The 72,089-nt window shown below is 34.5% G+C and overlaps 4 protein-coding genes and 1 pseudogene across 4 annotated transcripts; 3 read left to right on the top strand and 2 right to left on the bottom strand.

The window, feature by feature from the left end:
- Positions 1-6,245: 6,245 nt before the first annotated feature.
- Positions 6,246-7,763, bottom strand: LOC143566849 (uncharacterized). Its single transcript, XM_077053430.1, has 2 exons — positions 7,275-7,763; positions 6,246-6,473 (listed from the first exon to the last, which is right to left on the bottom strand). Exons 1-2 carry the CDS (start codon positions 7,593-7,595, stop codon positions 6,246-6,248), a joined length of 549 nt encoding a protein of 182 aa, XP_076909545.1. The 5' UTR covers positions 7,596-7,763.
- Positions 7,764-29,710: 21,947 nt separating this feature from the next.
- Positions 29,711-30,383, bottom strand: LOC143566848 (embryo-specific protein ATS3A-like). The gene is made up of 2 exons (XM_077053429.1): positions 30,264-30,383; positions 29,711-30,163 (listed from the first exon to the last, which is right to left on the bottom strand). The coding sequence occupies exons 1-2, from the start codon at positions 30,381-30,383 to the stop codon at positions 29,711-29,713; spliced, it is 573 nt and encodes a 190-aa protein (XP_076909544.1).
- A 2,945-nt stretch (positions 30,384-33,328) lies between these two features.
- On the top strand, positions 33,329-41,495 carry LOC143566847 (DNA-directed RNA polymerase III subunit 1-like; annotated as a pseudogene).
- A 1,831-nt stretch (positions 41,496-43,326) lies between these two features.
- LOC143566857 (uncharacterized) lies at positions 43,327-45,360 on the top strand. The gene is made up of 2 exons (XM_077053438.1): positions 43,327-44,808; positions 45,259-45,360. Exons 1-2 carry the CDS (start codon positions 43,471-43,473, stop codon positions 45,358-45,360), a joined length of 1,440 nt encoding a protein of 479 aa, XP_076909553.1. The 5' UTR covers positions 43,327-43,470.
- Positions 45,361-48,254: 2,894 nt separating this feature from the next.
- Positions 48,255-53,827, top strand: LOC143566856 (mitogen-activated protein kinase homolog NTF6-like). Its single transcript, XM_077053437.1, has 5 exons — positions 48,255-48,339; positions 49,018-49,147; positions 51,932-52,402; positions 53,270-53,453; positions 53,558-53,827. Exons 2-5 carry the CDS (start codon positions 49,133-49,135, stop codon positions 53,734-53,736), a joined length of 849 nt encoding a protein of 282 aa, XP_076909552.1. The 5' UTR covers positions 48,255-48,339; positions 49,018-49,132; the 3' UTR covers positions 53,737-53,827.
- The last annotated feature ends 18,262 nt before the right edge of the window (positions 53,828-72,089 follow it).

Raw genomic sequence — 72,089 nt, 5'->3', positions numbered from 1 at the left:
TCCATACCAGTTTGGACCTCCGACTGGGAGACAAGGGCCTTTGAGTTTGTACTTGAATTTCCCTTGTGTGGATGATTCCCTACTCTTTGAGCTGAGCTGCTTGGCTTCTGCACTTCATGCCTTTTTCCAGCAACTTTGCTGTTTTCTTCCTCTGTTACTTCGGTCACACGAACATCATTTGCTGGCTTTGAGGGATTCGTGCACTCTCGTGAAAAATGACCCATCTCACCACAGTTGTATCATCGTAGCTTCGATTTGTCAAATCCAATCCTTTTCCTGTCAGAGTCATTGAAGTTATCCTTCCCATACGTCTTCATGAAGTTTGTGGCTCTTTGCACAGCCATTGCCATTTGGTACTTGATATCCATCTTTTCAAGATCCTTCTGATTGATATCTTTCAAATCCCCAGTCTCAAAGTGTGGTGGCAATAGATTTCCTTGCAATAATTCTTCATGACAAAAAGGCATGAACTATCGAGATATTTGAGTCATTTAACAACGGAAGAGCTTCACAGTAACTTGAAGGTTTGCTTGTTTGAGGTTTTGAAGATGTGGAGATCCCTTGAGCTTTCAATGCTTGGGCAACCGCACTGTCGAATGCCTTTTGAAATGAGCTTGTACTTGAAGAGTCTGATGGATTGCTGGTTGAGATGAAAGCAGTTGGTTGTGAAGGCACACTTGGGGAGTACTTAGGAGTGGTCACAGGATACACATTCTGTTGAGTCTTGCTAATAAAAGCAGTTGGCATTGAGGAAGCAGTACTCACTCCAGCTTGATTCAGAGAACTTAGATGATTGTTCATTATCATCTGCTCATCCATTTCAAATGACTTGATAGTATAAATCAAATCACTGTTTGTCATGGCATTTAGATTTGTAGTTCTCTTGATTGTGATTGTATTTGTACTCCAACTGTAGGGCAAAGAATTCATCAACTTGTGATTGACCTCAGAGTTGGTTATCTTGACACTGACAGCTCTGACTCTAACCATCAGCTTCTCAAATCTCTTTACCAAATCCAACACAGCTTCACCTTGTCGATGGTTGAACATGTTGAACTCTTCCTTCAATAGGGCCTTCTTGTTTTCCCTAATTTCAGCATTTCCTTCAATCTTTTCAACAAATGCTTCCCACAAACCCTTGGCACTTGTGTGTTCACGAAGAGTCTCAGTGATCTCATTTAAAAGACAGACGGTTAAAATGAGATATGCTTTCTTGTCTTGTGCTAATAAGTCTCTGTCTGCTTGATCATAGTTTTCATAGTCTTAAGTTGTTCCCCAGCATCAGTGCGAGTCATAGGAATATGAGGACCTTGTTCAAAACATCTCATTAGGTCAGTTTCAGTCAATGAGATGTAGTTCATGAACCTCCATTTGAAGTCGGCAAAGTTGTCATCTAAGGTCATAAACTTAGGAGGCTTCTGAGGTGTTCCCACTTAGTTTTCCAACAACAAATATCCCTTTAACAACTCAGAATCAGTGCTCGTCATGGTCTTGGTGGTCTCAAACACTTAACAATCCTTAAGAAAACTTGAATTTAAAACAGTCAACTTTTTCACGCGAAACAGCTTTTAAGCGAAGCGAAAAAGATGTTGCAAGCGAAGCGAAGCGAAAAATATTGTGAACAGTAAAGCGAAGCAAAAAAGTTCCAAGCGAAGCGAAAAAATTCCAAGCAAAGCGAAAAAGGTTCAGGCGAAGCGAAAAAGTTTTAAGCTTCCAGAAGCAATCTTTCTCGGGATCTGTTTCGCCTAACTTGTCAGTACTAGGTCAAAGGTTGGTACACTGATTTTGATGCCATGAGAAGCGAAAAAACTTAAATTGTTAATTTTAACACTTTTCAACAACCCGTAACACCAAAGCTTATCACCTTTTAGCCTAAAACCTTTTTAGATTTAAAACTTGAACACTTGTTATCTTTACCAAGAACACTTTCTAAGACATTTTGTGAAGATTTTGCCCGATTCTTTTTGTATTTTTCTTGTTTTTGTGGTTTTTGTGAACTTTCTTTTCAAGAACACTTGTTTTCTTCTACTCAAGATCAAAACCCAAGGTTGTGATCCAAAACCCTCAACTAGTGAGCCGAAACTCTGATACCAATTGTAGGTCCCTTGCGGGTGGATCTAACAATAATCTTGGATCAACCGAGCTTAGTGCTAGCGGAAATCACACTAAGCCACCTAAGCGGTCTCGGATCTTGAGATGTTATTTTCGGGTGATTTGAGAGAAAGAAAGAAAGCCGAGAGAAAGAGAAAATGAGAGTTAGCAAAAGGTTTTCTATTGATTAATCATGAACAACTCTTGCTTCTCATGACATGCTTCCTATTTATAGGGAAGCATGCATGAGAAGTAAGTCACATCTAATGCTCAATGGGCTTTACAATATTATTTCTCTTGGGCCTAAACATTCACAACTAACAACTAACAACTAGAGCCGAATACATATAATTACAATACAAAAGACTAAAACACCAAAATGGGACTAACACATCCTTCATTTTACGTGAAGCTTGATGCATTTAATTTTAACAGTGGCAAAGTTTGAACCTTGTTAATTGCATGAAATTTGAAATATTTTATAACTTTCAAGTTAATAAAAAAAAGTATGCGCTGAAATAGTTTTATGACTTTTAAAGTAAGGGCTTTTACACTTTGTAGTTGAGAACATTATTCAAGTTTCGATACTGCTGTAGGCTGAATTTTGAATAAGTTTGCATGCATTGCAATTTGACTTTACTTTTCATGCTGACAAAACTTAAAGCACAAGTAAATTTGGCCTGACTTCTTCCCAAGACATGTCTATGTAAATCATGAAGTACTAATCGACCATCTGATACCTTACCAGCGTCCACAGGTACTGTTTGTCTCTGTCCTTATCCTATATGTAATGCAATAAAATTTACTTTTCTAAAATTATTCAGATTAAAGAAACTTAATTATTATATATCAATGAAAATGATTTGTAAAGTTTGTTTGATAGGTATAGAATGTGATTTACATACGTTAATTTTATGAACTAGTAGAATCAGAAATTTTAAAATTAAGATCACCAAAGAATTTTTGTATGTTTTCTTTTTAAAGCTATTAAAAATTATGAGGGAACATATAAAACATATTAATTTCAAATCAACCAAACACATGCAGAACCTTTTGGCAATCCAACTGAATATGCCAAATTTTATTTCCCCGGTTTCGCGAGTTTAGATTTTTTCTCCATAATTTATTTTTTATTTTTCTTTTTTTATTCTTTTCTCCTTTAGTCTAAAACTGTAAATTACCCATTGTCATTAAGGTAGTGCATGGTATTGCATGAATGACTGTAGTACTGAAATGATTCATTATGTGAGAATGAAAAAAATGGTGTTTGGTTGCTCAATTGAATGAAATTATCTATTATACATGGAATCTTATTCCATCAAATCCTTTCCTTCTCAACCCCTCCCCCCTATTTTTTTTTTATTTCATTCCTCATTCACCATACTTTCTCAACAACTACCATCGCCGCCACCACCACCATCACCTGACCGCCACTGTCGCCATCGCCACCAACACCTTTGCCGCCACCGTCGCCACCACCTTACCGCCAGCGCTATCACCGCCACTACCACCATCGTTATCGTAACCACCGCAACCATTGTCATCGCCGCTGCCTGAACATCACTGCCACCACCACTGTCGCTTCATGACCGCCACCAACGTCTCCTCCACCCTACCATTGCCATCACTACCAACATTACCACCACCACCACCACCGTCGTTTTCGTCACCGGATCTACCACCAACGTCGTCATTGCAAATTTTTATTTTTATTTTGGTAAAGAACAATTATTTTGAGATAAGAGTGTTTTTATTATTTCTATTTTAATCCTACAATTTTTTGGATACCAAACAACATAAAGTAATAATTCATTTCACTCCCATAGGTTAACCAAAAAAGACAAATGAATGGTAATAATCCATTTCATTCCATTGTCCATTCTATTTAGGTAGCGTTTGGTATGCAGAAATGATAGAGGGAAAGGAATGATTCATTACGTAGGAATGAAAAAACTGGTGTTTGGTTACTCAATGGAATGGAATCATCCATTACACATGGAATCCCATTCCATCAAAATCATTTCTTCCCACCCCCTTCTTTTTTTTCATTCCATTCCTTTTTCACCCTACTTTCTCAACAACACCACCACCTAACAACGACTACCACCACTACCATTGCTGCCACAACCACCTGGCCGCCACCGTCGTCGTTGCCACCACCTCCGCCGCCACCACCTGACCGCCACCATCGTCGCCGCCGCCCTACCATCGCCATCACTACCAATGCTACCACCGCCACTCCCACCACCACCACAACCATCGCCCTACAGCCACCACCATTTTCGCCACATGAGCTACCACCACCACCATCACCATTGCAGTTTTTTTTTCTTTTCTTTTTTTTTTTGTAAAAAAAAGTATTTTTAGATATGAGTGTTTTTATTATTCTATTTCATTCCTATAATTTTTTTTGAATACCAAACAAAATAAAGTAATAATTCATTTAATTCCCATAGGTAAACCAAACAAGACAAAGGAATGGTAATGATCCATTTCATTCCATTGTCCATTCTATTACCTTCAACCAAACATAACTTTATTCTCCCACTCCATTCCTCCTTTATTTCATTACCTCCAACCAAACATACCCTAAGTGCTTATTTATATCTTTAATTGTCATTCTTATTTTGATGGAGTGGTAAAATGGTTAGAGTGTAAAATAGGAGGTTCATGGTCTCAAGAGTTCAAACTCTATTGAGTACAAAAATTTTAGTCATTAAAAAAATTATATCTTTAATAAGAGCATTTATAAACAGTTTATAAATCCAAAATCTAAATGAATAATATTTAACAAATTTTGAAATGTGGATCATGCAATAGTATTTATTTTTTAGTTTCCTTCACATGAATTCTCACTTATTCTCCATTATTTCCACCTTGTGTCATTGTAACTAACTAGGGAGCGACCCGTCGCGTTGCGGCGACAAACACGGATTATGTTGGTATTAGCTAGGTTCGTATTCGTAAATACAATAAACCAAAAACAAAAATTAGTAAATACCTAGAATAGTAGTAATATTCGCATAGTATATGATACAAAATTTTACATATTTAAAACAACGCTTATTCAGTCGGTAAAATACAGTCGTTGCATTTGGTCGGTATTAGCGATATTTGTTACGTTTCGGAACTAAACCCGAAAAATAGTTCCATCAAGTTAACATAATTAAAACAAAAACATTGGCGTTACAACGACTCGATGCGAATTCTGTCGATATCAATTAGATTCATTACATGTATGAGAACTAAGTATGAAAACCTTACACAACAATATAGATGGATAAAAAAAACCTAGTGGGGACTTGAACTTGGGTTGGTTAGTATGTTAAGAATTAGGAAGCATTCTACCAACCATCAAACCAACTCAACAACTTGAGTAAGTTTTGAAAGTAAATACATAAATAATCAATTCATAGCCTTAAAAAACTTTTGTGGCACAAAAGTTATCAATTATAATAGTTTATAATTAAGTAGATTCAGAAATGTTAGAAAGATTATTAAAAAAAACTATTAAAACCTTTTTTAATAGTGAAACTACTCTAAATACTTGAGTGAACATTTCTAGGACAGGATATCAACGGTCTATACATATTTTGTCGCTCCAGAACTAAGGCCTGACTTACCCAAAAACACCATTAAGAAGAAACCCACCACTATAATAAAACTCCTTTGAATTGGGTTTTAAATCCGAGAGCATAAAGATCCCAAATCTCAACTATTATTGTCGTGTCATCGAACCCAATTATAAAAAGCTATTACAAAAAGTAGGGAACATGGAATAGATTTCAAATCAACCAAACACGGAAGGTTTCGGCAATCCCACTGCATATGCCAAATTTGTGAAATAGACATTTCAATTCCATCCCTAAATGCTAGCTTCTATGGCAATTCAGATCTTTCATCTTTCTTTATATAGTACTACTACTGTCACGCAAACGTCTAGTGACATAACAGAAATTCACAAGTCACTACACAATATTAATTAACTAATTTACACCAACGTCGTACATTAATCTTTATTACACGATAAATTTACAAGTCATTGCAAATACAACCTCACACTTGACACTATTCAATTAATCAAAGAAAGAATTGCATTATCTTATTTAAATGATCATCTTCTTGAAAACCTAGCTAACCTTTATGACACTAGTTCAGTCTTGTCCATTAGGTTGACTAGGGTTTAGAGTTGGTGCTGGTGTAGTTGGGAAGAGCTGTAGGGTTTTGGGTGGCACCCTTGTGCAATATGGACTTGTAGTCTCCATCATCATCACTGTCATGAATGAGCAATCACACATGACCTTCTTGCAGGTGGCCTGATCTACATTCCATTCGTTGATTATGTTTTTGTAGGTTGACTTATCTTCAACTACCACACCATCCTGTAATTATACCATTAAATTATGATAATGGCACACTTATATATAGACAAATATAAGAAATGCTAGTTTAGTTGAATTGATATGAACCATGGTTTAGTATGGTTCATTTATAAATTATAGTTTACAAAATATATATACTAGCTATCAATTTAATGTTGCCATGTTGGTATAACATATTACGAAATTTATAAACCATGGATTTCATATTATACTTATGAAAAAATATGTATATATAACTATGAACTTAATGTTGGTATAGCATTAAACACACTACTTTTAAAGCTCACTGAAATTGATTTTCAAATTAGACAAGCATCAAAACCACTAACGATTGAAGATTTGAAGGTAAAGAGCTACCTTTGAAATTTAACAATGTTATATCTTCTAAATATCTTTCTACGGTAAACATTTAACAAAAAGTTGTGGTATTTAGATTTCTGCAAACTAGTGCCTGTTGTACTTCATCGTAATTCATGCGACTTTGTACTTTTGACTGTTTGCTAGCTAGGTCATAAATGAAATCATTCTTGCTGTTAAAAAAGATTAGCTTTTAACAAATAATCTTATGTTTCTTAGATTCCATAAATCTATTAGAATAACGTAATGATTACTCATTAAAATACTGAATTTGTTTATAATATTGTGTCAAAACTAACCAATCAACTCTGAGCAACTTTGTTATATATTGTTTTAACCTTGAAAAGTTCAAATACATCAAAAACCGTAACTAATTAGCCACTAGCTAGGTGACACATTTTGTCAAAAACATTGTTCAAGTGTGAGTTAATTAACTTAGGTTACCTGAATGGGAAAGGGATGATAACAGGGTGCGTTGTAAGAAGGCAGATTTTGATACAAAGCCATGAGTTTCTTTAGAATTTTTTGTCGATCTCGAGCTTTATGATTTTGAAACCAATAGAACACATTTTTGCCTTGAATTCTGCCATAAAGAGAGAGCCTTGCGGTTATTTGTTGTATTTGTGTTGCCGTAGGTGTTTTTAGACCTTCTCTATACATTCCCTCTAACAACATCACCTGCTCCGGTGTCGGACACCATCGGCGGCTCCTGCCACCACTACCACTGCGTGATTGCTGTGCCACGGCAGTTTTCGTAGCCGACATCTTCTTGTTTGACAGCTAGTTTGATTGTAAAGGATTTTGGAATGGAGGGGTATTTATAAAGGGAATGGGTGATTTGATTATGTCATAGTCACCCTCAGTTTGCATGTCCTTTTATGAATAAAAACAAAATTCATGGAATGTAAATATAAAGTGAAATATGATGGGATAGATGCAGCCGTGCAAAAAAAGAAAAACAGAAATTTCTACTATTACTGTTATGGGAAAATGAATGATTCCAACTTTGGATCATAATTAAGGTTGTTGGATTATTCGTAATATCTCCATTTTTGTGTCTTAATGTTTTATAAGAACAGGAAAATACATTAACTAGGAAGATGTATAGGAATCACATATTAAGCATTTCTTGGAAGATGATTAAGATTGGTTGTTGAATGTTTTGTTCCAACGTACATTTAATTATATGGATGCACTTCCGCACAGGTTTGACAATATCACAATACACGAAATGGATGTAGATGTATTCGGTTTTACTACAACAAATCAGACCTATTTCGAAGACAACTATCGTCGCTCTATCCCCGGTTTGTCGTCGATATAAGTTTCGTCACAACTTCTTTGCCGTAATAGTCGAAATCCGGGAGTCCAACAGCTGGAATATCATACAATAAAATTTTAAAAAAATTTTGACACGTTTATTTAATTTCAAAATACAAACAGCGAAAGTCTTTCTTCCTAAAAACACGGAAAGCATTTAAACTAAAAATAATTAAGTCGGAAATAAATTGTACTTTTATATAATTCAAAACTCAAATCTACGCAGCGAAAAAATTTAAATCAAGAAAAATAAACAGTGGCCATAAAAGTCTTTCAATATAAAGATGTCACAATCTTTAATTATTATTCTATAAATAATGTCATAATTCTATTTAAATAAATACGGTATTCAACTAGAAATGTTATCTTCAAATATCGGGTAGCATCTAGCACATCCAAGTGGTGATCCAGCATCCATCTACCTGCAATAAATTTAACATAGATACAAAGTCAGCTAAGCGGCGTGAATTCATGTCTTTATAAATGCAATAGCATGAATATATAAAAGTAAAATATTAACCTTCACAACATGATAAATAGTGATAATAATATCAAATATTTATTCATCACATTAGTAAAATAACACATCTTTCTCATCCAAGCACACAACACGGATCTCCTCACCTTAAGTCTCCAAACACAAAGTAAGGGACTCAAGGAATTTTACATTCTCACCTTAGATCGCGAAAATGGAACTAAGGAATTTTAACATCCCACCTCAAGGACAAATAAACTGTTAGGAGACTTCCTCACCTTATATCACCAAAAGGGAACTAAGGAATTCTATCCTCAAATTTTGACCCGGACATTGCTTGACAAAACATTCACATACACATAGACATGCATCCATACACAACCACATTTAGCTAATGCATAAGCTAAACATTCCTCAAACATACGCATGCATTTAGCTAAAAATTAAGCTATATAATCTTCAAGCATACACATGCATTTAGCTAATAAGTAAGCTAAACAATCCTCACGCATAGACCTAATAAAATATCTAATTACCTCTATATATAAATATATATATATATAGGCCTATGATAATTTCATCCAAGGGTGAAAATTATTAAAATTAACTTCATGGTATGCATGTTAGCCCAAAACGTTAAATCATTTAAAAAAGTGCATCATGAACTCACCTTCGTGCAAATCCAGCCTATCAATAAGCCAAGTGACCGCCAAGCAATACACAATCAATCAAAGACTTGTAACGTGGTAATAATATATATTAATATACCACTAACTAGCCTTATGACACCTTCAAATAGTCAAACGGGCCAAGCGGATCAACAACACACAACAGAAGTCGGTATTGTTCTAACTCATGACCCATTCCTTCATTAATGGCCTAAGGGTTCTCAAAAACTGGTTTAAGTACCCCTAAGGCCTGTTTTAAAATCATTTGAGAGAAATATGACCCATTCCCATAATTAATTACATCTTACAGTTCTAAGTCATCACAATGGGTTGGGGTTGGTAACTGTAATTAGGTTTTTTGGTATGGTTAACAATACGCATCCTCATTCAAATTACTTAGATACCAGCCCATAATTACATCATTATAGTCATAAACCATCAACTAATTCCCACGGGAAGCAGCATGATACAAAACTACACCCAGTTTAATTCAACGGCGTTACATTCGTATGCTAAAAACTCAATAGTGTGATTACCAACCAAATCAGCCTCGAACCATGAAAGTTTCATAAAATATAATGCAATAAGTCATCAAAAGGGTTTAGGACATGAATTGTTTATCAAATCATCTCACGGCACACGAATTGCAAAATCCTTAAACTATCCCGAACCAAAATCATAAAGGGTTGTTCTCACAAGATTAAACCAACCCAAAGCTCATTCCACAAATAAATCAATTATAACAGCCCCTAATACCTCTTAATACAACAAATCATCTACTAATTTCAATTGGTAAGCAATGGAATACAAAACTACCCCCGCCTCAGTTCAAGATATCAAACTCGATAACGTGATTGTCAACCGGTTCAGCCCCAACTCATGAAAAAAATCATAAAATATAATTCAATAAGTCAGTATGAGAGTTTATGACCTAAATTGGTTGTCAACTTGTTCACACAACGCACGAATCACAAAATCCTAAAATCTAGACGAATAGAAATCCCAGTTTTACAATTCTATCAATTAACTAACCAAATTAAATTCATTGGTCTTGAAATTCAAGTATTATAATAATGACATACCTCAGCAGCTATTAAAAGCAAAAATATTAAATCCAAAACTTCACAAGGTTCTTAATCCGTACAACCATTGTGTCTGCTCGCATATAAATCACCTATAAATAATATTACCGAAAAACGTCCTCAAACCTCATTCTCGAAAATTTCTCATATCCCATAATTATACCAAACAATACATAAAATTCACCAAGCATACCTTCGAGTATAAGTTATTCTGAACACATACGCACAGCATCCCAAAGTGTTGGCGCAAATAAAAACAACTCGGATTCGTGCAAATCACATATCTACGAACTAGTCTCGACATGCCAGGTCAGAAGAAATTATTGCCACCATCTGCCTCTGCCTCAACAGCTGCTAGATTACAAAACAGCCTTTCAGTTCGTTCGGTTTTGCACGTTAACAGTCGAATAACTCAAAACCGTGTTAAACAAATTTCGTTTTAGGCAAATAATATATTCACGCGTTCGTCCCGCAAAGCCCTACCAGAGACACTAGTTCCTGCATCAGAAACTGCCTTCACCATCGCCGGAAGCTAAACAGCCCGCTGGAAAACTAAACCGTCAGCCGGAATGCGAACCTTTCTTGTTTTGCTTATAACTTGGTCGTGCGAACTCAAAATCAAGCAAATAATATATCCACACGACCGCGTCGCCGAGCACCATCACCCTAACAGTCTCTGCTATCAGCTATAGCCGATATTGCCGTGAAAACACGGACAATGACCGGAATCTTTGCCGGAGTTCCATTCTTCACTTAATTCCTTCACCAAACGTTTCTAATCAATCATATCTTCATTTAAAACTAGAAACCAATCATGGTATCCTTGTTTTACCCTATGGTGGCCGAAATCAATATGGAGAGGGGGAGAATGAGCTGCAATCGGTCCTAGGGCATATGCCGATTGTTTTTGTTTTAATTTTCGGTTTTACACCATTAGCCCCACTAGTTTGCTATGACAAGTCCCTTGTTCCCAAAGTTAATAAAATACACTTTTAAGAATAACTATAAGGCCCTTTGACTTATAAGAGAACATTTCGACAACCAAACCAAAATTATATACGAGTTTCTACTTCATAGAAAATTTACGGGCGTTACATTTTCCCACCCGAAATTTAGAAGTAAGAAAAAAGTTATTGGGTCTCGTGACATTCGGCCAATCTATACTAGATGTATTGCTGGGAGGTGATGTATAGGTAAATGATGTTTCCAGTAATTTTGTCAAATATTATTATCCTTTATTAAAATTTAGTTTTCTTCATGGCTAAAAGCAGCTAAAACATGTAAACCATCCAAATATTTAGTCTTAACTGATTATGTATATATGTATAAACTAGTGTTTTCACCCGACGCATTAACAGTCCCCGGCCTTGAGGCGGTAATTCGATGCAAATTTGGTCGGTTTTTGTTATATGCGTTATGGTATCAGAACTAAATCAAAAAATAAACCAAAAAAATAAAATACAATTTGAGGTAGGCCAGTGGGGTGGCACGGGTAGGTAAAACTCTGGCATTGGTAAAACCTGAGGGTTGTCATTCCTGGGCACTGAGAGTACACAAATTCGGTCGGTATTCGTCACGTTTGTTACTGTACCAGAACTAAAACACAAAAAAACAAAAAAACAAAAACAAAAACAAATTTGGCATTTGGTCGGTTTTCGTTACGTTTGTTACGGTATTGGAACTAAAACAAATTGCAATGAGTCAGCGCGAGTAAGGTCATTTTCTTTCACGTTCGTTACGGTATTGGAACTAAAAAAAGGAAAAACAAAATTGGCATGCGGTAGGCGTATTGGAACAAAGAAAAAATGCCGTCGACCACTATGGTGCCGCCAAGTGGCCCAATCGGGTACTTGCGGCACCAAAGTTATGCTTTATTATATACTAGTAAATTACACGCATGTTGCACGGAGAAATAAATCGGTAAAACCTAGGCCTTGTAGCGGAGAATCAACGCGAATTTGGTGGATATTAGCCACGCTCGTTACGGTATCGGAACTAAATCTAAAAAAAGTTTGTTAAAATAACTTTTTCAAAATAAACAAAACCAAAAAAAAAATAGTTGCACTCGCATAACGTATAATTAAAAAATTAACATATTTATTTAGTTGGCAAAGAAGGGTTGTTGGTGCCCGGGCATTGGTAAAACCCGAGCATTAAGTCGACGTGAATTCAATACTCAGTGTCGGTTATGTTCGTTACAGTATATGTAGTGTTGGTAAAATCCAAGCGTTGTCAGTCCCAGTTGTTGAGGTAGTGAGTCCGTAGGAATTCAACCGGCTTACTTCATGTTCGTTTACGGCACCGGAACTAAAAAAAACTCGTGCAGTTACATAATGTCATGATACTGGAACTAAATTTACCTATTCTAATAAAGTAAAATAAATGTAGACACTTGTCATCTTTAGGTTAATTCTCATAATTTTTTTCCCTCCAAAACTAATATATATGTAATAGATCAATAATTATTCACTTTTCTTTTACATTATATTTATATAATATCTATATATTTTTATAAATATAATTATTAGCATATTATTTTGCTTTATATTTCAAAATGCCCGATAAATTCCAAAAATCAACAACAAATCATGTTTTCAAATGAAAATTGTTTCGAGTTTGTTGTGAAACTTAAATTTGATTTTATGGGTCATAAGTTGGTAAATAGATTGTTTTGTACAAGTTAACTACATTTAAGTCAAAATTTGTTACGGATCAAAAATAAAAATTTTGAGTATTTTTAAAAGTTTGAAAATGCAAATTAGATTTATTGTCAAATTTGTTACGGGTTCAAAGTATTGACTTGAAAATGTTAAAAGTATGAAAGCTAGAATTTTATACATGCTTTGAGTTTCAAATTTATTTTTAACGGCATTTTTTGAAATAATCAATAGGTTCGGGATTTGACAAATTGACTATTTTTCCTTCAACTATTATAATTTAATGAAAGATTGCCTATTGATGCTTTTAAATTTTATCAAATTTGAAATACTTATGTCAACATTAACTTTTCCTTCAATGGTGATCAAAACGTGGCATGGGAAGCATGTCATGCAAAACTATGCTCAAACGAAACAAAATATTCACAAAATTGAATGGGTTAGCATGTTATTTTTTATATTGTCATTATGACAAAGTCTAGAAGCTCTCTAAAACTTATCAACGTCGTTCACTTGCTTTCCGTAATTGCCATTTCGACTACTAGAATCACCAAGGAGTGCTGATGTATGCTATTAACCGACCAACCGCCAATCTCGACAAAACTAATATGCCCTGAACAAGAACTCTTATACTAACTCATGTCCGTTAAAATATTATTTAAATTATAATTTCTTAATTATAACCATATCCTCGAACTATAAATTTCTAAGTACATCCTTATCCTCAACTTTAAACTATAAATATTATTTTATTATTTTATGTTTTCCTCAATATCATGATGGTTTTCTCAACTTATTTTCTATTTTATAAATCTTTATTAAAATTCAAATACTGTAACTCTTATTGATATTAAACTAAATTATGTATTCTCTAAATTAATTTCAATTTTTAAATTTAAAATATTCCATTAATTAATTTAACTTTTATTATTAAATTGACTTTCTGATTGAACCTTCATCGTAAATATTTCAACTCCCTACTTTGATTTTTTTGAAAATTTTGAACGTTTTAGATGATAAATTCGTAGTTGTTAGAATAGTCATGGTGGTTCATGCATTTCTAGCCTCGCATTTATCTCAATTTATTATATGTTTCACTTTAATTTAGAATTTATTAATTACTCAAATTTCTATTATTGATAATTCAAATTACTTACTTCCTAATATTTATAACGATTTTATGAAAAAGGAAAAAAAATCCACATATTCCCAATTTAATCTAATTTAATATCTTCAATTACATACTTTATATTTTATCTAAATTTAAGGATTTAATTGGAATATGATTATCTCGGTGATTCGGAAATATCCGCTTCCCAGTTTAATCTATTAAAAAACTTAATTCAAATAGGTATATTTTCGCATTATCATTAATATTTAAATTATTAATTACTAACTATTATAATATTTTAGAATATCTTAATCGAATTAATCTAATCTCAAAATCACCAACTTGAAAAGCTATGACTTTATTATATTAATTTCTCTTTAAACTCATAAGTACTTAAATTAACTAAACTCGACTCACCAAAATTTTCGTTAACTATGTTTAAACTTATATTCTCGATCTTAGAAACTTCATTCCTAAAGAATACGATCTTTAAGGACTCTGCATGCCAATAACTATTTGTTATAAATTAAACATTTGCGTAATTCATCCACTGAATAAAGTTTCCTTTATCAAAGTTAATCTATTAGGATCTTGTATCTCCATCTCATCTCCTAAATCTCGATTATCACAATAATATCTGTTTCACCAAATCTATTTTCTTTAATTTTCAAAATTTTTACTTTTAAAAGCAAACGAGGTTTCCGAAATCTCAAGGTTTATTTAATTCAACTAGAACATTTATTAATTATAATTTGAAAATTATATTTAGAATCATCAAAATAATTGTTTTCTCTTAAAAAAAATTTTATTTAAAACGTTTTATAACCCACATGATGGAACGGATTATGCTGACCATCCGACGATTTAAATAATTATGGGTCGACACGTAATTACCAAAGTCCTCGCATGGAAATCATAATACGTAAAATTGTGTGTTATGATTTAGAACCTAAGGTAGCTTACGTAACGGTACGAATGACGAGAAGATAAGGACATGGTGGATACGCCGCTGGTACATCCTATATATAAGTGCCCTTATCGGATTGTCATTTGAAGCATTGCTTTGGTTATTGGAAGTTCTATGTTATGATATTTTCCTTAAAAAGTTTAAATTGTTTTTAAAACGATAATGTTTTGGTTTTCCTTAATTTCGGGACGAAATTCCCTAAAGTATGGTAGACTGTAACATTTCGGATTTTCCGAACCCGTATTCGTTTACGAACGAAACATTTTTAGATCTTTAATATTAATCAAAAACAAGTATTTATAAGTAATTAAGTTTATAATGTTCACTTTAGGCTCCTCATCATCTACATATTGTTCATTTCCTATTTATTTCCTAAAAAGTTCAATAAATGACAAAATATCAAAGTTAGAAGACTAAAAGTGTAAAAATGAAATTCCACCCTTGGTTCACCGGAGCGCCGCACGGCGGCCACCCCCATGGTGTTCGCACAGCGCATTGGAACCCCTGCACCAGAATCGTAACTCGTTTTCGTTCGTTAACTTGTTTAAGGTATAAAATCGTTTATTTTAGGCATATTATAGAGAATTAAGGGCCAAGAAACAATCCTATAACTGAAACATAAGTATAATCTTGTTTCTTATCATCCAAGATCAAATATTTTGATTATATCAGTGATTTATTCATAAAAGTATGATTTACTTACCTAAACGGGCCAAAAGCCCATAATTAGTTCGTTTTATGTTTTTCTATATAAAAAACCATTAAACATCTGCTGTAAACCTTAATCTAACCCTAATACATCTTCTCCAGCCGTCACCTACCTCTGTTCATCCTCCAACACTTCGGTTATTGCATCTTCGTTAAAGATTCAAGACTTGTTCGTTGACTTTGCTTGCTTTAGGATCTTTGACTTCCGTTTCTCGTCAATCATTGCACTTTCCGGGTAAGTTGTAAACTGTAGAATCGTTCATACAAATTCCCTAGTCAATAGCCTTCAATTAATTTCGGTGATTGAAGGGTGTTGACTGGTCAATCGCTTAAAACCCGATAAAGGGTAAAACAGTCAACAAGTTTGACTTATCATTTTCTCATACTTCTGGTCAGATTCAACGTTCGATCCAGAAGACTTTTATTCTCGTAACGAAATTTTAAGGCTACTTTCCAAAACCTAACTTCCGACTCGCTGTTCGGATTCTGATCAGTACCAGCTCGCTTAAACGTTTAATTCAACATAACTAGAGTTCTACTCATTCGTTTGGATTGATTTCAGCGGCATTAAGTTCGTTTTTATTTATAGTTTCATATCACAAAGTTTCAGGTTCTGATTCGTTATCTCGTTTGACGTGTATTGGACGACTCGCTTATCCGTTGACTCGTTTATTCTTAATTGTACTCACTTGCCTTTAATCTAAGGTGAGTTTGATCATTCCCCTTTTTATACACTGTTTTCAAATGTTTTGGGGACATATGCGTACTTACTCATATTTTTTATGCTATATATATATATATACACTCAAAATCGCAAACATAATTATTGTGTGAATATCAGTTGAATGCTATTTGCTAATTGCTACATGTTTAATTGTTTGCTTGATAACGTTTCAGAGAGGTCCAGCATATCCCCTTTTGTATAGGGTTCTCATTAATATGATCATACGACCGTCTTAGTAACCGGAGCCCGATTTGCTTGGCAAAGGTAAAACGACAACCTTAGTCATTGTAATCAACGCCCGATTCGCTTGGCAACGATTTCATTGGCACACACGATTTGGTTATATGCATGATTATTATGATTCGATTGATTATTATCACAGGGTTGGTTTGCGCATTTATCATTTTTAATTTATCACCTATATATATATATATGTTATTATTTAATGTTTCAAAATTGGTGATCATCTCACTCAACATGTGTTGTTGACAAACTCCATTTTCTACGCATATGCAGGTTGCTTAGATTGAAGTATGGAAATTTAGTCAAGACCATAGGTTATATTGAAGACAAACTTAAATTTAATTGATTGTATTTATTTATTTGAATTGTTTTGTTGTATTTGATTATTGTGTTTATATTTGAATTAAAATAATTAATTAGATATTGTCACATTTTATTTATGATAGTATCTTTGAGCCGTGAGAGATCGGATCACGCCCCGGCATTTCCGCCTTAGGTTGGGGTTCGATAAATAAAATTGACGTTCGATAAATCGCATTCGTTACAATACTATAAATTAAAAAAAAACTAAAGAAAAACGGCAAACGATGGACCGCCACTTGGCTCAATAGGAGCCAAGCGGCACCAAAGTTTATCTTATTTATTATAGATAACTTGTGTTACCGCAAGCAGGTTGGTAAAGTTCAGGTGGTGGTAAAACCCGAATGTTGTCGGTCTCAAGCGTTAAGGCGATAAATCGAAGCAAATTCGGTCGGTTTCGGTTACGTGTGTTATTGTACCGAAAATAAAACAAAAAATATAAAAAATTGAGGTGGACCTATATGGGGTTACATATGATGGTAAACTCGATCGTTGATTAAAACCCAATCGCTATCAATCCCGGGGGTTAAGGAGGTCAGCCTACAAGAATTCTGTCAGTTTCTGTCATGTCCGTTCAGAACTAAAACGAAAAGAAAAAAAAAACAAAATCAGCATTCGGTCGGTTTTCGTTACGCTCGTTAAGGGACTTGAACTAAAACAAAACACATTGAGTCTAAATGGGTCCGGTTGGTTTCCGTCACGTTCGTTACGATACCGGACCTAAAACAAAAAATTAACAAAATTGGCATGCTATCGATTTTTGTTACGTACATTACGGATCGAAATTAAAACAAAATACCACTAATAAGGTGCCGTAAAGTGACCCAATACGAACTTTGCGGCACCAAAGTTCTAAATTATTGTTAGGAGTGCAAACAAGCCGAGCCGAGCCCGAGTTCGACTAGGCTCGAGCTCGGCTCGTTTAGCTTATACAGAGCTCGAGCTCGAGCTTGGCTCGTTTCGAGCTTTATTTTCAAAGCTCGAGCTTGGCTCATGAGTAGATTTTCAAGCTCGAGCCCGGCTCGGGCTCGGCTCGTTTAGTATATATCAACTATTTTTTATATAATTATAATTATTTTTATACATTTTTTTTTCTATTATAACTTTATGTATAAATAATATACATTATTTGGTTATTTTTATTTATTTTTTCATAACATTATTTATATTAATTAATAATTATTAAATATATATTTTAAAAAATTATATAAATGACAGGCTCGTTTAGGCTCGCGATCCGGCTCGAGCTCGATAAGTGAAGCTCGTGCTTGGGCTCGTTTATTAAATGAGCTTATTTTTAGGCTTGAGATCGGGCTCAGGCTTGATTAAGCTCGGCTTGATCGAGCTTTTTAACGAGTCGATCTCGAGTAGTTCGCGAGTAGCTCGGTTCATTTGCACCCCTAATTATTATTATATATAATAATATCTATTATAACAATATAATTTTTTAATCATATTTAATATATTTATAGCCAGAAAATGTAAAAGATTTGAATGTTTTGGTATTAATCATTCCATCTTAGACGTGTATTTACAAATTATTTGTTTTTACTTGTCAAGTAAATGCATGGTGGTAGTTATTGAAGTCCCAACAACCGAACTGAGACCTGTATAAAGCCTACATATTGCTTATATTCTTTCAGATGGGTTGGACCCATAGACAAACCCCGTCTAGTGAGGAGCCACATGTGACCTAACGGACCCACTCATGTACCTTGGTTTGGAGTTTGGACGAAATATGAGTTACCTAAACGATTACAGCTACCATTAAAAAAGTTTCTTTGTTCGTAAAATTTTAAGAGATGAATTTTTCAAACTAATATACCAATAAACTTTGTGATAACTAAAACGAATTAAGTTTAGTTTTCATACATGAGTTTGACCATTTTAATTACTTAAGTTTTGACGTCATTTTTTTTGTTTTTTCTTAGCTTATGGTTTCCAACTTTTAATCTCTTGTCTTTTTTGCTAAAGTTAAATATGGCTTTAGTATATGAGGTTTAATCAATTTAACAATTTAAGGATCAAATTTGTTTTTATTTAACTGTTTAAGGCCTAAGATTTTCAAATTTTAATCATTTACGTCATTTTGATTGACCTCGTTAGACTTTTACTTTTTTTGGTGGGTTAAAAGAATAAACCACAAATCACGACTAGAAAAAAAATAGCATATATGCTCATTAGATAATATATATAGGAGGAGTATTATTGCAAAACTATTAAATTATTTAAGAAATTTAAGAAACTCTTAATAACTAACGTTTTTTATAAAAAAATTTGTATGTTAATATTATTTTAGTGTAGTTTTATCACTTTTTATATCTATATTTACGATTACAATTATAAAAATTAGTTTTATATCTATTTTTTCAATATATGTAAATTTGTTATTACATAAATTTTACACATATATAAATTTCTGATTTATATATGAAATCAAAATTTATATATAAAATATGGAAAAACTAGTCTCAAACAATGTTAATATATGAAAAAATTTTAAAAAATGTTTGGTTGTTATGAGTTCCTATGAGTTCTGAAATATATATATATATATATATATATATATATATATATATATATATATATATATATAGGGTAAGGTTAAAATAAAAAAACATACTTGAGTTGTGAAAGCTCTATAAACTTATTCTCAACCACATATTTTTAATTAAAGTTTAAATTTTATGGTCCACAATTAAAGTGAATAAAAAATATAAATATAAATATAAATATAATTTTTTCTCTCTCTCCTGAAAACATATATAAAAATTAGTAAAAAAATATTAAAAATAACAAAACAATTTTTTTTAGTTTTTGATGTTTTGTATTAAATATTACAACATATATTACGTGTGTAAAAAAACAAAAAAAAAACGATGTTACATAGAGTTTTCACAGGTTTTCATAACTCAAATGGGTTTTTATTCTATATTTCCCCTATATATATAATGAAAATGCAACTCTAGAAGTTTAGTTTTAGAGTTTTGTCACATAAGTTTCAAACATTTACATTTTGGCACTTTAACTTTATTTGTAAACTTTGGTTTATTAGACGTTTGTCACAAAACTTTCACATGCATACTTTTTAACCCATCAACTTTAGTTTCATATGTTTGTATACTTTTTAACCCATCAACTTTAGTTTCATATATTTGTTTTTTGTCCCATCAACTTTTGCAATAAAACCTTTTCCCTTTCTACATATTTTTTACTTTTCGACCCCTCAATTTTGGTAATTAAATTTTTGCCACAAAACTTTTACCATAATGAATCGAACCGAGATCGACGACTTCCCACCGTGTTTCCGCCTCAATGCACGATAACTTTCAAACATGTAATGCATTTAGCCTGCTCAATCGCAATGCACGAATAAAAATACTTGTTTATTTCAAAACTTAAACAATATACACTAGTTGTAGCATTGGTTAGCTAGGTTAATTACATGATAAAATCTTATTTCAGTTAACCTATTTGTGTTAAATTAATCACAAACTGAAACTCACTAAAGGATGTGATGCTTATTATTCATTTACCTAGAATATTAATTTGGGTTATATTCTATTCTCAATGAATTACATAAGTAAAGTCAAACTTAGCAATTGCAAGAATAATATAAAAACTTGTATCTACGGTTCTAATCGTGATATATAAGACGATCATGTAACGTATTATTAATAGGTTTTTTTTCCTCTCTCACTATATATTATTAGTATATTTAAGTGCCTGTACCATTCTTGTCTTGGTGTTTTAATTAAAAAGAAAAAAAAAGAAGTAACCATTCAAATTTAGTATTTCTTTTGAAATTATTTTGGTATTAAGCCGGACTAAAACCAACCTCAATTTAGCATGCTAGTTACTAGTTACTACAATCATCCATCTACTTATTTTTATTTACTTTTTTTGTTTACAAATACAAAGGAACAATTCAGTTATGGCCGATCGATACATCAATGAATGCAAGCAAAAGATTCTTTCCATTTGGAGTTTTGGACCAGTAAAAGGTACACACACTACAGTCTAAACATAATGGTCGATGGAAGCATAATATGTCTTCCAACTTCCGGGCAAACTAATTTTATTTGATTATCTTATATAATTTTCTACTTAACGTCTTTTTTTATATAAATGTTCATTTACTATTTCAATTCATACAAAAAAAAGTTAAAACACATTGTTACACGTATCATTGTTACTACTTTAGGCTCATCATCGTAATTGCACAACTTATGCGCCCTTCTAAAATAATTTAGACATGTTCCTTTGATCGATAGTACATCTACGCTTAGAATGGAGAGAAGAGAGAAATGTGGGCCGTGGTGGTGGCTGGTAACATTTGGGCTTTAGAGTGGTGATACATTTCGGTGACGAATAAGAGAGAGAGTAAAGATGGTGATGATAAGAATTCTCATGAAATTGAAAAAGAGTATTTGAAATCAAATAACTGCCAAATTAAAAACTACTTGAATACATATAAATATTAAACTATTGTTATGTTAATAAATTTCTAATATGTTTTGTTTTATATTTTTGTTTTTCTATTTATTTAAGGTTTAGGTTTTTCTATTTTTAAAGTTAAAAAAGTTTTTACACCCCTGTTATATCAATATTTATATATAAATACGAGAAAAGCTTGCTACCCCACCGCATAGTGCGGTATCATATGTCAAGATTTTTTTGAGCCTGTCATGGTCGGTTTTCTTACTAACCAACACTAACACCAAACAAACAACTTCAAACCCACATCCCCACCACGAAACATGGGGTTAAACCCTAGTTATTACTACGTAATGAATGTTAAACTAATGTATTTTGAAAACTTAGTTCCCGATACGATTCCTCGTTTGCTTTTCAATTTTAATGATCTGTACGCCATGTATTTAAAATCAGTTAAATTATATGTAATTTAGTACATAGAAGTACTTAATTCAATTCTTTATGAATCATCATTAACGAATCAGTAGATAACATGACACTTCATTTAAATTGTAAGGCCTCGATCCCGGTGTCCTACATTAGGTGTTGGATTTACTCATAAACACAGTTCTAAATATCATAGTTAATTAAAACTTTTTACGGAATTTAAAAACATCGATCATTCATACATAATCATTCAAATCTTGTCTTTAAACATACTCAATTGTCTTAACATAAAACATAAAATGAAACAGCGGGTCTTCCTTCCTTAAGTGCCAGCTACTCAGTTCATACCATATGTCATCCTCAAGCCAATTCCTATAACCTATTTATCTGCGTGCATACTAAAAGTCAGCTACGCTGAGTGAGTTCTAGTTAATTAGGCAACATACGCTACATTCACATACTTACAATACGCATTCGAAGATACATTTTATATACTTAACCTGTTCATCTTTAATTCATGAATATTTACATACATGCATTCATTCATTCTTTCACATTTTCATACTTTCTTTCTTTTCATACTTTCATGCCTCCATGCCTTTAGTACTTTCATGTTTTACTCATTTAGTCCATACATACTAACTCTACGTTTTAAAGAGCATTTCGTCATACATACCTCGGATATTATTAGGGTCCGGTGCCCTACGTTAGGGATGAGATCGGTACCGTACCTGTATTGACCGGCACCGGTACCGAAAATCCCGGTCCCGAAAATCAGAAATTCTTGGTACCGGTATTGAAGGTAAAAATTCGGGAAATACCGGTACCGGTACCGATTCAGTACCGATGGTACCAATTTCGGTACCGGTACCGATACGGAATTTGTTCATCCCTACCCTACGTACCTCGGATATTATTATGGTTCGGTGCCCTGCATACCTCAGATTTATTAGGGTCCGGTGCCCTTCATACCTTTGATATTATTAGGGTCACGTTCCCTACATACCTCGAATATTATTAGGGTCCGGTGCCCTCTTCTTGTTCCATACAACCACACATATCTTGTCATACGACCATACATACTTTACCATACAACCATACATACAACACATATCTTTTGTTTTGTGTGTGTGTGTGTATCCTCGTACGTACTCTAAACTCTTTCTATATCATTCATGAACATTCATATCACATACACTTACCGCTTAAGGTAAGTGTATTTACTAACACATAGGAGTATTCACACAGCCCCGAAAACATAACAAAGAAAGGGGCTAGAAACTCACCTGAAATCGGTTCCTCTCGAGTTAATGGTGATACATCTCTTCAATTGAGCACACCTGACTATTTAACAAGTTACATGCATCAATTATCTAGTTCTAACTATCTCATACTTCTAGGTTAGTGAAACCCTCAACGAATGAGGGTCCGGGGGCAGCGTCCCTGACTGGGGTCGAGCTGCCAGGTCAGTTTGGAAAAAAATTATTTTCCTTAATAAGCCTTCACTAAAAACTCATCATAAAACTGACTTCCCATGATTTTGATCTAAGCCCAAACGAGTCGAATCTGCCATTAGACTCGATTCGTTTCATTCGAGTCGACTTGCCATTAGACTCGATTCATTATTTGTTTTTCGTGTCTTTTCCTTCCGGTCACTTCCTTACATCCCGTTATGCCTGTTTTTGTTCTAAAGAACTTGTTTACTACAATCCACTTTAATAGTGATAATTCACATCCTACAGGAATGGGCTTTTTTCCTTTAATGCCTTTGTTTAACGTACGTGTTTGGTAATTTTGAATAAAATGAATTTGCTTATTTACTTATAAATATGTTAATTGGGATTAACTTTTAAATTTAACGTGTAAATTGCGTGAAACTAAAAAAAAATAGATGGATCAAACAAAGCATATTGATTGAAAATTACTCGGCATATATATTTAAAATGTAACTTCAGATTTTGATATGAGAGACACCCTTCATCTCTCAATAGAACTGTCTAGTAATACAATAGCGACATGCAGTAACAATGATTATTTTTGTTACAGGGAAGGTGGTTTTTTACGGCCAAGCTACGACATAAGGATTAATGTTTACATATGTGAGAATGTATTGCAAAACATACGGGCCTCTTTTGAAGTTGTAAATATTATATGTGAAAATATATCCAACACCGACTATGAAGCCGACTAAGGTATAGACTCGCAGGGTGGTACGGTTTGGTCTCAAGGGGTGGTTTTGGTGGAGATCATAAAAGATATAAAGGTCAAGGGCTGAATTGAAAAATCTGGGTAATTAGATAACTTTCGTTTAAGTTTTGAATTAGTTCAGTTTGTATTTGAGCAGGAGTCGTATGCCTATGTCTTGCTGGGCAAGTTTATTTTTTAGTATAAATAGGGTTTTGTTTCTTTTCATTAGTATTGTAATCTCTTTATTCAATTAATAAAAAGAGTCGAACTAGTCAAGTTCAAGAACGTGCGTATCGGTGTGTTCGTGATATCCAGGTTAACAACTGGTATCAGAGCAATCGAACGATTCTCGGGGCCAAGAACAGTGCTTGATCGAAGAATTGAAGAACCGATCAGAGTCGTGATCAGAAGTAGCAAATTCTGATTAGAAGGCAACCAAGAAGAAGAACTGAATAACATCATGGCTGATTTGCAAACTGTTGGAGGGATCAAGAAGCTAAATCAAACCAACTACAAGATGTGGTCAACGTGTATTAAGTCATACCTTCAAGGTCAAGACTTATGGCAAGTCACGAATGGAACCGACACCCGGGTACCGGCAGCCGACATCAACGGATCAATCGGGAAGTGGCATGTGAAAGCGGGTCGTGCCATGTTTGTGATGAAGACTACGGTTGAAGAAGACATTCTTGATCATATACAAGAAGTCGAGTATCCTAAGCAAGCATGGGATACTCTTGCAGCTTTATTCTCAAAGAAGAATGATGCTCGTCTTCAACTTCTTGAAGGAGAAGTGATGTCAACCCCTCAAGGAGATCTACCAATATCCGAATACTTTCGGAAGATTAAAAATTTGTGTCGGGAGATCAGTGAACTTGATGCGGAATCGAAAATCAACGAGGGACGTATGAAACGAATAATTATACACGGTCTTCGACCGGAGTATAGGAGTTTCGTGGCAGCCATACAAGGTTAGGCAAATCAACCTAACCTGACCGAGTTTGAGAATTTGTTGGCCGAGCAGGAGGCTTTGGCCAAGCAACTGGCGGGACATCAATCAAGAACGATACCGAGGCTTTGTATGTTGAAAAGTCAAACAATAAACCCCGACAGAATTGCTTTAATCGTAACAATAATAATTGGAGTAATAATAAGTATAAACGGGGAAACTGGGAAAAGAAAAAGTCCTACGAGAAGGAGAAGGCAGAAGATAAAAAGTTCAATAAAGGGTTCAAAAAGTTCCCGTATCCGTGCTACAATTGCAACCGAAAAGGGCACATGGCAAAAGATTGTCGAGCACCCAAGCAAGATGAAGGAAACAGTGCTGAAACCGAGGAGACAGCTTGGGATGCCGAGGCACATGCTGTCCGAGAAGAGGAAGGAGTACAAGCACTAACAGTTACCATAGAAGCAAAGGAAAACAAATTGGATGACTGGATTATGGACACGGGCTGCTCAAATCACCTAACTGGAGACAAAACAAAGCTGTCTAGTACAAGGGAGTATAATGGCAGCCGAGTTGTGGTGCTAGCCGATAACTCTAAACACAAAATTTCGAGCATAGGAAACTTCATGTTTCCGACCGGTGGAAGAGAAGTCAGGATGACTCTCGAAAGTGTTTATCATGTTCCCGGGATGAAGAAAAATCTCATGTCGGTTTCTCAAATAACCGAGACGGGAAAATACGTTCTCTTCGGGCTGAATGATGTTAAGGTATTCGACAAGTTCGAAAGAAAATCGGTCCCAATTTTACAAGGAAGAAGGAAGGAAACCCTCTATGTGTTGACAGCCGAAGCCGCATATGTTCACAAAACCCGTAACCAGAGTAGTACCGATCTCTGGCATATCCGTCTTGGCCACGTTGCATACGACAAACTTGATTTAATGGCAAAGAAAGGAGTAGTAAAAGGTATGCCTAATTTAGAACAATCTAATAATGTTGTTTGTGCAGGCTGCCAATTTGGAAAAGCCCATGAACAAGAGTTTGAAAGATCAAAGCAAAAGACTACGGGCCCTCTCGAGTTAGTACATACGGATGTCTTCGGGCCGATGAAACAAAAGTCGTTGGGAGGAAAGCTGTTCATGATCACGTTTATCGATGACTACTCGCGGTATGTGTGGGTGGCATTTATGAAGACCAAAGACGAAGCCTTAATTAAATTTAAAGAATTCAAACAAGAAGCCGAAAGAGTTACCGAGTCAAAAATCAAGATGTTGCGGTCCGATAACGGGGTGAATACACTTCGAACGAGTTCAATAAGTATCTCATAGACTGCAACATATGTTGGCAATTAACGTGTTCAAATACCCCGCAACAGAACGGCGTGTCGGAGCGTAAAAATCGTCACTTGGCTGAAGTGTGTGGAAGTATGTCTCACGACAAGAATGTACCGGGTCGGTTTTGGGCTGAGTCAATGGCAACAGCAGCATATATAATTAACCGACTACCTCAACAAGGGCTGGATTACGTGACGCCATATGAGCTGCTTTTTAAAACTAAACCGAGTGTAAGTTATTTCAAAGTTTTCGGGTGTGTTTGTTATGTTTTCATACCGAGTCATTTAAGACATAAGCTCGAAAAGAAAGCTGTACGGTGTATTTTTGTGGGTTATGACTCGCAACGAAAGGGTTGGAAGTGTTGCGACCCGAACACCGGTAGATGTTATGTTTCACGACACGTAGTGTTCGATGAAAGATCCTCTTGGTGGTCTGCAAATCGTGAATCTCTTCCAGATTCTGACACGATAAAGGAAAAACTTGAAGCTAACCAGGTCAAATTAAATGTGTTTGAACATACTGAAGGTGAAGCAGTTGAACCAGATCCGGAAATCGAGCCCAGATCCGAAACCGAAACCGAACAGCAGCCTCTAGAAACCCGCAGATCTGATCGAGTGCCAAATCCCAGGTACGCAAATGCTGCCATAATTGAAGAGAAAATTGTAGAACCGACTAGTTTTACCGAAGCGAATAGTAAACCGGAATGGGTTGCAGCCATGAAGCAAGAACTTGATGCCTTACGAGCTAACGAAACGTGGGATTTAGTACCGAAGCCGGAAGGCGTAAAGCCCGTTTCGTGTAAATGGGTTTATAAACTGAAGCGAAAGGCGGACGGAAGCATTGACCGCTTTAAGGCCCGGTTAGTAGCTCGCGGGTTCTCTCAAGAATACGGACTGGACTATGACGAACGTTTAGTCCTGTAGCAAAATTGTCAACTGTTCGCGTTATATTGGCTGGTTGGAAGCTACATCAAATGGATGTAAATAACGCCTTTTTGTATGGCGATTTAGGTCACACAATTTATATGGATCAACCGGTTGGGTTTGAGGAAAAGTTAAATCTTGGTTATGTTTGTAAGCTAAAGAAAGCACTGTACGGGTTGAAGCAGTCCCCACGTGCTTGGTATGGGAAAATAGGAGAATTTCTAGAATACATTGGGTACACGAGCACACCATCTGATGCAAGCTTATTTGTGAAAATGAATGGGAAACAAACAGCCATCATATTAATATATGTGGACGACCTCGTTATAACCGGAGATTGGAAAGAAGAGATTAATCAGATTAAAGGAAATTTAAATGTTCGTTTTAAGATTAAAGATTTAGGCCCGTTAAGTCACTTCTTGGGTCTAGAAATCGAGTACCGGAAAGACGGACTGTTATTACATCAGAAGAAATATGCAACTGAGTTGTTATTTCGGTTCGAGATGACGGACTCGAAACCGGCATGTACACCAACAGATACCAACATGAAACTATATGTTGATGAAGGAGCCAAGTTGGAAAATGCAACCGAATATCGCCGACTTGTAGGGAGTTTGATTTACCTAACTTTAACGAGGCCCGATCTTGCATTCTCGGTAGGAGTATTAAGTCGTTTTATGCAAGAACCGAGAAAGCCGCATATGTATGCAGCAAGACGTGTTTTGCGGTATGTAAAGAATACATTTGATTTTGGAATTGAGTTTAAGAGGGAGGCAAGAATCGAGCTCAAAGGTTTCTGTGATGCCGACTACGCGGGCGATCCAAACGGAAGGCGATCGACTACCGGTACGTGTTCTTTATCGGTGATAGCCCGGTATCATGGTGTAGTAAGAGACAACCGACCGTGTCTCTATCGACCACCGAAGCCGAGTATCGAGCTGCTGCAGTTGCAGCTCAAGAACTTGTTTGGTTGAAGCGATTGTTGGGCGACATGAACCAGAAAGTTGAGTACAAGGTTAAGCTAATGTGTGATAATATTTCAGCAATTAAGTTAGCCGAAAATCCCACGTTCCATGCACAAACTAAACATATTAAAGTACATTACCATTTTATTCGGGAAAAAGTTTTGAACGGGGAGATAGAACTCAAGTACGTTGACACAAAGTTACAAGTTGCGGATGTGTTAACCAAAGGTTTGTCTAAACAGAAGTTGGTGCAATTTCAGTGCAATTTGAATATGGGAAAGGTAGGTGTTGAGAGGGAGTGTGAAAATATATCCAACACCGACTATGAAGCCGACTAAGGTATAGACTCGAAGGGTGGTACGGTTTGGTCTCAAGGGGTGGTTTTGGTGGAGATCATAAAAGATATAAAGGTCAAGGGCTGAATTGAAAAATCTGGGTAATTAGATAACTTTCGTTTAAGTTTTGAATTAGTTCAGTTTGTATTTGAGCAGGAGTCGTATGCCTATGTCTTGCTGGGCAAGTTTATTTTTTAGTATAAATAGGGTTTTGTTTCTTTTCATTAGTATTGTAATCTCTTTATTCAATTAATAAAAAGAGTCGAACTAGTCAAGTTCAAAAAGTGCGTATCGGTGTGTTCGTGATATCCAGGTTAACATTATACACATACAAAGATGATAAAAACGCTTAAGGTGGTGACGTGGCATGTGGTCCCTCCTCCTGACCAAATATTGTTACTTGGTTTGTTCATAGTTAGTTTGTTGTTGGTAGTACCATATTTTTTGGCGTGCATTGTCACCTAAAAGGATGATTGTTAGGCATCTTAATATCCTATCGATTATCATTGTATCAGACATATTGAATCACCATCATATCTTAGGCATGCATCGGTTCTATATGTTGCGTGTGATAACCATATCATTTACAATGTTATCCCGACAAGCCTTCTAGTCCATTTATTTATTTTATCCTTTCATGGACAGGTGGACTTCAAAATACTTTTCCTAAATTCAAAATTTGACCTATGAGCGAAGTTCTTCTCTTAGTCGTGACTCTAGAATTCCCCTAATAATTCTCATTATAAATAGTTGATCAATAGTACACAATACCATACAAGCTTATTAAGCCCAATATTTCAAGCCCGATATTTCAAGGATAGGATAATTTGAAGTTGTAGATTAAGCCCAATATTTCAAGCCGACATCAAAGGCATAGCATTATTAGCATTAGCATATCATAAGGTGCAATTAACATATTGTATATCTGCTGGCACGTAGTAGAACATTGTTTTCTATCCTAATTTACACACTGGCAATAATTTTTTTTAAGTTTTGGTTAAAATATCTAAGGCTATTAGTTAAACACTTTCCTTCTATATTTTAGCCCAAAAGGGGTGCCCTTACTGTCACAAACATCAACACCATGCCAAACGTTTCTTGGCAGATATCGATAAAAATAAAAGTAATTTGAACTGAGATGCGGGCTCTCTAATACACGGATTTGTGCAAAACCAGGGCGCCAATCGTCATCACCCGTTAACTTCAGGTATAAGTAGCATACAGGTAGTTCCACACACTTGTTTGTGCATTCAAACTGGTCTATTGTGCACGCTTGTAACGGTTTCATTGGTACATCATCAAGGACTTGTGGCTCTAATGGATCAAGCCTTTTTACATGCTTTGAGTTGAGGCGATGCACCAAGATGTCATTTGAGTTTGAGTCCCCGAACCTTATGCTCACATGGTTGGAAGTGTCTGCACCCTTAGTACAAGTTGTCTCGACTGTAATCGCATAGGTGCAATTTCTCTATGACATGGTGATAAAAATTTTCAATTGGTTAGAAAGTTAGAATTTATATGATAATTCGTAGTTTAAATAACATAATAATCAAGAATTCGATATTTACCTTCTCGTGCGGATGAAGAGGAAGAGTGACCCTTGATGCCATTGCCAAATGTTTTTGAAACATAACGTGACTAACAACAATCAAGAACACAATGATCGAACCTTTGAAGTAGCACTTCATCGTATTTCTTTTTCTAGTTTTGGGAAAAAAATGGAATAGATGTATTTTAAGCTTGAAATATAAGGAGAATCGAAATAAAGATGCAAATATATAGAATGATGTGAAGGTGGTTCTTCTCATCACTCATTCCTTTCTTCAAAAACTAATATTCTTAAAGCCTCCTTCTTCGGTTAACTTTTTCTAATTTAAAATTAGAAATTATGTTTTAGCTAATTATGTTATGATAATAGCATTTTTGATAAGTAAAATGTAAGAGAAAATATACACGAAAATTAAAGAACATCAAATTTTGATTTATTTGAACGGCTTTTAGGGATGGCAACATTGGCGGATCCAGAAATTTTAATAAGTGGGGGTAAAAATTATTAAAAGTCCTGGTGCTTTTCATCACTATTTATGGTTTAGGTACTAAAAACGACGTCTTAACCCCGCTTTATTTAATAAGTATGGTAATTAATTATTGAAGGTCATGACCACCAAAGAAGATTATCTAAATTGATAAAACTAGTTCAGAAAGATTGGTTTTTCTATTTCATAAACCTTTCCATAGCACTTAATATAAAAATAAATGATGTGTGTTGAATAAACACGACTAGTCAATGAGTTTGACAATTAAACACTAAAAATGCATTATAAATATAGACATGAAACGCATGTCGTTAGTTCAAACATTGGATTGCAAAATTTGAGTTAAGCCCGAGTGATGAACGAAACTACCTTTTGTTGACATTGAAATAAACTTTGGATAATGTAATGGGCTTTGGAAGAAAAGAATGAAGACACTTAGGGGATCTTGTGAAATAAATTGAATGGTGTATCTTGAATTTGAATATGATTTTATAACATAGTAATTCAAAAGTTGAGTGGGTGACACCCCACTGACATATAAGTGAATCTGTCACTGGATGGCAATTGCGTGAAAAAGTCACGTGATACCACACCACTTTCATTTATTTATATAATGAGTTCTTCTACCCGGCGTGTTGCGTTGGGACAGCTGACAAAACTCTAGCGTTACGACGATGTCGATGCGAATTCGACTAGTATTGGTTACGTTCGTTAGGGTATAGAAATCGTTGGTAAAGTTTGAGCGTTAAAGCCATAATATTTATTCGTCAAATTAACATATAAAAAGATTAATATATAAAAAAACAAAATATTTAAAACAATGTTTATTTGGTCGGCAAATATGGGCGGTGTAAAATACAAGTATTGTTGGTCTCAGTCATTGTGCCAGTAATTCGACACAAATTCGGTCGGTTTTGATTACATTTGTTACTGTACTAGAGCTAAAAAATATAAATATGAAGGTGGACCAATGGCCAATGGGGGGGGGGGGGGATCGGACGATAAACTTATGCGTTGGTAAAACACGAGCGTTGTCTGTCACATGCGTTGAGTCTACTCGAATTTGGTCGGTTTCCGTCAACTTCGTTATGATACCGGAACTAAAACAAAATAAAATGCATTTGACTGGTTTCCTTTACGTTCGTTATGGTAACTTAACTAAAAAAAATCCACCAAATTCACGGACTAATACGGTGCCGCCAAGTGGCCCAATAAGACACTTGCGACACCAAAGTTATAGTTTATATATAGTAGTAATTAAGCTCACAACTTTCATAATATGCTAACACTCAAATTCATCAGTGATTAAATCAACCTCATAACTTTTTAATATGATAAATGAAAAGATAATTAAAAAAAATAACTAAACGCATAAAAAATAAAAGAAAACTACTTGTTAAAAATAACTTTACCAAAACTCATAACTTAAGCATAAATCACTAAATCATTTATATAAAAATACTTATAACTTAAGCGAAAATCAGTTAAATAAAAATACTTATTACAGTTTAAGGATTGTATGATAACCTTATTAAAAGTATCATAAATTAGCTAAATAAAGAAATTTTAAGAAAAAAGGAATTATTAAAGTTAAGTAGTCGGATGATAACCCTATTAAAAATTTATTGATAATAACATAACCTGGTTAAATTTAAAAAATTATTCAATGAAAAGAGTACAATTTAAAGTATTGTAATAAAAAATAATACTAGAGTTGCATAAATCGGGTTTTTCTAATACCCGGTTCTGGATATGGAATCGGCTTTGGGTATAACAGGGTATTGAAAAATCGGGTATTGGCCATACCCGGTCAGGTTCGGGTCCAGGTATTGCCAATAAAAACCATTCGGGTCGGGTATAGAACCGGGTATTTTAAAATTGGATGTTTTAATACCCTATTTCTAGGTATTGTAAAAACCCTATTTTCTGCCTTTTTAAGGTATTTTTCGATTACAGATTGAGTTTTTAAGGGCAACACTTTATTGAGGTAATTTTAATATTTTTTGGTTCCGGTTTTCGGGTATTACTGGGTACAAATCGGGTTGTAACATCCGGCCCCTCGCACCGCCAATATTGTTCGCTTTGACCACGAAGAGCTCACGACTTTGTTTTTGGTTGTTCATATGAAGACTTCCTAGGATGTCATCTATCCTGCTACTACTCCCACCTGAGCACGCTTAACTGTGGAGCTCTGCTCTTGTTCACTAGCATTAAGTTCAGAACTTGTTGGTGGTTTAAGAGGCGGGACAGTTATTTATGAACCAATGATCTCTTATATCCACGACCGATGTGGAATTTGACTAGGGTATTACACGGGTCCGCTTCAAGTTCTTTTTTGGGTCTGATTCCGGGTTATTTTTTTTCACCTCTATGCCTTGCATTACATTAGACAAGAATACAATTGATTAATCAAAAGCCCGTTAATATTGGCCTGGGCCTAAATGTCTCCATTTATTAGGTATATTCAAATATATTTATAAGGTAATTAATTCAAGAAGAATCCGTGTTAAATTGAGTGTATATCTTCAAATCAAATTCTTTTAAACCTTAAACCCTAATAAATTTTTTTTATTATTCGATCAGCAAAATCATCCACGATGAACAGTAACACGGGACAAGACACAGCGATTATGTATACGAAACAACCTTACGTCGAACATGCTGACCCGGCTAGAATGTAAGCGTTTATTATTATTATTATTATTATTATTATTATTATTTCGTTCAGCTGCTAATAATATTCATACTGAAATTGGTCAATTTTTGTTTTGATGATAGTGAGGCCATTAAACTAGGAATGTTATCTGGCGGAGATGCTCAACTTGGCAGAAGTCGAAGTTTATCGTTCGCAGTGTTACGGGAGAGAAGATAATGGAGGCACAGTTGCAAATGGCATGTTGGATTCGCACTTGGTAAACTAATGTTCATAAACAAGTCGATATGAACACGGTCTATATTTATTTAATAAATAATCCCTTTACATGACTAAAGTGGAAGGGTTTGAAAAATGGGAAAATCGCAAAAAAAGAAAAAAAAAAAGAGTGAAAGTGACATGGACCAAACAAATTAAATATATGTTCATGAAACTTTTAAATTTACCAAAAAGTTAAGCCAATAATGCCTTGACACGTGGACTTCTTGGATTCTGCGCCTGATTGGTGTCAATATGGAAAATATAAAATGAAAAAAAAAATGTTCTTGCGAGTTGTGCCAAGTCAGTCCCGAGTTAAGGAAATCATGTGCTGGTTTTGAAAAATAAAAAAATGTTCTTGCCCCACATCGGGATCGGAGAACCTTGTGCTGGTGCTTCATTATCTGGTATCATATCGTTAGCGCCAGGATTGGCCGATGGCTATTTTTTCTAAAAACTAAAGTCAGGTTAATCTATTAATAAAGTTGGTCAAAATGGCTATACTGGTGATTTTCCCTCAAAAAATTCCAAATAGATCTTAGAAGGGTTATTTAATTTTATTTGTTAGTCCCAACTACCTGTTAGTTACATTTCTTTTTATGTTCCTTTATACCTAAATATATACACAAACTACAAGTATGCTCATTGGGATCGAGAGACAAGAAACAAAAATAGTTATTAAATGATTTGTTACAAAAAAGGTTTATTTGAGCTGAAGTCATTGGTTGTTCAAATTGTAATCAAGTCACCGGTTTTTACTTATACTCGCAAATCATTAAAAAAATGAGTCGGCATGAAACACGAAAAGAACATGACCCGAATTTAAGTGTACCCGAGTTAGGGCTGATATGCTTGCCCCAAAACTTATGCTGCATCTTATCTGTCTTGTTTGGTTTAATGCATTAACTAATTTCTCTTTCTTTTTAAATTTGTTTTTTTTTTGTCATAAAGTTTTGAAAGGCATGGCTTCTGGTATTTCAGGGTCCTGCAAACAAGTTTGGCACGTGTGAGACGTGTCACGGCGACTTCGCAAATTGCCCTGGTCACTTTGGTTACTTGAAACTCGCGCTGCCAGTTTACAATGTTGGATGCATATCTCACATTGTGAGCATTTTGAAGTGCATATGCAAGGTATTTTATGTTTTCACTGAATTTATGTTGGGCGTGTATATTTATTTTACCAACAAAGTATTTGTTTATCACAATAAGTTAGATACATTTTATAAATAATTTTATTTGGCACAAAAAATAATTTGATTTTGCAAAATAAGTTAAAAAGTGGTTATGACGTGGAAATCTAATGTGCGGTTGACTTGGCACGTTTGTAAATGTTTTTAGCCCTTACAACTAGCTCGAAGTTGTAGTCTTTACAGTCGTAATGCTCATTTTCTTTTCTTTTTCAGTTTTGTTCCCGCATATTGTTGCATGAGGAAGAACGAGTTAACTATTTAAAAAAGATGAGACCTGCAAACCATTTGCTGAAGATTAAACTTCTTGAGAATGTAGTTAAAAGGTGCACTGCAATGGAAAGTAGTAAGAAGGCGGTTACATGCTCAAGATGTGGTTATATTAATGGTTCAAAACTTACCCTTTGTACTTATTTTGTTCACATAAACTAAAAACAATATTATTTATTAGGTATAAAATTACAGGTATAGTTAAAAAAGCCGTTGGAACAGTTGGAGTCGTACATGATCGTAGCAAGATTCAAGATAATATTTATAACACAAGGGAGATGAAGACACCTGGCAATTTTTCAGTTTTGTTAAACCCTGATCAAGCTCTTAAACTTTTTAAGAAGATGTTAGATGAGGTATAGTTGACTTTGACTTCATTTTAGTGTTTGACTTTGTGTAGCAATTCAAATTTGATTTTATCTTTGTGTGCAGGATTGCGAGTTGCTTTATCTTGATGATAGAACCGAGAAGCTCATAATATCAGTCATACCCGTTCCACCAATGCCTGTTCACCCTTCGGTCAGAATCGATGGGACCAGAACAAGGTTGACTTCAGTTACAGTTTTCTTATAATGTTTTAATGCTAATATTAATATATAGACCAATATATTACACGGGTTCGATGTTAAAACGATCTGAGTCATAAATCTGAAATGTTTCTTATAAAAATGATATAATTCATACTATACGGGTTAAAAGGATGAAAATGCACCGGAGAGTGGCACGCGGCAAAAAAGTTACCCTTTTATTGTACAAGTATAGATATAGATGGGGCCCACAAACTTATAATGTTTTCTTGCAGCAACGAGAATCACATCACACTAAGATTGAGTGAGATTGTACAACTGAATGCTGCACTTCGTGAAGGGTTATTACAAGCAAGTGATAGATGCAAACTTTTGGTATGTTTGTTTCAGTTCTGGTTTTTGTTCTATAAGGGCAAAAATGTCATATTTTTATAACTGTGTGTTATGTGATTTTGTAGACTAGTTGGGATTATCTGCAATACACAGTTGCACTATATATAAACAGTGATGTTCGTTTACCACCAGCATTTCTGAACTATTTGAGAGAGATTAATCCGAAACCAATGGCGGGTCTTATTCAACGTATAAAAGGAAAACAAGGACGTATTCGTGGGAATTTATCTGGGAAGCGGGTCGAGTATACGGGCCGGACTGTTATTTCTCCCGACCCAAATCTAAAGATTACAGAGGTATGCAAATTTCACCCAAACGGGTCAATTCAGGCTGAATAGAAATGACTGATGTGACCACTTATATCGCCAACTGGCCCGCATGATGTCATATGTCCTGAATGATGTGATAAGCATGATGTCACGCGACGCATATTATAAGCATGCCACGTGTGATCATGAATACTTTTATGTGTCTTAATTTCTTATGATGATTTTATTGGTCCAGGTGGGTATTCCTATATTGATGGATCGGGTTTTGACATATCCTGAGCGGGTTACACATCACAATATAGAGAGACTGAGGCAGGCGGTGTGTAATGGTACCAATAAATACCCAGGTGCGAGGCATATCAGAAAGCCAGATGGCACTATCCTGTAAGTGCTTTGAGTTCTGATTAGTGCGTTGTTTAGGTAAAAGCCAACTAAAGTTGTGACATGATTGATTAAAGTTTACTTTTATAGGTCATTGATTATTAGAGCTAGAAAGCGGTTGGCTGACGAGTTAAAATTTGGTGACTTTGTTGAGCGACACTTAATCGATGGCGATCTTGTTCTGTTTAATAGACAACCGAGTTTGCATCGTATGTCAATCATGTGTCACAGGGTGAGTTTGATTCAACTTTTATAAATAAAAGCTGTAATTTTATTATTACTATTTGATGATGTTAGTATGATACTATTATTTGATGTATGCAGGCAAGAATTATGCCTTGGAGGACATTAAGATTCAATGAATCTGTTTGTAATCCTTACAATGCTGATTTTGATGGTGATGAGATGAATATACATGTTCCACAAACCGAAGAGGCCCGGGCGGAGGCGTTAATGCTAATGGGGGTACTTAATCATCTTTACTAATCACTTGTTATTAATATTGTTATTGCCACTTAAATAATTGTTTTTAATTATGCAGGTACAAAACAATTTATGCACACCGAAAAATGGGGAGATATTGGTTGCATCCACTCAAGATTTTTTGACATCTTCATTTCTTATAACAAGAAAAGACACGTTTTATGATCGTGCTTCGTTTTCACTTATGTGTTGTTATATGGGTGATGCAATGGAAATGATTGATTTGCCTACTCCGGCTATAATTAAGGCAAGATAGCAGAAATTATACTTATATATGTTTATGTGTATATATGCGTTTATGGTGTTTAATATAAGTTTATTTTACATTTTTACTGTTTGACTTGTAGCCAATAGAGCTTTGGACTGGTAAACAGTTATTTAGTGTATTGCTGCGACCGTATGCAGATATGAAAGTTTATTTGATTCTGACTGTTACTGAAAAGAGTTACACAAAGCCGTATGAGACAATGTGCCCGAATGATGGATATGTTTATATTCACAATAGTGAGCTTTTAAGTGGCCAGCTTGGAAAGGCTACTTTAGGTCTGTTTTCTGTTTTCCAATAATTTAGCGGGTAAAAACTGGTGCTTTGACCCATTTGACCCGTTTTCCTTTTTTGTTTTTATTTTGTTTTATATACAGGGAATGGAAACAAGGATGGAATCTACTCGGTTCTTCTTAGGGATTACAGTCCGCATGCTGCTGCTGCATGTATGAACCGATTAGCAAAATTAAGGTACACTTTTAGCACCATGTGACTATATAACTAATGTGCTAAGTATTATTATGTAAGTGTATTATTACACTAAATGGTGATTTTTTTTATGCAGTGCACGGTGGATAGGAAATCATGGATTCTCGATTGGAATCAATGATGTTCAACCTGGCGATAATTTGAATGACAAAACGAATAAAATCATATCTGAAGGCAATAAAAAATGTGATAATTTTATACTTGATTTTAATGAAGGAAAGCTTAAGTTGCAGCCTGGTTGTAATGCTGCTCAGACCCTTGAAGCCGAGATAACAGGTGTCCTGAATAGAATCAGGGATGAAACTGGAAAGGTAAAACGTCATTTGTTAATTTAATTTTAATAAATCATAAGTGATGAAAGTTTTTAAATTTTTATAGGTTTGCATGGAAACACTACATTGGAGGAACAGCCCCTTAATTATGTCTCAGTGTGGTTCTAAAGGATCTCCCATCAATATTAGTCAAATGTTGCATGTGTTGGTCAACAATCAGTTGGAGGTCAACGTGCTCCGAATGGATTTATGGAGCGAAGTCTTCCGCACTTTCCCAGAAACTCAAAAACTCCTGCTGTATGTTTCTGCTCTTATAGTCCTTAAGTGCCATGCATTTAACTGTAATTTAGATAAATTGTTTATATATTTTTCAATGCAGGCAAAAGGGTTTGTAGGAAATTCTTTTTATAGCGGTTTGAGGGCTACCGAGTTCTTCTTCCACACAATGGGAGGAAGAGAAGGGCTTGTGGATACAGCAGTAAGCTTCTAATCTTTAAACAAATAGTTATTAGTCAGAAGTCATATGATTTTGAAAGTTTTTGTATTCATATGATGACAGGTTAAAACAGCTACTACGGGTTATATGTCCCGGAGACTAATAAAGGGAATGGAAGACTTAGCTGTTTACTATGACAACACAGTACGGGATTCTAGTGCGTGCATTGTTCAGTTTACATACGGTGCTGATGGGCGGGAACCGTCTCAGATGGAAGGAAAGGCTGGATTTCCTCTCAATTTTGACCGGTTACTGATGAAAGTCAAGGTTTGACACTAATTTCGTTTTTATTTTTACTTTTTTAGCGGCTCTATTTGTTACACAGGCTAAGGATATTTTGGTCATTTCACATGCACTTAACAAAAAAGTTAATCTCAATTCATTTTAGGACCATTCTTGTTACGTTCTTGACTTCTGATGCAAACAGTTGGTCTAAAGTTGTAATTTTTATGACAGGCTACATGCCCTGCTGAGAAGCATAAAGGAATATCTTCTTCGAAGATTCGTGAGGTCGTTAACGAACGTCTTTCAATGCATGATATGACTACCGAAGGGGGTTGCTCCGAGCACTTCAGGAACAAATTAAGACAGTTTATTGAAAAATATGAAGCAACATTAGAAATCACCAAACGAGCCCTTCAACCGCGCGATCGACAACTAGATGATGAACAGTTTGGCATTATAGAAAATGTTGCTCAAAGCATATCTGGCATCACTTCTCAGCAGCTGCAGGTATTCTTAGATACGTGTATTTCTCGTTACCATCATAAAAAGATTGACGCGGGGGCAAATATTGGTGCAATTGGTGCTCAAAGTATTGGAGAACCGGGAACTCAAATGACATTAAAAACCTTCCATTTTGCTGGAGTTGCAAGCATGAGTATCCTTTCATATAATTATCATGTTTTATTTAATCATATAATTGCACAGGGTTGTGTGCTACTTAACTCTTACAGATATCACTCTTGGCGTTCCTCGCATCAGGGAAATAATAGATGCAGCCAAGAAAATCAGCACACCTGTTATTACTGCAAAGCTTAGATCTAACGATAACGTATCGTTTGCTAAGCTGATCAAAGGCCAAATGGAGAGAACCCTTTTGGGTCAGGTTAGATATTGTTTATTTTCTTCAACTTTTATAAAATGTATGGTTCTTTTCCAAATATAAGGGGTCTAATGAGAGCTCGAGCTCGAGTTCGGCTAGACTCGTTTATTATTTATTAACTAATTTGTATATATGATATCATTTTTATTATTTAGTTATCTTTATCATAATTAATTATATTATTATGTAATAATATATATCCAATAAGTTAAATTAAATATATAAACGACTGGCTCATTTACAACCTTGATTCCAATTTGAACTTTTATTGCATTGCTCGTAGATGTCGCAATTTTGACCGTATGCGTGTAAAAGGCCAATTTTGATTTTTGACCACATACTTATGAATGGTTTGACCTAAGTCTATTTTAATGGATGCAAACTTTTCAAATTGTTTCAAAGCATTAAATTGATATTGTTTTCTAATAATATTTAACACATTGATCTTTTTAAAAAATGGACAAAAAGTGTGTTTGTGTGCCAGCTAGTCAGCCCAACTCCATCCCGGCCCGTTTTGACCCGTTACCCAACCTGACTGGTTAGCACGTGTGCCAATCATATTAAATGTTGTAACTAATATATTTCGAAATGTTGACTTGGATTTAATATTAGGTTGCAAAGAGCATAGAGTTTGTGCTGGAATTAAGATCTGCTTCTGTTGATATTACTCTTGAAAAGTCAACAATTCAAGCTTTACAACTCTCTATAGATGCATATACTGTGAAGGAATCAATTCTAAAGACTCCTCGAATCAAACTGAAAGAACAAGTAAAGATCTGTTTATATATTATTATGATTTTTATACATTAATTACTGAAATGATTTGTTTTGTGTGCAGAATATTAAGGTTTTGGATGATACAAAACTTGAAATTAATCCTCCATCTAATAAGAATGAACATTACTTTGATCTTAATTCCCTCAGAAATAAGCTTGCAACAATTGTTGTGAAGGTAAGATATTATTTTGGTCAACTAACCCATTTTACCTACTACAATAGTTTTGTAATAACATATTTTTTTTAATGGCTGGGAATTAGTACCATCGAACGGGCCGTGATAAACAAAAAGAAGGATCGGAACAAGTTTAACTTGCTTGTAGAAGGGTAAGTATTATATTGATAGTTGTTTATTTAACTGTATTTTAATATTATGGAAATTCGTGTTATATTTAGAACGGGCCTGCAAGCGGTTATGGGCATGGAAGGAATTAATGGTCATGAAACGACGAGCAATCATATTATAGAAGTGTACAGCACACTTGGGATCGAAGCTGCAAGAAGGTCGATTATTAGAGAGATTCAATACACAATGGAAAGTCATGGAATGAGTATAGATATTAGACATATGATGCTTTTAGCCGATGTCATGACGTATAAGGGTGAAGTTTTGGGGATGACTCGATTTGGGGTTCAGAAAATGAAAGACAGCGTGTTGATGTTGGCTTCGTTTGAGAAAACGTCGGATCTTCTTTTTAATGGTTCGGTGAACGGTCGGGTAGACAGGATTGAAGGTGTTAGTGAACGTATTATTATGGGCGTACCAATGCAGACCGGCACTGGAATCATTGGAGTTAAACAAAGGTATACTCACAAAACACACACACATTATACATGTATTCATATGATTTTGTGAATTTTGATCATATTCATGTGATATTTGTTTTCAGGGTTCCTCAAGTTGAGATGTGTAAAGGACCAAATCTTATCATATGTTAAGCTGATGGTGCAGAAAACAATTAACTGGAGACATAACACACAGTTTGGTTTTATTACTTTTCTTTTTTATCTTGATGAGAAAAATGTTATGAAAACTTTTAAATGAAAGTTTATGTTTATAAATATAATTGGGCACATATAAGTGGTATAATATATATTATTCACTTATGTTTATCATAATTAAATATATACCAATATTTACTATATTAAATATAAAATATATTGTATTATACTATTTATAATAGCAAAACTAATTGCTACATCAGTAAGCATTGGTCTAATTAGGGGCTGTCATGTGGTAGTCACGGATTTCATTTTTTTTTAAATATTCCAAATCTGGTTTGTATAATTGTAATTTTCCAACTATAAGAATAAACAAGATGCTATGCTGGTGTGACGGTAAATTGAGTATTAATGAATGTGAGGTGGTTGTGGGTTCAAATCTTAGTACTCATTTTTTTATTATTTTTATTTTAAATATTCCGAAACTAGTTTATATATACATAACTAATTTTAGAGCCTGTGTCACACACGGGATAATTCAAATTATAAAATTATAAGTAAAACAAATAATTACATAGCGTATATGAAAAAAAATGTATTACGTCTATGCTTGTGTCTATACAATGTGTACATAAATTGACTTTATTTATATCACAAAATTATTATTTTAAATGAACTTAATAAAAAAATGTTCGTGTAAAAACGTACTCGAGAATATTTCTTTCTATTGAAAAATTCATTCTCGGTGCCATATATGTATAATTGAAAGACTTTTGGTTATGAACCAATTTCGGAAATAAAGCTTCTCATACAATATTAGTTCTAACCACTCAGTCTAAATACAAAATGAGCGTTACCTTTATTGATATATTTATCAATTTACCACTCATTAAAGGAAAAATAGAACATTAAATTGTAACAATGGATGCTCTTCAAGAGCTATGTTTTTCTGAGCTACACCATGAAAAAGATTTTGATAAGTTTCAGATGGCTTCTCGACTTTGTTATAATGACAACATAAAAAATAACATGTTAACCCATTCAATTTTGTGAATATTTTGTTTAATTTGAGTATAGTTTTCCATGACATGCTTTCCATACAACGTTTTGATCACCATTGAAGGAAAAATTAATGTTGACATAAATTTTAATAGGCATGGGGGTGTTATGCCAAAAGTGTTCGCAATCTTTTCTTACATTTTAATAGTTGAGGGAAATATAGTCAGTTTGCCAAATCCCGAACCTTTTGATTATTTTAAAAAATGCACTTAAAAATAAATTTGAAACCCAAATCATGTTTAAAATTCTAACTTTCATACTTTTGGCATTTTAAAGTCAACATTTTGAACCCATAACAAATTTGACGATAAATCTATTTTGCATTCTCAAACTTTTAAAAATACTCAAAATTTTCATTTTTGACCCGTAACAAATTTTGACCTAAATGTAGTTAAGTTGTACTAAATAATCTATTTACCAACTTTTGACCCATAATATCAAATTTAAGTTTCATAAAAAACCCGAAACAATTTTCATTTGAGAAACATGATTTGTTGTTTATTTTTAAAATTCACCACGTATTTTGAAATATATAGTAAAATAATATGTTAATATTTATATTTATAAAAATATATAGATATTATATAAATATAGTGTAAAAAAAAAGTAAATAATTATTGATTTATTACATATATTAGGGTATATTAGTTTTAGAGAGAAAAAATTGTGATAATTAACCAAAACATAGATAATTAGAATAGGTAAATAATAGACAGCCTAGTCAAACCTTGTATAAGTTTTGATTTTGTAACAAATTTTCCTTATCAATATCCGAGCATTACTCAAAAACAAATCAATTTATTCCATCCAAAAACCTTTTGACCTAAAAATCAGCTCCAATAATGGACCACCATGCAACCACCATACTCCACCACCTTTTCCTTCCCAACATCCCATCAAAGCCACCACTATAATGACCTCCACCACCCTACACCGCCCTCCGATCGCCATCATCACCGCCCTCCGGACAACCCTCCCATTCCTCTTCTTTCTCTTCATCCTCCTCTACCTCATCAACTCCTCCAAATTACTCATTTACCCTCCCAAAATAACCACCAACATCAATTGCCAAGATCATTCCAACCCCAACAACCACCCGAAAACCGGATACAATACCGAGCTTAAACACATTGCATTTTGCATCGCGGCATCATCGAAGCTATGGAATTCAAGAAAAGAATACATCAAGCTATGGTGGCGCCCCAGGGAGACCCGAGGCGTCGTGTGGCTTGACCATGAAGTCAAAGTCAACGAAAACGAAACCCTACCCGACATCTACATTTCCCAAGACACATCAAGATTCCCATACACGAACCGCCAGGGCCATCGGTCCGCGATACGAATATCGAGGATCGTGTCTGAGGCATTACGGCTCGGACTAGACGACGTCCGGTGGTTCGTGATGGGCGATGACGACACGGTTTTCGTATTGGAAAATGTTGTTAGGGTTTTAAACAAATATAACCATAACCAATATTATTACATCGGTAGTTCGTCTGAAAGTCATTTTCAAAACATATTTTTTTCGTACTCGATGGCGTATGGTGGGGGCGGGTTCGCGATAAGTTACCCGTTGGCTAAAGAACTTGCGAAAATGCAAGACCGGTGCATTAAACGGTACACGGGGTTATACGGGAGTGACGACCGCATGCAAGCATGCATGGCGGAACTTAACGTCCCGTTAACCAAAGAGCCCGGTTTTCATCAAAACGACGTGTATGGTAACCTACTCGGGTTACTCTCGGGCCACCTGGTGACACCACTAGTGTCACTACACCATTTTGATGTGATCGACCCGATATTCCCGGGAATGGACCGGGTTGACTCGGTCAAACACTTGCTTGACTCTACCAAATACGACTCCGCGAGCTTGATACAGCAATCGATTTGTTATGATACGAAGTGGGAATGGTCGGTTTTGGTGTCGTGGGGGTTCGCGGTCCAGATCGTGAGGGGGATCATGTCGCCTCGGGAGCTTGAGATCCCGAGCCGAACGTTTTCTAATTGGCATAAAGTGTCGGATTTTAGGGCCTATGCGCTTAATACTCGGCCTATTACGCGTCACCCGTGTCAAAAGCCGTTTGTGTTTTATGTAAATTCGACTCGGTACGATGAATCTAGGAGGCAGATTATTGGGATTTATAGTGTTCATAGAGAACGACATCCTGGTTGCCGTTGGAAGATGGGATCTCCGGAAAAGATTCATACGATTGTTGTTTTGAAGCACGAAGATCCTGATCGTTGGCTACGGGTACATGTTCATACTATATATGTTTATAATTCATGACTACATGTTGTACACAAACGTTATAGATAATTTGAAAGTTAAATGTATATATAAAACTAACAACAAAATATGGAACTACTTTTACATTTTTTTTTACGAATTTGTAATATTAACAAAATATAAAACCTAAATTAATATATGATTCAGTAAATAAGATTTTAAAAAATCAAAATCAGGTCTAACCATAGGTAAAATTCAACCGTCATGCTCATAACCAATCGGACCGGTTCAAATGAATTGGTTAAATAGGCTGAGAGTACGTCTAGCCTAACCCTTGCCCAAATAATTAGCTCAAATGTTAACGAGATCGTACATTTTTGGTAATTATTTTGTTTATTATATTAGTGTAACTACTTTAGAGAAAATAAATTTTTGCATATGTTGGTTAAATATTTTGATATTAATGGTTTGCAGGCACCAAGAAAGGATTGTTGTAGAGTTTTGCCTTCTAGAAAGGAAGGTGTCATGTATATATGGGTTGGTCACTGTGGAGAAAATGAGGTTATCGAGGTGTAAAGTATCACATAATTCATGGTTTTATTCACCCCCATCATGTATTTGGATGGCAAAAGTCATGGAGACTGAAGAACACTTAACAATTTTTCAAGATTAATCTGTGCATATTCATCATGAATACTATGAAACCAGTCACATGATCACTAACCTTATATATTTTAGATCCTAGATTTTGTTTTATATGTATCATATCCTGTAAATATTGTGCAAAGAAGCAAAACATAGTATTTGAGCTTTAAAATCTACTAAGCCCAGCATGTCAGACTCAAGCTTTGATAAGCCCATGTTAAAGCTGGGCCGTTAATGTTAAAGCCGAAAGAGATTTATGTAAATACATTTCATCTTATTGCAAAATATGATTCAAATAAGTAAACAATTAAGCAGCTCACACTAAGGACTAAAGTTGGGCCTGTCGTTTTAACTTTTAAGCAACCTTATCATCTATCATCTTATTTATCCCTCGTGTATTTTCTTTCAGTTCATCTTTCATCGTTATCTTTGTATTGTTGTAAATTGTAATAACCATGCGGAAAATATAATATTCATGGGTCGTCAAATCTATAAATGGTTAAACCATGACTATCGGGTAGAGCATTCAGGGGAAAGCCCATTAAATCCTACTAAATGATGGAGCACCAAAGGAGTCCACGTGGCACTTCATGTGTGTGGCTCGTTATTGCGTTATCGGTCCTAGTTGCCACGATACCATCTCTGGTCACCTGGTGTGTGCATGCAAGCATATGCCCACCAAATCCTTATCATGTGATCAATTCATCCTAGGGTTCGTTGGTTCGTTGGTTATTCTTTACTTCTTTATCTATCCTAAATATTTATTTAATCTTTAAAAGCCCCTTAACATACACGTGACATATAAGTTCGAAGTCTATTGCCTTGCGGATCGTTTCATGTAATATATATCAAGCCTGTATTAGTCATTGCAAAACAACCTAACTATCATGGCAAAGCAAAATAAAATCATTGCAAGACAAATCGATGCAAGATTCATCACAATGTTGACGCAAATGAAGACACTTTGAAGCTATAACTATGTAGTTTGTTGTAGTTTTGTCAGTCATGGGGTACTGGCCCTCGACGGCAGTAGACCTACACCTAAGGTGTAGGTGTTGGCCGATACCTAAGAAAAAAATAATTTTAAAGGTATATATATGTTAAAATCCCGGTCGACCCTATGAAATTTGGACACCGATCCTCTTCCGACCCCTGTGAAATTTTTTTCAAGATCCGCCACTGGTGAAGGGTCCTATCCACCAAGTTTGGTGGCGATGTGTGTTTCAGAAATAGAAAAGAAATAAATAATATTATAGTAATTTAAAATATAAACAATTAAGAAATTAAGAAACAGCATAGGCAAGCAACCCAAACAGAAGAAAAAACGACAAAAATGATACCTATAAGAAAAAGAAAGAGTGGTATTTTTTATGACAATGTGAAATTATGTTTTTCCTTTTCATTTTATGAAATATAAATATGCATATATCGGTTTATATGGAAGTAAGACAAAAGAAACTTATACATTTAAACTACATAATAACTACCGGCTATTTAGATGTGACTACCAACTCTTTGCTCTAATAATCTTAAGATGGCCTTTCAAACTAAACGTCATTAGTGACATGTACCATGAAACAAATAATGCAAAGATACATGAAGATCTTTCTAGTATTAATTAAGACGTGAGGCTAATATTAAAGACCGAGACATAAGTTAAAGATGAAACAGACAGGAAGTATCCATTCTTTCAACTTTAAGGATATGTATAGCTACTAGTTACTAGTCTTTTTCATATTATGGATATTTTTTCCTATAATTTTTGCCGTATAATTATTTTCATTTTTAAACAGAGATGGCAAAAAATGATACATACATTTTTATTTATTAAACGGCAAAACACATACACCCTAAAATCTACTCCTAAAACCCACCTAATTGTCACAGGGTCGTTTTTCAAGGCCTCGTGTGGCTCCCTCAGTAGCTTGAGGGCTAGCTAGTAAATTTTGCTTTTGATAAGGGTCATTGGTTTCGTCCTGCCATAAACTCAAAAGGAGAATGGCAACAACTATCGACTAGTACCGTGTTAGATGTGTAAACACATCTAGGCATGTTAACGCTACTAACAATGAGGTCATCCACGATGAGGTGTGTCACATACTCCCCCCACCATAACCATACATGTCCTCGTGCATGTGTCTCATGCCTACTTCAGCACCTTCGAGAAACAATTCATGTGCCTCACAATCATGCCCAAAACCCACGAAATATTGGTTTCACTTTGGCATCTGCTTAAGGAACACTCGTAAGAAAGTTGGTCCCATCGTGTAGCGATCAAATGGTTATCAAGCCCTAACCTAAGTATCATAAATAAGGCGCCAATACACCAAGTTTTATACTTTCAGTTATGAAGGACTAAACATATTGAATTTATGGCACACGCCGATTATGCCAAGTATAAACACAATTGATTAGTCTTTAAACATTAGATTTTGGTAGATAGACGAGCGATGAAAAAGATTTTCTAAGGCAGCATGCCATCTTGACGCTCCCAACATAAATCAAATTATTGTGCTAGTAAGACTGAGTTGAAGTCTTCGGGTACAGCCCACCACCAACCAACCAACAGGCTCTAAATTTCAACCTCCCACCACCATTATTTATTCATCTTTTAATAACATTAGAAGATAAATGCATTCCCACCAGTCGACCAAGAAAATTTGACATTTCAAAAGTCAGATAAATGAAAATGAAAATGGTGGTGGGCCCTCAAAGTCCAACCACTTCCATTATAATAAATTGGCCAATCCCATTAGTGTGAATTAAAGTGATGATGAAGCGAGGTGTGGTGTTGAATGGAGTTCCTGCCCACGACGGTAAGTACAGTGTGCTCGGTGACCTCTTTGAGGTTTCTTCTAAATACGTTCCTCCCATTCAACCCGTTGGCCGTGGCGCTTACGGACTCGTTTGGTATTCACTTTTTTTCCGAATTTTTTTTATGTTATTTGTTTAGCTGTGCAAACGAGCCAAACTGTCTACCAGCTGTAAGCTGCTCAAGATTATTAAACACTCAAATGAAGTTGAGCTTAAATGTGCTCGAGCTCAAGTCTGAACCTATAAATATTTTGTTTACTAAACAGCCCGAGCTCGACCTGCACTTGTTGAGCTCAAGCCTTTTTTTCAATATAATTTTTATTTATTATATTAATTGTGTATTTTTTTTATAATAATAATAAAATTAATAATGAATTATATACAAATTTATGATAAAATTTAGTAAATAATCCATATTATACTGTTATATATAAAAGTTATAATTAAAATATATAAAAGCTAAGTATAAATATAAGTGGAATAATTAATTAATAGCAAATAAACAAGTCAAGCCCGAGCTCTAGAAATACAGATCGAATCTAACAAAGCTTAAGCTTGAAAAACTACTCACGAGCCAAGCTTGGGCTCGGTTAGTTCACACCATGCGTGAGAGATTTAGGATCAATTGTTCATACTTAACATTGAACTCGTGAATTACGGAAATTCAAAGTAATATTGCATGGAGTTTGTTCTGATTTGTATTGGATTTCTTCATTAGAAACATTTAATCAAGAAATTTTAGGTTGATTTTGGTAAATTATGACATGATAGCAGCTGTGCTAAAAATTCTGAAACAAAAGAAGAGGTTGCAATTAAGAAGATTGGGAATGCATTTGACAACAGGATTGATGCCAAGAGGACTTTAAGGGAAATCAAACTCCTCTGTCATATGGATCATGAGAATGTATGTACAATTTTCATTTTAATAATTTGCATATTGAAGTCAAGATGTCTAATTTCTTGATGATTTGCATTTAGGTTGTAAACGAGCCGAGTGTTTATAACGATGGCTGAATGGGCTCGGCTCCTTTATCTTAACGAGCTGAAATGTTGAGCTCGATCCAGCTCGTTTAGTTAGTTAAAATAAGTTTATATATTCACACATATTGATATATATGTGTATGTATATAAAAACAAAAAATATTATTTTTGGCATATACATATTGCAGAATTTGTAAACTCAAGTATTTATAATTTATAATTTTATTTTCGGTTATAAATTTGAGCTTTAATCTAAACAAGCCAGCTAAACTGATGCAGAATTATCTCCATATTTGAACTTTGATTTTTTAATATCTTTTATTATTTTGTGTTTATCTTGTTTCTATGTTTATCTCTTTTCTTTGTTTAGTTTAAATAGGATTATGGTTGTTTAGTTCTTTAGTTTTTGATTAAGTTTTATATAAAAGAACATTGTTCTTGGAACTTCGGTTCAATTTATCGTCTTTTGATTAATCATGAGTCTCTCAAGCCATTGATCGCTTCAAAACTGCATCAGTTGGTATCAGAGCTTTTGGTTCTCAAATGGCTCGACGTGGTGGTGAATACTTGCTTGATCGTAGATTCGCCGACCGAGGCAACGGCATAAGTGTTTTCTATTCACGTGCTCGTGGAGAAGATCGATTTCCTACTCGCAGAGTCGCCAACCGAGGCAGCGGTGGAGTCTGTTCCGACCCACGGGATCTTAAGAAGATCAAACGACTCCAACATCGAGTCCGCGATCTTGAAGAGATCCACCGGCTCCGTAAACGAGTCCGCGATCTCGAGTTACAACGGGAGATGAGCAAGGCGGAAACCGAGTCGAGCACCGTCGTCTGGGACGAAGATGGCGGCGGAGAGCAGCAGCCGTCTTACTATCACCCACCTCGGTTCTTAGAACCAATTTATCCAGAAAGTGTGTCGGAAGACAACCCCGTCTTTGATGAAGACGAAATTGACTATGATGAAAATGAGTGTTTATTTGCGGATACTTCCGGTGGTGATTTTAGCTATGATTCGCCGCCCGTGTTTGATAACTACGGGGACGAAGAAAAAGAAGAAAACAACAATCATAAATCTTCAATAACCTCTCAAGGTATTGTGAACACGGAATATACTGATGAATTGATTTCTAGTATTCATAATTTTGGAAGAGGTGGTGGTCGACCTTTGGTGGCTGTTGTCGGTGGTAAGGCGACTGTTGATGGAAATAACAATAGTTGTTTGGAAATTCCGTCAATAAAGGAGAATTTGGCATTATACGTGACAACCGAGGAAATAATATTGGCTATTCAGAAGGAAAGGAATATTATTTCTTGTTGACTTTCCTAATGTTATAGGTGGCATGGATATTATTCAAGAAGAAAAATACTAGTGGAAGGGATTTTTGCCAAATGCTAATTTTAATATAGTTAGCATTCTAAGGTTGGAAGTCAATCAAATGTATCTTAAAAATGCACAACACATAATGGGGCCAATTATTAACTATACAAGTCAAAAGCCTAGCGAGACGTCTCGAGAAGTTGAAATATTTGAGCGGGTCGTGATGTCGAATAAGAATCTGGTTGATTTTCCTTTTGGACCCGGTGGCTTGTCTTTGAAGTTTTCAAGTTTGTTTTTAAAGATTTTCAAGTTGTCTTATAACAAGAACAAAGGAGTCGGTCATTTGTCTCGGGTTGTCAATAAGTTTTTCGACGTTCTCAAGACTCGAGGAAGAGTCTTTTTCAAAGAAGGAGGTGGAGAGACCCGACAAGCCAATAGACCCAGGTGGTACGAGTTTAGAGTCGGGTGAGGCGGCTCGTGAAGTTCAATTAGTTGAGCGGGTAAAGTCGAGAGCAAACACGAACCGTTCTAATGCTACATTCGACCGAGGTGGTATACGTTCAAAGTCACGCTAGGCGTTTTGCAAAGTTGAATTGTTGGGGCATGTCATGAAGTTAATAATTAAGGAGCGCGTTGATGTTCCTTTCGATCCAGGTGGCTGTGTGATTCTGAGGTAAAACTCGAGGACGAGTTTTTTTCGAAGATGGGGAGTATGATGCAGAATTATCTCCATATTTGAACTTTGATTTTTAATATCTTTTATTATTTTGTGTTTATCTTGTTTCTATGTTTCTCTCTTTTCTTTGTTTTGTTTAAATAGGATTATGGTTGTTTAGTTCTTTAGTTTTTGATTAAGTTTTATATAAAAGAACATTGTTCTTGGAACTTCGGTTCAATTTATCATCTTTTGATTAATCATGAGTCTCTCGAGCCATTGATCGCTTCAAAACTGTATCATAAACGAGCCTAAACATCAAGCAGGGCTTACCTTGGCTCAGGCTGACTTGGCTCGTCCTTTTTATATTAATGAGCTCGGCACGCAAAAAAACTTGAGCCAGCTCATATATTAATTCTTTTTATAGTTTTACACATATTGATATATAAAAACAAAAATATATTTCTTTAAACATATGCATAATGCAGAATTTATAAACACAACAAATTATAATTTATATATATATAAATTTGTGTTATACTTTTAGGTTATAAGTTATATCTGTTAAAATTTGAGCTTTAATCTAAACATGCCAGCTAAACGAGCCTAATGAGCCGAGCTTACCTGGACTCAGGCTCGACTCGCTTACAAACCAAGCCATTTTAGTGAGCTTTTTGGCCAGCATAATTTGCATATCGAAGTCAAAACGTCTAATTTCTCGACCATTTACAGATTGTCAAAATCAAGGACATCATCCGGCCACCAGACAAAGAAAAGTTCAACGACGTCTACATCGTGTACGAGTTAATGGACACCGATTTACACCAAATCATTCGTTCATCACAACCATTAACAAACGACCATTGTCAGTATTTTCTATACCAGTTACTACGCGGTCTGAAATACATACACTCTGCTAACGTTTTACACCGCGATCTAAAACCAAGCAACCTGCTTCTTGATGCAAATTGTGATTTAAAGATATGTGATTTTGGGCTTGCAAGAACCACATCTGAAACTGACTTCATGACCGAATATGTCGTGACGAGATGGTACAGAGCCCCTGAGTTGTTACTCAACTGTTCAGAGTATACTGCAGCCATTGATATATGGTCAGTTGGCTGCATTTTAATGGAAATTATTCTGAGGGAACCACTTTTTCCTGGAAAAGATTATGTTCAGCAGTTATCCCTTATAACTCAGGTATGTTATTATTAAGAACAAATTACACTTTTTGTCCTTAAACTAAGGAAATCTATTCTTTATGCTAATGTATTGTCACAGTTTACACCCTTTCCACTAACGAGCGCTAATATTGTCCGTCAAGTCCAGCCCACATGAGGGCGTTTTGGTCATTTTTAACCTTTGAGAGATTATTAATATGTTTAACTTATAGATAAAAGACGAAAAATGCTCAAATTATTATTATTATTATTTTCTTATAGATTGTTTAAATTTTAATATTTTATCTGCACATGACTTGCCAGAGATGTGCACAATTCGGTTTTTGAGTTTTCTGAAAACCGTTCAGTTTTAGTTTTTTCAGTTTGTGGTTTGGGTTGGATTTTACCATTTGGGTTACACTATTTATTAAAATTCTTGTAGATTACTTAATATTAAAAATTGAAAGTAATAGTCCATACATTCGATTTGGTTTTTTTGGTTTAAATTACAAGCAAAACCGAAACCGAACTAAAAATAAATATTGCATTTCAAAAGTTATATTGCTTCTTCTAGTTCCATGTAAAAAACTGTATTGTGCATAGAACCTTCCTTTTGCTCAAATTAGTATTATTTTTTTGTTGTAAGTATATTTATTGATCCTGTAAGGCTGTAAGTATATTTATTGCTCAAATTAGTATTATTACTATTATTATTGATCCCATGCATATGGTTTTCGAGCCGGAGGTCTCTCTGGAAGCAACCTCTCTATCCTTTGGGACGGAGGTACAGTTTGCCTACATCCCACCCTCCCCAGACCCCGCTAACAGCTTTGCTATTGGTGGGATTTATACTGGGTATGGTTGTTGTTGTTGTAAGTATATTTATCTAAAATTTGGTTGAATGCAGCTTCTTGGTTCTCCAGATGACTCAGATCTTGGGTTTCTTAGAAGTGATAATGCAAGAAGGTATGTTAAACAGCTGCCACGTGTCCCAAAGATGAGTTTTCAAGAAAAATTCCCACACGTGTCTCCAGTGGCCATGGATCTTGCACAGAGAATGTTGGTTTTTGATCCTGCAAAACGCATAACTGGTAAGCCTCTTAAATATTTTTTTAAATATTAATAACATAATAATAATAATAATAATAATAATAATAATAATTATATAATATTTACATTATTATTTTATTAATAGTGGAGGAAGCATTAAACCATCCAATGGTGAGAAATCTTCATGAAATCAATGAGGAGCCCACGTGTGCATCTCCTTTTGTGTTTGATTTTGAGCAGGCTTCTTTAAGTGAAGAAGATGTCAAGAACCTTATTTGGAATGAAGCTTTGAAGTTTAATCCTGAAAATGGTTTGAGTATTTAGTAAACCAAATGGGTTTTTACTTTTTATTTTATGTTTTTGTTTATTGCTTGATTATGTTTATAAAACATGTTTGTGTGGTTTTGATTTATTATTTTTCTGTATAATAATAATTGTAATATTCTAGAAGTTTTGATGTATAAATGTCTTATGAGTTTACAAATTGTATTCTTCTATTATTTATGTGTGTATATGTGACAGAAGTAGATAGAGAACTAAAATGGTGAACTTTTGGAGGGTTAAGAAAATTAATAAATTTCATGAGAATTTTGATCAAAAGTTTAGTAAAGGGGCTAGTTTTGGACAAACTATGTTAAAAAATACCCAACATTAGCAACCATAATGAATTTGAATTTAATCCTAAAGTTGCAAGTGTGTTAGATATTACCTTAACTTATTGCTCATCAGAAACTCTTTAAGCTAGCATAATTGTTTACATTAATTCTTATCCTCATAATAATCGTACTTCAATAAGACCCTCGGGTATACTTTAACACTCAGGGCGTTAAAGCTGATTTGGCAAAGATTAACGAGTGGGATGACGAGCAATTTTATGCTCTTTTATTGTTCTTCATATTTGAAGAAAACAAGTCCGTCTCCGAAATTTCGAGTGCGCGAGCAAGTACTAAAAAATGGGTCTTTACATATAATTCATTTATTTTTCATACATTGATATCGATGATTGGGCAGTGTTTGCTTGTGTTTAATGGACTATTTTGAATAATGGGCTAATTATTTGTTGGATTTTGAAAAGAATTAGTGGATTTAAAAAAGTTTTCAATGTTCAATTGAAAATTGTTTAAATGATATTGTTTTAAGGATCGAGAGACACGTTTTCGTGTTTAAAATTGTTGTACCGGCCAAATTTTTGCACATGGGCATTTTAGGAATTTTGGTCAATTCCGATAAAAGTTTTGAGTTATGGGTAATATTGACTAAGTTATCTGGCAACATGAATAGGAGGTTAGTAATGGCCTGTGTTTAAATACAAGCTACATTAATAGCGAGCAGGAAGATTGTTCTTGTTATTTTAATTAATATACCACAACTTTTGGATGCAGTGATGTTTGTATACTCAGCTTTGTGCATGAGATTTGCATAGGTGATGAGCTCAACTTTAGATTTATTAATGTCCAATCATCGAGTGAAATCTCATCCTTGGAGAAGACTACGACAATGAAGGAATGTACTGCTTTGGTGACGAAAAGAGAAGATTAAGCAATTTTGAAGTTGATAAACAAATAATGTTTTTATTTTAAAATGCAAAGATAGTTATGACATGTGTGACGCTAAACAACCCGTCCATCGAACGGGTATAAAACTAGTTATATAATGTCATAATATCTTAACAGCTTTCTTTGCATTATAAAAGAAAACAGGATTCATTTATCAACAACAAAATTTATCTCCAATGATCGGATTTCACTTGATGATTGCTTAATCTTCTCTTTTTGTAATCAAATTGCCCTATTTCTCCACCGCTTTCTGATATTTTCAAGCTGCCTTAGAAAGCCATGGCATTCCAGAATCTCCAAAAAATTGGAAAAATTGCAAACTGTGATTCAAGAATTTAAAGATCGGAATCTCAAAAGCTATATTAGGAATTCTACACATTGAAAATTCATTAAACAAATGTGCAACTGCTACTGATGTTTTACAACAGTTGACATGTTGGGTTGTAAACGGATTGCTTGTAAACATATAGTGGAAATTCTGGTGTTAAGCTGATGAGAGAAAAAAAAACATACAATTGTATAACGGGTCGAGTTTAGCAGTTTGTGAATGGCTCATAAAGGCATTTTGGGTATTCTTCTTAATTTAGATTACTGGTCAACAAATCTGAATCAAGTACAAGACTGAAATCGGGTCACGTTTTATTTCAGGCCAAGCAACAATTTGAATCAGATCTGTTTGTTACTTGAAATTTAAGGATATAAAATTAAGGAAGAGTGTTTTTGTTCTGGATCGTCTGAAGTCCGAACCGGGTGACAAAACCAACCCTGGACCAGGAATAAACCGATAAAAGGGATACCGGTTAAGCTATGGGTCTCAGTCCAACCGGTTAACCTGACAGCATAACCTAACTACTTGATCTAATCCTCGACTCTAATTTGTGGTTATGATATCTTCCAGATGTAATACAATTCTCTTTTGTAACATTGAGTGCACATATTTCTAATTAGTTTTTACAAATATTAACAAATGTATCTGGTGTAACAAACAGTTAACCTGGCATCAAATTTGAACACATTGAGTGCACGTGCACATAAGGGTGGCAAAACAAACTCATTTGGGTTGTTTTGGATCAATTTGGATAACTTTTAAAATTGAGATTGGTCAGGATGGATCAAAAAGAATTTTGCAAGAATGTCCAGATGGGTTGGAAAAATGTTAGTGACTTTTGGTTATAGGTTGGAATGGGTTTTGTTTATGGGTTACAATGGACTAAAACAAGCTTTATCCAATTGTATTTCAAACAAAACACACGAAACCGAGAAATCGAAACCGAAATCATTGAAACCGAGCATATGCCGAAACGACCGAAATGAAAAAAAGCAAGACCGAAGCGAAAAAAATAAAAAAACTGAACCTGAACCGAGACAAAACCGTTTTTTTTTTAATGAACGAGGAAGACGGGGGAAACATTTTAGTTATTTTACTTTTTGCGTTTTCGATTTATATTTTGAGTTATTATTTTTTTATTAATTTTTTTGAATATTTTTTTGACGGGTTTTTGAACCCTTTGTATTTTAACCTTTACTTAGTTCAAGATGGAGGTTAACTTTACCCATCTTGACCCATACCCATCCTAAACCGAATGAAAACGAGATCGAAACCAAACAAAAATCCGAAAACATTGAAACCGAATAGATACCAAAACGAAAAAAAAGCAAAAATGAACCGAGACAAAACCGAGTTTTTTTTTTTTTTTTTAATGAAACGAGGACAACGGCGAAGACATTTTAGTTATTTTACTTTTTGCGTTTTTGATTTAGATATCGAGTTATTAATTTTTTATTAAATTTTTTGAATATGCCTTTTAGGGGTTTTGAAACCCTTTGCATTTTAACCTTTACTTGGGTCAAGATGGATTATCTTTACCTATCTTGACCCATACCCATCCTAACCCTCTATTTTAAAAATCTATCCTGACCCATACCCATCCTGACCCAAACCCATCCTAACCCATCACCCAAATCCAACCTAACCCACTCATATTGCCACCTCTAAGTGCACATGTTTCGAATGTCACCTTCTAGATCAAACAAGCTTGGACTAGGACTGATGTGGGCCCAAAAATGGACAGGATTTGGGCTGAGACGACCCAAGACCAACTTTTATTAGATGCAAATTTTCATACGATTTATCACAAAGCTGTTAATTATTAAACATGACAATGCGAAACTAACGGATACCGGGAATTAATAAATTGGAGACTAATATGAAAAAGCATAAATTGGACACCAATTGGACACTAATAAGCGCCACATTATGTGGGCTAGACCACGGAGCCACTATACATGGTCTAACAAATTTATTACACAACAACTTAAATGGCTTATCAACCAGGGGCGGTTCTTGCTTCGGGCAGAACCGGGCCGCGACCCCATCATCTTTTTCATTTAGCAGTGTATTTTTACCGAAAAAATCCTAAAAAAATTATATTTATTAAGTCCGGCCCAGCCATGTTATTTGAGTCCGGCCCATCCATATTATTTGAGTGCGGACCAGCCAAGAAAGGTTAAAAAAATAAAACCTAATAACAAACATATAACCTAACCTTTGTGATATAATGGAACAATAACAGAGGAGCCAGACGTATGGATGATTTGCAATAGAAATCAATTTGCATCTTTGATTTTTGAGGAGGCAAGCCAGGAGGAGGAGGAGGGGCTGAGAAGTGAGGAGCCAGACTAAATAGAAAGGAGATAAAAAGCTTGTAGGTTCCCAAAACTAGCATATTTCATCATTTGTTTTTTTCTTTTCAATTTATAGGTTAAATATTTTTTATAGGTTAAATATTTGTTGTTACTCTTATAGGTTAATTTGTTAAATATTTGTTATGGTTATGTGTTAGGTTTAAGGATGCAAATGAGCCGAGCTACTAGAGATTGACTCGTTAAAAAGCTCGATCGAGCCGAGCTTAATCGAACCTGAGCCCGAGCTCGAGTCTAAAAATAAGCTGCCCGAGCCCGAGCTTCACTTACCGAGCTCGAGCCGGCGCGCGAGCATAAACGAGCCTATCATTTATATAATTTTTTAAAATATATATTTAATAATTATTAATTAATATATATATAATGTTATGAAAAAATAAATAAAAATAACAACATAATATATATTATTTTATAGATAAAGTTATAATAGAAAATAATATATAAAAATAATTATAAGTATATAAAAATAGCTAATATATAGTAAGCGAGCGAGCCCAAGCCGAGCTCGAGCTTGAAAATCTATTCACAAACCAAGCTCGAGCTTTGAAAATAGAGCTCGAAACGAGCCGAGCTCGAGCTCTGTGTAAGCTAAACGAGCCAAGCTCGAGCCTAGTCGAGCTCGGGCTCGGCTCGGCTCGTTTGCACCCCTAGTTAGGTTAAATCATGGTAAAGTCGAAAATGATTGACTCTTTTTTTAAAAGAAAGGTTGATGACCCGAAATGTAGAAGTAGGGGAATTTTATTTATTTTTGGCTCTCGTGAATTTCGACCCATTTATACTAAATGCTCAAAATCCGTCACTGTTATCAACAACAGAGTATGCAACAATTAACGTTTCACAAGTGATAAAATATTGCAACTCCAAACATTAACACACTTGTTGCTTCGGCCCCTTCCTGACTAACAGAAAGAATAAAAAGAATTTGGCTCCAAGCAACTTACTCTAACACACAATAATTGCTCCAAACTCAAACACTTTAATTTAATACTTCGACTATCGAAAACAAAAGGCAAAAACATAAAAGCAACCAAAGTCTACGTGGGTTGATATACACCCATACAAATTGATTTCTAGACTAACCAGACTTCTAATATTCTTCCATATCTCAAAACTAATGGATACACCAAACTCTTATATTATTTAAACTTAGGGGGTGTTTGGGATTCCTTATTTTACCTCCTTATAATTTTTTATTAAGTTAATAAGTTACAAAAATGTAACTTATTAACTTTTCCCTCTCACATCAAAATCAATCTCAAACATCTTATTCTTTTTTCAAAAAGTTAATAAGTTATAAGTTAGTGAAAATAAGCAATCCCAAACACCCCCTTAATAAAATAAAATTACCAACTTAAATAAAATTAGGATAATGATAACAATTAATTTAATCGTTATCCAGATCTCCAAGCGAACCCATGAAATCATAACTGTACCACCCTTGAACACCTAGCAAATATTGTTTACGTTTAACACTGTGCACCTTATAACTAACACTTCCCATTTACCGGCAGAAAAATCTAGTCGTCAAGCAAAACCACCGACCACTGCCCCCCCCCCCCCTCCCCCTCCCTTTTTTTTCTTCACCTAATTCAGAAGCTGCTTTCACCACTCCGGTGGCTTGCAGCGGATATACGGTCGTTGGAGAGTGAAAACACCCGACAACTTTCATAGTTTTTCGGGCGAACCCAATTGCTAGATCTTTCGATGAGTTACCAATCAACTTGAAAACCTTGATCTTGATCTCACCCCTCTTGGGCTGGCTACGTTTTAATGTAAATTTGGGGGCCATTTGTGGAAGGTATTGCGTTTAGAGTTTAGACCGTAAAGTGGGAATGAAGATGTGTGCATTTGATTATTGTACATATAGAGAGAACGATGCACACGAAAGAACTTTAGTTAGTGTAAAACATGAAACAAATATGTTTAATTAAATTTAGGTGTACACCACGTCACCAGGGGACAAGTTACAAATCTATGTGGGCCCACTGTTAAGTTATGGTTGTCATTCACTAACACTAATGTCGACTTGCTTGTGTTCTTTTGCTTTTAGTGATTAAAACTATGTTTGGACAAAATGGATGCCTCTAAAGTCAAGTTTTTTGACCGGAAAACTATGATGAAAGTGCCTACATATGTAGTCTTTTGACAAAAAGGAAATTAAGGACCAACTTTAGTAGTTGAGTACCTGAATCACCAAACCATATCTTATGTGATTTTCGAGTTTATCTGGCTGCAATATTTTTTACAACATATTCGTGTGTATCAAGTCCTAGGAATGATGGATTTTAAAAATAAGATGGTATCTACCTCAAAGATGACGGAAGATATCAAGGTAAACGGATTTTTGTAAGTGAAAAACAGTGTGAAGCTTCAAACCTTAGATTGAACAAATTGGTGTCACTTTAATTTTATTGACAATTTTTTTTAATTGCGAATAAGGTGAGTGACTGGGCTCTAACTTTTTGGTTAGGTTCAATGCTAATTTTATGGATAATATTTGGGTAACCATCTAACTGTGAGCGCATATGTTGTATTTTTATATAGTTTGTTTCATTTGAATTGTAATTTTTTATAGATCTAAACAATATGATGATATCTACCTCAGAGATGACAAAAGATATCAAGGTAAATGGGATTTTTTAGGTGAAAAAAAGTGTAAAGCTTCATACTTTAGATTGGACAAATTGGTGTTGCCTTAATTTCATTGACGTTTCTTTTTAATTACGTGTAAAAAGCTTCAGACTTTAGACTGGACAAATTGGTGTTGCCTTAATTTCATTGGCGTTTCTTTTTAATTACGTGTAAGGTGTACGTGATTGGGCTCTAACTTCTTGCTAGATTTAATGTTAATTTAATGTTTGCAAGGATAATAATTGGGTAGCCATCTAACTCGGATAATTATTTTATAAATAACTAGGCTATTGACCTGTGTACGACACAGGCGCAAATATATAAATCATCTAACAATTACATATAATTTTAAATGGCAAGATAATTTGTAGCATATTTTTTGGGGCGACAATATGATATTTATTACGTACGTAACTTAAATACACAAATAAATTTTAATGTAAAATCACATAAACATGAAAAAACATAAAAACATATATATTTAACAAATAAATGTTATAATAAATACTGCAAACACATAATATAGAACTTAATGACTTAACATAAGAAATTATATTGTTAAAAAGATAACTGAAACTTATCATGTCGATCGTTCTTGCGAAGCATCAGGTCGAAAAATACGCACACGTTATATAAAACTTAGGAGTTACTATTTTATTTAATGTCATAATCATCTATTCTAATCTAACTATGCTATTAAAACAAGATAATTTTTTCACATGGCATCATTATAGAGTGTCCACATTGGATTCCACATACACAATTCCCTTAAATACATTTTCCACCTAATTAACATTCATTAGCATGTATAACAACTAATTAAATGCATAAAATCCTCCATCCATTATTTTTCATTTAATTACCATTCTAAAATTATATTAAGTTATTCATATAAATTTAGAAAAACTAATCTTTAACCTTTTACAATTCAGTATAAAATTCTTCATCAATTTTATTTTATAATCATTTAAATCAATAACAAAAGTTTAACTATATAAATCAATACAATGGCTAAAATCTTGAAAAATTATTAAATGGTAAAATCATGGACAAACCTTTTAATTTTTTTTAAACATGTATTTCAATTTTAATACGTTTAAGTTATAAATTTGATTTAAATGAATATAAAATAAAAGTCATAAATAAAAATTATTATATGAAATAATTGAATTTACATATTACATATAATAATTTTTATTTTTATTATAATTTCTATCCGTATGGAACACGGGATCTAACCTAGTTAATATTAATATATGAATTGAATTGTTTACTTTTGAATAATATTATTTACTGTTGAATTATTTAAACCAAGAAAATTTGAGAAGCTTTATTATATATGGAAACTATAGTGATGAAACAATAGGTATATGTCATTTGTTCAAAAAACCTATTGCTTTAATAGTATATGTAGATATAGATATGTAGATTTAAAAACCTCGTTGGTTTTTAGAGGCGAAGCTTCTAACTTAGCAATGGGAGATTTGAATAGGACACCTCTCAATGCAACTGGGAGCGGGGTGATGGCAACACACATTGAAATAGAGCAAATACATCACACACATATTTTATTCTTGAAAAATCTCTCTAAGTTTTATGGATTTAAAAAATTGCGCATACCATCGAATTGTTTCAACATCTAAATGAATCACAAGTTTTGCATGTTATATGTGTTATATATTTGGAAGCTACTACACGTTGCATCAGGGGACGCAAGGGGAACTCAATCGGTATCGTTCAATTTGTTGCGGTAAAAGTCTTCTCACCAAAGTTGAAAGTCTAAAAATTTTATTGTAAACATCTAAATTTTTTGTGGTCAAAGTTAAAAGGCTAAAGATTTTGTGGTAGACGTTTGCTGGCCAAAGTTGTAAGGCTAAAACTATAAAAATAATGTGATAAAAATTTCATTACCAAAGTTAAGGGACCAAAAGATAAATGTTTGCCACTTGCATGGCAAAATTTAAAGGCTAAAAGATAAATATTTAAAAATTAGGTGGCCAAATAAATATTTAAAATTTTGATGAAAAAATTATAAAGAAACAAATTAACTTCCTAAGTTGATTTTTATTGCATATAATTCTCTGGTGGAAGGCTATAGGGAAGGCTATAGCATTAATGTGGTGGTAGTCCATTGGTAAGGGAAAAATCTTTACACATTTGGGTTTGAGTATTGATTCAAATCCTTCTAATAACAAGGATTAAAAAAATTGCTGTTAAAAAAAATCATAGGTTATAGAACTAGAAACAACAATGTACACTTCCAAAAAACTTACAATTCCATATTATCACATAAATATTGTCTCAAAATGTGAAAATGGTTTGGTCACGAGTTTTTCAGTAAAAACGAACATGTGCATACTAGTATTTATTCTTTGTAAATTTTAAGAATGTGAATCCCATACAAAAATAAAATATTTGTATAATAAATACAATTCAGCATTCAAATTTGTAGATTGGCAAATATTGATCTTCATAGGCTGGAATTGAAGAGGAGTTACTCATTTTTCGGAGTTCTTCTTGAACCTCTCATATAATATTTATATCCATCATTTAGATCGACTTTTATTCTCATTAGACAAGTTGTCTTTATATTTCTCTTTGATAGATGTAAAGATTAAAGTTTATTTCATATTCAAAAAAGAAAAAGAAAAATAAAAATAAAGACGTAAACGTCTAAGTCTAAAAAAAACAAAAACGGAACCAAACTAAATAACTGTTATATTGTTATTTCATATATATCTTTTATTCAACATAAAACTATTAAACAATATCAACCTCTATATCCACCTCATGGTAGATAACCATAAGGTGTCATCCCATCACGGTACGGATAAAACTGAGGCGGTGGTGAAGGAGGAGGATAAAACGGATGTGGCGGCGGTCCCATAAACCTTTGTCGGTGATAAAAAGGTGGTGGAAACAACAGTGGTCGTTGCATCTTGTCTACTGGCGTTGGCATGATGAGTAGTTTCTCATAATGATCCTTACAAAATATATTACGACATACGCTTTTGTTAACTCCAGGCTTCACGTATGCTTCGGCTTTATGATGGTCATTTTCATGACTCCGATGCTTGCAACAACATGACTTGCAAGACTTACGTTCTTCTTTTTCTTAGTTTTTTCCTTTTCCGTAACAATCTGCAAATTAATTATATCGGTTTTGATAATAACGAGAAATAATTAATGAGAAAGAAAGTGGTAAAAATATGTACCGGTTGAGATTTAAATTTAGGTTCCTTTATTTGCAAAACCCTTCACATACCTAGCACCCGCAGGGAATGGACGCCAGGAATACCTTGGAAGTAAAGTAACCGTAAGACGAGCGCGGGTACAGTGTTAAGGCAAAACCCTTCACATACCTAGCGCTCCGCAGGGAATTGAAACCAAGAAGGATCTTCTGGGCAATGCTTGCGGAAACGGAAATAACATCCCCGCATAGCGGGAACGTCGAGAACTACGTTGTTTGAAGCTCCAGGATGGAATTGGTGGTTTTAACATAATTGATCACTATGTTCAAAACTACCAAAACCTCATGGATAATCAACACAAGTGGGACTCAACGCTCCTGACTTGCGAGGAGGTTACAGACCTACCCGCATCATACCCAAAGATCAAGCAGGAAACTCGGGAATTTCTGCAAGTGACAAGGACTTCCGCGGGAAGAATCCCCATGGAAAACCTTAAAAACCCTTTTCAGAACCCTTTGCTTAAGTCCAAAAGTTCACCTCACTTTATTAAACACTCATGAGAAGAACATTGGACTGGGGGGACTTGAAGAGGTAGGTCCCAGCAGAGCCCAGTTGGACCCGCAAGACTCACCTTGAAGAGGGACGTCTGCGCAGAAACCAACTGGACCCGCAGGACCCACCATGCTCAGAGACGTGACGTCCTTACGCGCAGTACGCAAGCTGTTCCCGCAGGAAATGCCTCCCAATGGTGAAGGACTCCGCCTGTTCCCGCAGCTTCGGATACAAGCCATCAGGGAAGGCCACCCGCGCAGCAAGGCTACACGCACAAGGCACTTAGCTCTCAATCACTCAGTGTCACCTGAAGGAATGAGCAAAGCCGGGAACAATCCCGCACAAGGGCGGGAGGGGGAATACTCCCGCCCAAATAAGCCAGTCCGTACGATACGGGAAGATCTTCTGTACTGTACCTGACGAGGTATGGGCAAAAGATCTGACTAAAGATACGACAGCTTATTGACAACAGTATGGCGAGCAGCATGCTCCTGTACTGTATGTCACTATTAGCCGCTGCCTACTCACCAACTACTGCCATACCACGTGCGTAGCCGGCAGTTGGTGGAAAAGGAATAGTACACAGCAGGCCTGGTCACTATCAGCCGCTGCCTACCCACCAACTACCAGCAGGGCACGTGCGTAGGCCACTGTTGGTGGAACAGGAACACTGTTGCAGCCGGCCACACCTCCTTGGAAACCTACCTTCGGCTATAAATACCCCAAATGGTATGATCATCTTATCTCAACACATTACCATCATATCTTATCATATTATACCTGATATCTGCTCTAGCAATCTCTTAATATACATTTATATTTAAAGAGCAATCTAGTCTGATTCTCACGCCGGAGGGTGGTCACAAGGAGGAACCCCCCCTTCTCAGTGACAAGCTCACGGTGTCTGTTTTGCAGGTTATCAGAAGAACCATCTTTACCGGGTCTAACCCCTCGTGGGAAGCATCTATCTAACCCCCAGGTTACTCGTAATCTGCCCGGGGTCCGGTTAGTGTTTCTTCAAGTTCTAGGTTCTAGCTTCAAACTACTTATTTCAAAACCCAAAATAAAAATGGGTACATGGATCAAGGTTAAAGTTTGACTTCGATATATAATTGAAAACCCAAAACTAAAATTCGTCAATAGTCAAACTTTGACTTTTATAACAAGTTTTTTATTCTTGAGTGCAGCCAACTAGGTGATACATTAATTAGACCTAAGAAGGAAATGGCATATATTGGATGCATGAAGTTTGGTTCGATAGTTACTCAAAAGTAAGCAAAATATATAATAAGTTGGAGATGATGTGACAAATGAAATTGGTCACCTTAAAATAGATTATACTTTATTATTTCTTTTATTCCAAATATACATGTTTTGTATACTGTTTGACTCCTGATCCGACCAGCAAGTTTTTGAAAAAACATGAAGCAAATCTTGTGTATTCGGGTTTAAACCTAAGTTTGATGATTGATATAAAACAATTTGCCGACTTGAAACAAATTATTTACCTCCATACAAGGTTCACTCTCTCCTTTAGCTTTATCCAGTAGGTACAGTACGTGAACTGTGAAAACAAAAAGGTTTTGAATATCGTCGTCCACTTATCGGGCTTTAAGAATTAAATAATATTGAAAATCCAAAATATTTAAAAATATATAAGTAAGTAGAAAGTCTGGTTTGACTATATAAAGTATTTGGGCTTTTGAAGCCTAGCTGTCAAAAGGGCCACATGTTTTCTTTTAAAGTAGCAAACTTGAAAGCTACTCTAATTCTCTCTCTTTTTTTTTTTTTACTATCGCATTAAGTTTGGACTTAGGAATAAAAAGAAAGGTAAATATCGGTTACAAATAAAGAAAACAATGGCCTGCCACTTATCTTCTTTTTACTTTGTCACATAGAAATAGAAAGAACAGGAAAAATGACACAAACCGCACAAATTATTGAAATATGTAACCAGATTAGTGAAACAGTGTTTGACCGCTAGCCATCACAACAGACAAGTCAATTTGGAAGCACTCAAATGGGAATAGCTGGTGGACAAGAATGAGGGTGAAGTTGGGTTTTATAGTAATGTTTGATTTAAACTAGATGATATTTAAGAAACGATCGAGTATCTAGTTTTTAGTCCCTTTGGTTATTGGTTAATAATATGCTTGTTTTTTATTGTTGTTTTTCATGCTTGAATAAATTATTAAAATTAGTGGTATATATGATAAAATTGTAGAAAAAGGTTCCTATCTTTCTTCAACAACAATAAATAATAAAATATAACAAAAATAATAAAAACTGAAAAGTAGAAACTAGTTGACCCAAAATGGCCCAATAATCATATTTCTTATAATTACTTGTTTTGTTTTAGTATGAATCTTTTGACCTAAAAGGCTTAACTGCTTTGCAACAGTTGCTAAATTTGGATTAAAATATCTTTGCATCATAGATTATTAATCAAATATTTTAATTGGATCAACAATAAGTTACTAATCAGTAATTTGATGTATAAATAAAAGGATTTTGTTGTCAACACTTTCTTTAAGGGTCTATATTATCAAAACCAAATTCTTATAACATAATGTCATAAGCTCTCTTTTCAACTTATACATTTGATAAAATTAAATGTTCATGTACAAAATATTATCTGCTATGCAGTATTTTTTATGTCATTTTTACCCAAAAAAAAATAAAATTTTTGTCCATGCTTAAATTAAAAAGATTTTTTTCCCAATGAGGTATTAATTGTTTTATAGCATACGCTCTCAGCCTCTCATAAGACATTTTAGAATAACCTTTTCATCATAATCTTGATCAGTTGAAAGTTGAAATTTAAAGATATAACTAGCTAACAAAACCGAGCCCGGACCAAGACTAAACGAATAAGTGATGTCGGTCTTGGTCTAACCAATTAATCTGACTATGGAACCTAAAACCCGATTGCTCTAGTTTATTTGATCATCCTATCTAGGGTTGTCATAACATGTCGGACATGACACGATAAGACACAATAACATGTGGTGCTAATCATGATACGATAACTAATCATGTCATTTTTTCCAAACACAAACCTGTTTAGTACATACCATGTTAACCTGTTAAATGACATGTTTAAACATACAATGAATAACACATGCGTAATGAAACAAAATATTTCAAAACAAGCATAAAAGTCTTAATTAATACATAATTCATATCATATTTGAAACAAAAAACCATAATCCTTAACATATATGAAACAAAAAACCACAAACCCATAGCATACTTGAAACAAAAAACCATAGAAACAAATCATAACATCCGTTGCAAATATAATAGCGGGTTCTGACGGACGTGAGTGAAATGTCGTATATAAGTATCACTTTACTCGTATATTTATTTATTTTTTAAAATTAAAAATCTACACAGTTTACTAACAGGTTAACGGGTCTTTAATCTGTTAGAGTGTTAGGACACGAATTTTAACATGTCTTAAACAAGTCGACTAGTTTAAGATACGATTGTTAAGCTCAAACCCAAACCTGTTAAAACCCGTGTCGTGTCCTATTAACAGGTTCGTGTCATAAATAGACAGCCCTATTCCTATCTAGTTTGTGGTTATCAAATATTAACAAATATATATGGATACCTGATTAAAGAGTTAAACGTAGGAGTGTTCATGTTTCAGTTTCAAACTGTGAAATTAGTCAAACCGGACATCGGTTGGATTTCGCGGTCGATGTTTTTGTTCAACTTTCAGTCGGCTAGTTTTGGAACTTTTAAAACGTAACAAGCGGTTTAGTTTATGATTTATACCGGAACCGACTGTATAAAACTGGACCAGACCGTTAGATTTGACAATATATATTTTAGTTTTTTATATATGGTTTATATTCAGTTTTTTGTTGTTTATAATGGGTTTAACTAAAATAAATCTAAGGCTAGTAGTTTATTTGGAATGTACTAGATAAAATTTGACAATATCTATTTTAGCTTTTTACGTGTATTATATTGCCTAGATGTAATCCTTAAGAGAGTTTTTATTCCTTATACATTACAGTTACTTCAAGATTTATAATTAGTTATTACACCACTATTGTTTTCTTAGTTGTTTGATTCAAATTAAAAGATAGATGTAATGTTATGGCAGTTAGTTGGCAAGTGACTTTCATATAATGAAGACTAATAAGCTTAAACAAGTGACTTTTCGCCCGGTCCTAATTTCCAATGGTTCGGTTTCACTTTTTAAATATTAAAACCGTTACTAACGATTTGACCTAAAAATCAGACCGTGAACACCCCCGGTTAAACATACGTGACTTTGTGGTACGTTGAGTAAGGATTCGACTGCCAACTGTCAACATGACATCAAATATAAACGTATTGCCTTAACGAGAATGTGACATTTTTGATTAGACAAGTTTGGATTAAGATTTGTGTGGGCCCAAGAATTGACAGGATTTGGACTGAACCGACCAAGACCAATTATTATTATTATTATTATTATTATTATTATTATTGAGAAAGTATTTCTCACCTTAAAGACTGGACTAAACAAAGATCTTTTTTTAACAGTAACAAAAGACAATCACATTAGCAAAAGCCATAGATCAAAGAGTTACAGATAAAGTTGAAAATTCAAGAAAATTGAAATTACAACGACCGTCCGATCTTTGTCGCTCTAATTTTCAGCCAAAGAAACGAATTAGCTCCTTATATAACCTGTAACAGAGATATTGGTTTCATATTTGATTTAAACACACCATACATATGTTTATACACTCATCACAGATTCGTAGCGTTCTATTTAAATAAAATTGGTTATGTAACGAACTCAATCACTGGTAATAAATTAAATAATTTCTTGTTTTGTTTCTTCATCACAAGTTACCAGAGTAAATTTGAGCAAAGCAAAAATAAAAACAAAATTATTACTACCATTAAAAATTAAACCAAAAGAAAAGAGAGGTCCTGTTTGTTGTGGATCGATTGGAAATTCAAATGGCCTAAGAAAAATAAAGAGAACGATAGAACAAGTATGAATTTAAATAAAACTTCTGTTTAAATTTATAAAGAAAGAAAGCCCATTAAATAGGCAATACATGCAACAAATCCAACTAACTCTTGATGGGAACACCGGATAAAACTAAACATGGATAGGAGGCATCCCCTACTATCCTTTATTTATGATCGTACACAAATGAAACAAACATTAAACGGCTTTACGACCCAGCTCCCATGCATGCCCGACCCGACCCGATCCATATCACTGTTTTATTAACAACTCGTCTACACAACAACAGTATCTTACACAAAGTCACATGTACATGATCACAAGCAGACTTACCATTTTCCGGCAAAAATATCCGGCCGTCAAGCAAAACCGGCGACTGCTGGCCCCTCTTTGTCTCCTCCGAATTCAGAAGCTAAATTCACCCCTCCGGTGGCTTCCAGTGGGATTATAGTAGCCGGAGAAGTTAAGCACCCTTTCATCGTATTCCCGGCAAACCCGATTGCTAAATCTTTAAGTGAAGTAACAATCATCTTGAAAATCTTGATCTTGATATGACCCCTCTTGGGTGGGCTACGTTTTAGTGTAAATTTGGGTGCCATTTTTGGAGTAAGGAAAGCAGGTGCATGTGATTATTATTATTATTGTATATATAGAGAGGATGGTGGACACGAAATTACTTTGCAGCCAGTCCTGAACACAAGCAAACAAATTAATTAAACTATGATATAATAATAATTAAAATCAAGTTAAAGTGTGCACCAGGTGACAAATGACAAATCTTTGTGGGACCCATGTTACGGTTGTCATTCACTAACATCAATGTATACTTGCTTTTACTTTTTTTGGCTTTTAGTGACCAAAACTATGCTTGGACAAAATGGAAACCTTAAAAAGTCAATCTCTTGAATGAAGACATGTGATGAATACAATACGAACGTTGAAAGCTATAGGAAGAGAAACAAGTATCAACTCAAGTGATAATTGTATGTTTTTGGATGAGGTACTTGAATCAACAAATCATATCTTGATCTAATGTAATTTCGGTATTGGATTATTTATACCATTATCAGCTTTTCAAGAAAAAAGGATAAATACAGTATATTTTTACAACACGCTGGTGTATATGAAAGGTTAAGAATAACGAAGTTTTCAACATTATGGTAAAGATAATAGAAGACATCAAGTTGAATGAATGGGTTCTTAATGGTTAGAAACATGGATAAGTTTCATAACTTACAGTGAAAAGCATTGATGTAACTTTAATTTTAGTAACTTTAGAGTATGGTTGTTTAGTTAAATTATTCTTGAAATGAAGATGGATGGAGGTCGCTTGGAGACTGGTCAGGAAACTACGATGAACTCGCTGAGACTTCGATTATGAGAGGCAATGTTTTTGTTCTTTTATAATATATTGGTAGCTAGAAAAATGACGATTTTTGTCATATGTTTATTAAGCAAATTGCATCTTTTGTCCTCAATATTTGTAAACTATATGAATCATCCTTTGCTTTTAGATTTTGTCACGCATTTTGTGCCTCTAATCAACAATTGGTTGATACAGTGGCGGATCTAGCAGAGAATTTCAGGGGTAACCTAATTTTTTTTACCGTACATTCATTTAATGCACGAACATAAATAAAGTTAAACAAATACTTAATAAAATTTTCTTTTTTGGCTTTATAAAGTTTGAAGTCAAGTCATTACATCGTCATGTATTACTTTATCAAATGTTTTTCTTTCGACCATACTAACTAGACCATTGTTTGTATAATCATCACTCATTTAGTTGTGTAAATCCGTCTCGAAAAATTTCAGTTTAGAAAAACATCTTCCGACACCGTATCAAACCTTTTTTTGTCTTAATTCATACAATGTTCATTTTGTTCTATTTAATAACTTAGCCGTTCCTAATAATTCTTGACTTTTTTAAGATGTTTTGAAAGAGTATTTGTGTGACCTAAAAATATCTTCTGTCAAGTGTATATAAAAAACAAATTCAAGTTATTAAAAACTAGAAAGAATTGCTCACATAAACCCTGCTGTCGTAACATTAAAGGATTAATTTGAGCTTTGCATAACAATTTTAAATATCTAAAAAATAAATTACTTAATTATATATGCTAACATAAGAATAAATATTCATACATAATTAAATTTACATATTTTGCCGTTCAAAAAAATTTACATATTTTAATAATAAAAAGTACTTAACAATAAAAATCAAAACTAAAACAAATAAAAGAAATTAGTAATCTTGAAAAAAAAAGGCCAAAAGCAGTTTTAGGAGTTGTCCAGTGAATCTAGATATGATATTTTTATTACATTTAATAAATTAAAATAATAAAAAAAAATAGGTTTTCTTTTTCATAGGCAAGTCATAGGTGGGTTTATGTTTTAAAAGCCTACTTTAACTCATTTTCCTATTCCAGAGGTGTACTTCTTCTTCTTCAATATTTCAATAAGGGTTCCGCCGGGCACCTCTTTATTGCCGGAAAATTTTTAAACTTTTTTTTTCCTCTTTTAACTTCAAGGCTAAGGCTTTGAGGGGTATCCTAATGTTTGTTCAGGAGTAACCTATCTTTAAATTGGAGGGAAAAACAAAATTTAACACATCGTCAAAAAGGTTTAGGGGTAACCCGGGCAACCCCTGGCTTCCATATAGATCCGCCCCTGGGTTGATAGGTCTGTTAGTGTATGCCAACTGACGTTAGAAAATGTTTATGACAATTTACAGCAAAATTCAACCAATTGTTCAACACAGGTAAATTTCCTTTTAACAAGCTTATTTATTAGTGTATTTCCTTCTTAAATGACCCTTTACGTTTTCAGAGTATGCAACATGTTTGTTAATTTTTTACTAACTGGCGTTAGATATTCGGTTAAAGTTATATCTAGAGTGACGATTTGCCATTACTTTAAAAACTAAAAAATAAATTTAGCAAGTCACTTAGTGAAAGGACACATGTGATAAATCCTAAGCATTAAAAATATTATATAACTAGAAAGAAGAAAGGAGCAAAAGAGTAAATCTTTATTGGATCAATAAAAGTATTTTGTTGAACC

Source organism: Bidens hawaiensis, unplaced genomic scaffold (assembly GCF_021521415.1).
Source record: "Bidens hawaiensis isolate Kalapana, Puna unplaced genomic scaffold, B.hawaiensis_p1.1 tig00023055_1, whole genome shotgun sequence".
Lineage (NCBI taxonomy): Eukaryota > Viridiplantae > Streptophyta > Magnoliopsida > Asterales > Asteraceae > Bidens > Bidens hawaiensis.
Note: the sequence above shows the minus strand (reverse complement) of the source record. Positions and strands in the feature narration are given on the sequence as shown.

Bases quoted from the DNA above. Each gene is read 5' to 3' on its own strand.
- LOC143566849 (XM_077053430.1), bottom strand. From the start codon at position 7,595: ATGTCGGCTACGAAAACTGCCGTGGCACAGCAATCACGCAGTGGTAGT. The intron at 6,474-7,274 runs GTAACCTAAGTT...GTATAATTACAG, and splicing joins ATCATCCCTTTCCCATTCAG to GATGGTGTGGTAGTTGAAGA.
- LOC143566848 (XM_077053429.1), bottom strand. From the start codon at position 30,383: ATGAAGTGCTACTTCAAAGGTTCGATCATTGTGTTCTTGATTGTTGTT. The intron at 30,164-30,263 runs GTAAATATCGAA...ACCATGTCATAG, and splicing joins CTCTTCATCCGCACGAGAAG to AGAAATTGCACCTATGCGAT.
- LOC143566857 (XM_077053438.1), top strand. From the start codon at position 43,471: ATGACCTCCACCACCCTACACCGCCCTCCGATCGCCATCATCACCGCC. The intron at 44,809-45,258 runs GTACATGTTCAT...AATGGTTTGCAG, and splicing joins ATCCTGATCGTTGGCTACGG to GCACCAAGAAAGGATTGTTG.
- LOC143566856 (XM_077053437.1), top strand. The intron at 52,403-53,269 runs GTATGTTATTAT...GGTTGAATGCAG, and splicing joins AGTTATCCCTTATAACTCAG to CTTCTTGGTTCTCCAGATGA. The intron at 53,454-53,557 runs GTAAGCCTCTTA...TTTTATTAATAG, and splicing joins TCCTGCAAAACGCATAACTG to TGGAGGAAGCATTAAACCAT.